The 70,732-nt window shown below is 42.7% G+C and overlaps 5 protein-coding genes and 1 long non-coding RNA gene across 7 annotated transcripts in view; 3 read left to right on the forward strand and 3 right to left on the reverse strand.

The window, feature by feature from the left end:
• Window positions 1-6,050: 6,050 nt before the first annotated feature.
• LOC113129761 (uncharacterized) lies at window positions 6,051-15,694 on the reverse strand. Its single transcript, XR_003295639.1, has 3 exons — window positions 15,544-15,694; window positions 8,030-8,145; window positions 6,051-7,318 (listed from the first exon to the last, which is right to left on the reverse strand). It is a non-coding gene; the product is annotated as an uncharacterized LOC113129761 (long non-coding RNA).
• Window positions 15,695-17,025: 1,331 nt separating this feature from the next.
• Window positions 17,026-21,294, forward strand: eif6 (eukaryotic translation initiation factor 6). The gene is made up of 7 exons (XM_026308070.1): window positions 17,026-17,099; window positions 17,299-17,435; window positions 18,182-18,267; window positions 18,367-18,542; window positions 18,805-18,981; window positions 19,487-19,671; window positions 20,389-21,294. Exons 2-7 carry the CDS (start codon window positions 17,329-17,331, stop codon window positions 20,396-20,398), a joined length of 741 nt encoding a protein of 246 aa, XP_026163855.1. The 5' UTR covers window positions 17,026-17,099; window positions 17,299-17,328; the 3' UTR covers window positions 20,399-21,294.
• Window positions 21,295-22,024: 730 nt separating this feature from the next.
• On the reverse strand, window positions 22,025-30,655 carry map1lc3a (microtubule-associated protein 1 light chain 3 alpha). The gene is made up of 4 exons (XM_026307680.1): window positions 30,459-30,655; window positions 27,824-27,879; window positions 26,147-26,253; window positions 22,025-24,356 (listed from the first exon to the last, which is right to left on the reverse strand). Exons 1-4 carry the CDS (start codon window positions 30,496-30,498, stop codon window positions 24,194-24,196), a joined length of 366 nt encoding a protein of 121 aa, XP_026163465.1. The 5' UTR covers window positions 30,499-30,655; the 3' UTR covers window positions 22,025-24,193.
• Window positions 30,656-34,600: 3,945 nt separating this feature from the next.
• On the reverse strand, window positions 34,601-36,773 carry dynlrb1 (dynein, light chain, roadblock-type 1). The gene is made up of 4 exons (XM_026307115.1): window positions 36,650-36,773; window positions 36,281-36,356; window positions 35,683-35,850; window positions 34,601-35,231 (listed from the first exon to the last, which is right to left on the reverse strand). Exons 1-4 carry the CDS (start codon window positions 36,650-36,652, stop codon window positions 35,188-35,190), a joined length of 291 nt encoding a protein of 96 aa, XP_026162900.1. The 5' UTR covers window positions 36,653-36,773; the 3' UTR covers window positions 34,601-35,187.
• A 2,580-nt stretch (window positions 36,774-39,353) lies between these two features.
• Window positions 39,354-48,685, forward strand: LOC113129775 (protein SSUH2 homolog). 2 transcript variants are annotated; one of them, XM_026305879.1, is made up of 12 exons: window positions 39,354-39,419; window positions 44,038-44,130; window positions 44,229-44,313; window positions 44,422-44,551; window positions 44,942-45,002; window positions 45,356-45,480; window positions 45,622-45,684; window positions 46,286-46,365; window positions 46,973-47,065; window positions 47,140-47,245; window positions 47,353-47,460; window positions 47,686-48,685. In XM_026305879.1, exons 1-12 carry the CDS (start codon window positions 39,395-39,397, stop codon window positions 47,818-47,820), a joined length of 1,104 nt encoding a protein of 367 aa, XP_026161664.1. In that variant the 5' UTR covers window positions 39,354-39,394; the 3' UTR covers window positions 47,821-48,685. The 2 variants fall into 2 exon arrangements, with proteins under 2 accessions (XP_026161664.1, XP_026161665.1); XM_026305880.1 differs by lacking the exon at window positions 46,286-46,365 and having other exon boundaries at window positions 46,973-47,245.
• A 1,379-nt stretch (window positions 48,686-50,064) lies between these two features.
• Window positions 50,065-70,732, forward strand: part of LOC113130300 (semaphorin-3D) — a 71,191-nt gene continuing 50,523 nt past the window's right edge. Inside the window, exon 1 of the mRNA XM_026306793.2 lies at window positions 50,065-50,247. The gene's annotated coding sequence lies outside the window, so the exon portion shown is untranslated. The remainder of the gene's footprint in view (window positions 50,248-70,732) is intronic.

Below are 70,732 nucleotides of genomic sequence, written 5' to 3' on the forward strand. Positions count from 1 at the left end.
TCTTTCTCCTTCCCTCGCCCCTGCTCTCTCGCTCAGCTCTGAACCTTATTCTCTGAGCTCTCTGTCCTGCAGTAATTGAATGTGTTCACGCCGCATATCCGCGCAATTACTCGCTGCTGTCGAGAGCAATTCAGCACACGCAGCATTCAGCACAAATCGATGGTGTTCAATATCCTGCAGCGCTATTTTGACTCGGTGGGGAGAGAAAAAACAAAACGCATGTTTGTTTCTTCAGGGTGTACAATAAACATGGAACAAGACACTCGGCTCCTTAAGCTTGTACACAGTGCACAGCCTCTGTCCGCTGGGGGGGGGCCTCTGTCCGCTGGGGGGGGCCTCTGTCTGCTCGGGGCCTCGTGTAAGTTTGTGGAAACATGAATGTCGATTCAAAGAAAATTGCCTTTTGGACCAAACTTGTCTTTCTCTTTGTGTTTTCCAGCTCGTGTGTAAGAGTTTAAATAGAACTGCCTGGTTCAAGTAAAAAAAATACAACAAACAAAAAATAAGTGTTGCAGTTGCAGGTTTCCAGCTTCAGAATTATATAAAGGATCAATAATCAGTGTTTATCTCAGAGAAGAGCGATTGATGAGGCCACTGTGACGTTTATGATGCTGCTTTTACTGACCAACCCGCTGAAACACGACAGGTTTTATTGTTTTATTGTTATTTTGTCATATCAGACAGAGAAGTAGCAGAAGATCTTCGTGTCTGAGAAGCTGGAACCAACAAACACTTTTGCATGAACATAGTATATATTAGTTAATAATAGTTGATATTGTCAGAGGAGGAATTATTTATTCCAGCTCTAGTGACTGGACAGGACGTGCGCATCACGTGAACGTTGGAAAAATCCTCAGTAGGTTCTATTGAGTTCTAATATTGATGCTGGTGAACGATGTTCTTGTCGTTTTGGGAGGGAACCATCGATGATCTGATCTATTAGAACAGACCTTTGTGTGGTGGCACTGGGAGCTGGACCCGTTACTTATCCGTGACTGATTTCTGAGCTGTCCTGGTCTTTGTACCGCTGAGTCCTGTTTTAACTGGTCTTCCTTAGTTTTCTGTGGACTTTGCAGGTCCAGCTCTGGGTCTCACGTGTTGGTTTATTTACTCAGATGAAACTTTTGAGGAACAACACGTCAGGTGTGGACCAGGGGAGCAGAGGCCAGGTGAGGGGTCCTTGTGCTTGTGAAGGCGTCTCCACCTGACCCTGTGTGGTGTGCTCTGCAGACAGTGCAGCTCCAGGCTGGTTTACAGGTTGTCACTGGTTGGCTGTTTTGTTACGCTGTGGTTTAACATGTGCGATGATGTGAGGTAGATTTGTAGCTTTCTCTCGGTGTGGTCTCCCCTGGGGGGGGGGGCGTGTTCCACCGAGCTAACGAGGGGTTTCCAGCCCACTTCTCCTAATCCGCTTCACTCCGCCTCATCGTCATTGTCGTTCTCGGTGCTCTTTCATAAAACCCGACAGAGGAGCAGCTGGAAGCAGCTGCAGGTTTAGTGCCAACTCCAGTGTCGCTATCAGGTACATTCTGCTGGTTTTAACAGGAACAGGCAGATTAAACTGTTCTCCTCATGTTGCAGCCGCCGACTCTCTGCACTGATGCACTCGGGGATTAAGTGCCTTGCTCCAGGGCACTTCAGCGGTGGATGCTGATGTTGAGAGAAGTTCATGCAGCTTCTCGGGGGCGTTGAAGCCGATTGGCTGCTCGCTTTTTTAAATCCTAAGCGTTAATGCTTTAACCCCCCCACCCTCCACCACCACCACCCCAGGCTGCTTTGACAGTGAAAGACTCCTGTTCCCATCATCCTCATCAGGTCGCAGTGTTTTACAGCAGCAGTGACTTGTCAGACTTTTACAAAGGGGTCGGGGGTTTGAACAGGTAAAACCTTCTCTTCCATCACGTTTTACCTGGAAAAATAAAACAAAAAAACAACAGCACTTACACATTTAAGTCATATGTTCTGTAGTCAAGAGGCACCTCCACCCCCTGGATCCCTCTGGGAGAAGAGTCTGTGTAAATATATTTACTGAGATTTAAAGAAGAGGAGCAGTTTCCAAAAATGCAGTGTATTTCAGCAGATGTCTGTGGAAGTAGAAGAGGGGTATTTGGAAGTAAAACATACTGTAGTGGTTGCATTGTTGTTTATTCATGTTGCTTATGGAACACATAAAGACAAAATATATGTACATGAGGTTTTTAAAGGACGTGGTGGACGCTGCTGTCTACTGCTTTTCTGTTTGAAACATATTTATTCTACTTGTCACAGAGGGCAAAGGGTCCTCTGAAAATATGCCTCTTTTTATGGATATTGTACGCAGACCTGGGATAAACTCTGTGTTTCTCAGCGTCAGATTCCTCCTCTTTGACCATTTCACACCATTTACTGTTTCACGTTTAAAGAGGAGGGACGTCTGTCACTGTCAGTGAGCTGTCTGTAACACAGAGAATCTCAGTGCTGCTGGAGTTTAGCTTCATTTTCCAGTAAAAAAAAAAAAAAAAAAAGATGATACAGTGGAGCAGCTGATCTCTGCTCAGAGCTCGTTTTGTCCCAGGTCTGGTGATGTTCTGGTGGGTCTGGACAACAGTGAGTTGCCTTTAAAGGGAGACTTAGTGATCTGATATCTCCACCCCCAATAAGGTGACACTTGCCAGAGTTGGTGCTTCAAAAAAGTGAAGCGAAACAACGAAGCAGCTGCAGATTTGTCTTTGACTCACTGGAACCCAACTATAAATGAATGTGGTGTACTCAGCGTAGCATATACAGAACATAAAGACCAGTGGACTCTCTGGTCCTTCAGAGTCTGTAAACGGTGACGGCCAACATTGTCGTCTACAGGTGAGCACACACCATTGGAGGTCTACGGCTCAGACCCATAAGCTGAACCAGGTTCTGGATTCACACACATTACGCTGAGGACACCACACTCATTGGTGCTGTCGGTCTCTGGATGGGATCTGGACTCAGTGGCACACAATCACTGCATTACCAAGACTTGTTACAAACCATCCACAGGTTTCACGTTTGCCAGTCTCTCTGGTTGTTTTGGTCCAGACCACTACTTCCAGAAATGTTCCACAACTAAAACCAGATCTCTCTCTCTCTCACGTGTCAGGACAAATACCAGTAAAACCAGTACCAGGCAGCACTAACCGACCTCTGGCAAGTGTTACCTCCAGTTTGGAGCGTGGCTTCACGTGGCTAAGTCTTCCTTTAACTTGCCTGTTGTTGCCTTTAGTTTCTAATGTTCTCTTTTCTTAAAACTAATATATGTAGGTGAATGAAAACATATCAGAAGTAGTCTGGACAGACTTATCGAAGATATACTGAAGTTCTTTGGATAATATCACCACAACTGCTTCTTCTAGGGAGATTTTATCAGCTATAGCTTTAAGAGAGACTCAATTCAGTTTGTTTTTCTTAAGAAGAGAAAAAAAAAAGACGTCTTCTGTAAATACAGTTTGATTTTAATTTGGTTTTGGGTTTTTTGACTAAATGGGTTGATTATAAAATCAAAATGAAAAAAATCAAGACCTTGGCTCACTTCTTTAGATGCAAAATGATGCACCGTTCGTTTTGTTTGTGGATTTTTATTTCATTGAGTCATCATGTAGTCCTTTCCAGTCAGATCAGACTTCAGCTCATGTAAATAAAAAGACAGAAGAGCTTTTGGAGATTTTTGTATTTTGGTTTCTCTTGAATTTAAGGAGGAAGTCATCATCCTCTGCACATAGACCATTTTTATGATGATGCTTATATCTGATAGGCATGTTTACATTCATGACTTGAGAAATATTATTCTATAATTCCAGTTTTATTATTATGAGAGAAAGTTTTATGATTTAAAATGTTAACATGACTGGAACAGATATATTTTTTTTTTTCTACGTTTGCTTTTGGTTTTACTGTCTCACACCACTTCTATACGAATAACACCATGTTCTGTTAACAATGAAATGTCAATAAAAGTGGAAACTTCATTGCCTATAAGACGTCTTTAATTGTGTGGGTGATACAGCTGAGCTCATTTCTTCTCTAATACACAGCTTTACTTTCCAAACACGTCTTACACCACAGAACTAATGTTACTGTCGCCTGTTTTAAAACCCTGAATTTAGCAGTTTGCATCAAAGCTCAGACTCAAATCTGATTCTGCAGGTATGGAAGGCGTCAGTGTCCGTTGCAAAGAAACGTCCATGAATGAACCGTGTAGGTGCAGAACCTGCCTGAGATCCTGCACGTTTCTAAGTTTGCTCCTGTATCATTTAACCACTGATGGTTGTTTGTACTCCTGTGGCTAAACTGCAAACAGAAGCCGCTGATCACTAATTCTGCATAGTTTTAATTGTTAAATTACTAAAACCTAAACCGATAGAAGCGATAAAACCAGGACAGCCCACAGCAAACGGACTCACAAACAGTGTTCTTGTTTACACCCCCCACAGGCTCAAGTTAGAGAATCTGCAGTTCCCAAAGTTGCGAAGTGATTACAACCTTACAACCCAAACTGAAGAACAACAAATAACTGGAGGGACAAAATCCATTAATATGAACATTTACAGTTACAGCCACAGTTACACTCAGGATTTCTTTTTTTTTACATTAAGGTTCCCATTAATGTGTTTTTCTGAACAAATACTGTATCGTAAATTAAAATCTCATATAGCAGCTCTTTTCTTTTTGCAAGTTAAACACTCACACACATTATTGATTTGACTGGATCTAAATGATACTATATCTAATATCGGCCCCGACTTGTCTCTACATTTGTGTTTTGCTGTTTTCTGATGAGAGCCGGGTCCTTTGCATTAAGTCTTCAGTTCTGTCACCCACCCAGCTACCGGTGTTTTCCCTCGTGGTGCTGAAAAATAACATGCACATCATAGCTGCTGTGTCTTTCACTGGTCCTGATCCTAAACCAAACTCTGCAGGTTTTGAGGCCTCTGAGAGATTACATGCTGCATAAAACCACCAGATGTGCATAATAAATCTGCCTTGTGGTATTTTGCTTAAATAGCCCTTCAGGGATATATATATGTGAATCTCCTCTGGTGAGATACAATATGTTCAACCACCTGCCCAGTAATGGGACTGGACAGCACGGCTCCGATACCGATGCCTTCCAACACCATTTCAGTTTCATGGCAATTTAATGTGGTTTTGGAGCTTTCATGGGATTTTATTTCCTTTATTTTGGTCAAATAGATCATTTGGATTCTCTTTCATGCGTTTTCGTCCTCAGACCGTATGTCTGGAAATATAATTGTTCTAAATGGGCCAATGCATCACCATTTACTGGAGCTGAAGGGGCCCTGTGGAGGTTTCCCACCACTAGTGTCTCTATACAGTTTAATAAGTCGCCGCAATAATGTTTGTTCTAACAGCACGAGGACACACGTGCACATCACGTGCACACGGATCTGCTGCACACAGGTTTCTCCCTGTTCACTACGCTGTTTAAATTAACCAGGTTATATAAATCACCACACACAAGCTTTGTTTAACGTGTGTAGTTTAATTTGTGACATGCTCCTCACACTGTTTAACCTCGTTTTTATACTTTGATTCACTAAAGCTGGTGACGCACGATCATTTTACACCTGAGTCTGGCCCCAGTTTGGCCCCTGCTGTGACAGAGGACAAGCTTGTTGAGTTATGGCGACAACATGATTTGTCTTCTTAACATCAGGACAAACCACAATAGGGCCGAGGAGAAAAAGGCGCGTGCAGAAGCTGCAGCAGCGTTGGATATGTCAGCGTCTTGTTGATTTTATCCGTTTCATGAATATGTTTGTTAATAAATATGACGTTTATTTTGCACAGGCTGGTTTTCGGTGCCCACTACACGGTGGCAGCACGGGATCTGCCAACAGTACAGGTGGTGGTAAACAAGAAAAAAGGTTGTTTTGCAAACGTCAGCAAAACTTTTTGCAAATTTCCCATGAGGTTAGAAACAGTCAGCAGGTTTTTTTTAGGTCCCATCCAGTGTGTAGGATGTTTGAGACATTTACAGGGAGAGAAAATGGAAAAATTCAGTAGGCGTTTCTGTGTATCTGTTTTTTTTTCCTCCTGGTGTGCACTTTAATTTCAGCGAGACACAAAAATCAAACATCATTAATCTCTGGGAATCAAACAACTGATGTGGCTCAAACTCAAGCCTCATTAATTCAGTGAACAGTCGATGCAGAGATTTTAATCAGACCAAATATTATTCAAAGCAAGAAGAGAAACACAAACACACAGCTGTAATCAGCAGACCTACTTTCTGTAGTGACACTTTGTTTAGAGCAGACGAAGAAACACACAGTTAAATGTGTCGTTTCTTCTCACACTCAGCTTTAAACTGCTGCCGTCTCATCCTCCCGACCTCTTGGTCATTAAATCCATCAGTCAAATCATGAAATGCCAAATTTAGCAATTTTTTAATCATTTTTCTCTGTGAGTTTGGTGCGTTTGTTTTGCACAGGTTTACCAAGTCACAAAGACCAAGCGACACCTTCCAGCTTTCCTGGCTGGGTGGATACAACCAATTTCAGCTGCAACATTATATTTTCACAATATTCATCTTTTTGTCTAATTTGATTGTTATTTTGCTGATGACTGCAGAAGCTTCGTGCTTCCAGCCCTGGTCCTCTGAGGACACTTTGCTTTAAAATGGGAGTGTTTGGTGCAGTCGCAGCAGCCGCCAATTTTATGGCAAATTACACACTGGAAGTATTTCTCAAGCTAACCCTCCTGAAGTGGATGTTTTCACTGCCAGACTCCCCCATCTTTGCACGGTTAGTTTTAATCTGTCTGGAAGTTGACAACAGGTGAAGCAGTCTGGGTCTGGCTCCCCTGAAGTTTTGTTTAGGATTTAAGGGCATTTTTGAACCAGAGTCCAAACACTGAGGCTTTTTTGCAGAAGTTCTTCCAAAGCAACACAAGTTCTGTGATGATTAACACTGAATGTGGCTTTTAGGTTTATTGCTGCATGTTTTCCTGTCAGAACAGAAACAGCAGGACATTCACTGAGCTGTAAAATCCAGTTCACACCAACTTGCTCATCTTCTAACTTTTCATTATCGCTGCAGTGGAACGGTGAAGCAGGAACGTGGGGATTGATGTTGGACTTCCGCTGGGTCCATGAACGCGTCGTCTGGTGTCACAGGACAACAATTCAACCTCACCCGTGGTTTCACACCTTCTCGTGCACGTTAACATCTTATGTCCCATTATTAAGCTGCTGTTTAGTACCAGTTGGTGCATGCGATCATGAAACACATGTTGTCCACTTTCCTGTTTCCCATCCTGCACTGGGGCAGCTCCCCTGGGGTGTCTGTGGAACAAAGGTACTTTACTGAAATGCAGCAATTTGCCTCATTTTCACAGCGAGTGCAGTAACGTTCTGTTTTTTCTGACATTTATTTTTAGTGGTTTAAGACGAGTCTACCCTCAGAGGAAATCATCCTCAAAAAGACAAGTTCATTTTACCTCATTTTCAAAGTGTTTATTGGTAAATAGTTTTTATTTCTTACAACAGATTCTGGATGAATGTTCTTCCCTTTTCAGATGAAGATGTATTTGGATACTTAAGTAAAAGTACTGCAAAGGTACTTTTTATAAATACTTTTATTATAGTACTTAAAAGTGCAGACATCTTTTCAGCCTGACGTAATCAAAGTTTTAAAAGTATTGTTCAGCAGAAAACTGTCAAAACTGATGTATCAGTACTAGTGCAGTGGTTCCCAACCTAAGGTGTGGGCCCTTTCAAAGGGTCACAGAATTAAAGTGAGGAAAGTGGGACATGGAAGAAGAGGAATCAGCTTTTATCTTCATTTTTGGATTTTTTCTTTATTTTCTTTACTTTTGTGAGAAATATGGACTAATTTAACTTCTCTGGGACTTTAAAAATCTAAAAGTGTTTAGGGACAAAATATTTCCCTGACGTTGACAACTCAAACATCAGAGATGTGACAACAGGCCACAGATATGTACAGCTCTAGTTTATGAAGAGCCACCAGCCGACACGATGCATATGAGCACTGACCTTCAGACCTGGAGCTGTCACTCTCCACACGCTCGTCAGGTTTTTGCGTCTCCTCTTCTCTCTCCTCGCTTTTCCTCTCGTGGCTCTGTTCTCCTCCCATCGTCCACAGGTCACACCTGCTCACAGGTACAGGGACAAACGTTCAGTCTTAAACAGGAAACACTTCAGTTTGTTGTCTTCAATCTGAGGCAGTGTGTCTGAAGGTTGTGTATCAGCCAACGTCTGCTGAGCTTAAGCCTCTTTTACAAAGGTATTTTTAAAGATTTTGAGAACTGTTTACTGAACTGTTCTGCAGAAGAACCGAAACTCATTTGATTCTCTGGCAGCAGTAATTTACCGACTGAAAAGCTGCTGGAAATGTGCATGACTTTTATCTGCCACTTTAAGCCTGTGTACCTTCGGCTGTTGGGTTGTGTGTTTGCTGCAGGTTTTGTGAAAATGTCTAGAGAGTAAACTACAGTAGAAATTCTGGAGCTCAGAAATTGAGATGCTGCTGGAACCGTTTTAAAGAAGAGGTTCATACATTTTCATCTGTGTACAAGAGGTACTGGTCTCTGACTGTTCCTGCTCGTACTGGCTCTCTAATACAGTTCTAACGGAAGTGACGGGAGACAAGATCCAAAAGTTTCAGTGCATCTGTTTTTGTTGAGACGGTGACGAGACGTAAGCAGAAAATGGAAAAGAGAAAATAGCTGCTTTACATGACAAACTGCTGATGTTTCACTTCAGCTTTGGCAAAACTTCAGGCTGTGGAGTTCGTCCTACAGTACGGTTCTGAGATCTGTTCTCAGGATAAGCAGAACAGTTACAGAACAGACTTGGCGTCTGATAAGGACTCAGGGTTCAGACAGCAGCTCACAGCTCACGCTGGTGTGATGTTTTCCTTTTGCGCCCAATGAATCCCCATCAGATAAGATTTCACTTTGCTTTTTCTAACAAGGCGTTGACCCTTAACTCTGCTTTTCTGACGAGTCCTTTAATGTGAGCAGGAGCTGGCACAGAAAAGTCTCTGCAGCACGTGTGAGCTAAGACTCTTGATTAAAGGATGAGGCTGAAGTTGTTTTTCTTATTGTCAACAAATCCCACGAAAAGACTCTTACCGCTGTGAGTATCAGAGCCTGATGAAGCTTCTTTCTCCAGAAACTATGAAAATGTTCATCCACTGCTGAAAATAGTCCCCAACAAATGCACTTTCCTCCTGTTCGTCTGATGAAAAACTGAGTTACTGAGCATTTTGAAGAAATAGCACTTTTTATTTCCAGACTATTTTTAAGGATTTTGTCTTAACAGGCTCAGAGAGGACTCCCAGACCAGAGAGGACTCCCAGACCAGAGAGGACTCCCAGACCAATTCATGGCAATTTGTTCAAAAAACTAAACAAATAGAGGATAATGCCACCATTACCCTTTAATGTGTTAAAAAAACAACATGTGTTTGTCAAAACAAATGTGAAGGAAAGTCTGAAACTACAGAACCTGAAGAAAAACCCAGGGCCTCAGACAGAACAGGAGTCTGTCTCTTTGAATTCTGTCTGGAAAAAGAAAAAGAAGCGAATTGGTCCGGATGTGTGCAGCGGGGGTGAAACGAGAAGGAGAGGCCTGACGGAGAGGAAGACTGATGCAGACGGACGAGATCACACCCTCTGCCGGTTATCGGCCCGGACATCTCTAATCCCGACCACAATGATCCATCCAGGACGCCAATCCAATCAAACACAACACAATCAGTTTAGCGACACGGCCGATGGGATCATCTTACTCTGCTCAACACTCTGCAGGATCAGAGTGCGAGCCCTGAAAGCTTTCCCGCTGCTCTGTAATGCATGCTGGGAAATCACACATGACGAGGAGGCTTTTAGTTGTTTTCACTCTGAGGCAAAACCGGAAAGTAGAAGAAAACAGGGCTCAACTAACGACTGATGCTCGTTAATGATTCATCTGTTTCACAAAACGCCAGAAGACGAAGACAAATGTGTCTCAGCTCAAACCCCGAGAGGTTCAGTGACTTTAAGAAAGGAGCGAACCTTCACGGGGGGAAGCCGGAGGGTACGGGACTGACACTTTTAGTTGAATTAGTTAAAGCAATTGATTATCACTATTGATTCATTTGTGTCAATCAACTAGTCTGGAGGTGAGTTTGATTGGTTAGTCAGGAAAATGAAAAGGTGCTGCTGTAACTTCCCAAAGCCCAAACGACAACACGATCATTTTATCACAACAAATAAAGATCATAATCATGGTTTCTGATTATCGTGGTGCAGATCTGTGACTCGCTGACTAATTACTCTGCTGTTTCTGAGACGATCCACAAAAAATAAGGAGAATTTTGTGTAAGAGATGATGTTTCAGTCTTCAGATTTGCCTCGGGGTCAGGGGACGCACCGACCGAACTGATTAGCTAATCAATGAATCACTTCAGCGTTGCTGTGTGTGTCCATTTCATTATTCGTTATCCGTCTGCCGGGACCTTTCTGGAGTAAACAGGAACAAAATGCTGCTGAATAATTTCACGCTTCCCAAACTGATTTCATTCGCAGCTCAGTGACAAATGGAGACTGTAGCCCGAGTGTCAATAAACTAGTAGAAGTAATGGGTGGCAGTAAAGTAGGGAGCATGCCTTTTAAAATGAGAAATTAACTGCCTCACAAATGGGTAATGGCTGCTGGTTTCTGGCCAAACTGCGAAGCAATAACTTGTGATCATTTCCACATAAAAATGGATTATGGGCCTGTCCTGCACTCCAGACCTAAACACACCATCAGAGGGAAACCGTCTGCTGGACTGACATGGAACCGTAACCACAGCGGGGCTCAGGCCAGGGGAAAATACGGATGCAGTGACCCGAACGATGACATGAACATCAAGTCTAGCGTGATCCGAAAAGGTTTCTCAGGGAAGGGGCGAGGATCTGGTCTTAAAAAGTGTTACTGACAAATATGTATTCCAAGCACTGGAGCCAAGGGGCCTAATGAGGACTCTCTATCAGGGAATTGATCTTTTTTTTTCATGGCTTCTAACTTTTTAACAGACTGTGATGCAAGTGAGCCCCATTTCAATATTAGCGAAGTCCATTATAGAACTAGATGGTTTGGGGCCTTCAGCTCCAGCTTGGGTGGATTTTGAGAAAATTAGGACCTGGACAGGGACAACTAAAAAGGCCCTGACTGATCTAGGGTCTCTAATGTTGGTTTCTTTTAAAGACGATTTTGGGTGTCCTTGTGGTTATTCTGGATCTTGTTGTTCTATGTCTCTGTGGTCATTTTAGATCTTGTTCTATGTCTCTGTGGTCATTTTAGATCTTGTTCTATGTCTCTGTGGTCATTTTAGATCTTGTTCTATGTCTCTGTGGTCATTTTAGATCTTGTTCTATGTCTCTATGGTCATTTTAGATCTTGTTCTATGTCTCTGTGGTCATTTTAGATCTTGTTGTTCTATGTCTCTGTGGTCATTTTAGATCTTGTGGTTGTTGTTCTATGTGTCTGTGGTCATTTTAGATCTTGTTGTTCTATGTCTCTATGGTCATTTTAGATCTTGTTCTATGTCTCTGTGGTCATTTTAGATCTTGTTGTTCTATGTCTCTGTGGTCATTTTAGATCTTGTGGTTGTTGTTCTATGTCTCTGTGGTCATTTTAGATCTTGTTGTTCTATGTCTCTGTGGTCATTTTAGATCTTGTTGTTCTATGTCTCTATGGTCATTTTAGATCTTGTTCTATGTCTCTGTGGTCATTTTAGATCTTGTTGTTCTATGTCTCTGTGGTCATTTTAGATCTTGTGGTTGTTGTTCTATGTGTCTGTGGTCATTTTAGATCTTGTTGTTCTATGTCTCTGTGGTCATTTTGGATCTTGTTGTTCTATGTCTCTGTGGTCATTTTGGATCTTGTTGTTCTATGTCTCTGTGGTCATTTTGGATCTTGTTGTTCTATGTCTCTGTGGTCATTTTGGATCTTGTTGTTCTATGTCTCTGTGGTCATTTTGGATCTTGTTGTTCTATGTCTCTGTGGTCATTTTAGATCTTGTTGTTCTATGTCTCTGTGGTCATTTTGGATCTTGTTCTATGTCTCTGTGGTCATTTTGGATCTTGTTGTTCTATGTCTCTGTGGTCATTTTGGATCTTGTTCTATGTCTCTGTGGTCATTTTGGATCTTGTTGTTCTATGTCTCTGTGGTCATTTTGGATCTTGTTCTATGTCTCTGTGGTCATTTTGGATCTTGTTGTTCTATGTCTCTGTGGTCATTTTAGATCTTGTTGTTCTATGTCTCTGTGGTCATTTTGGATCTTGTTGTTCTGTCTCTGTGGTCATTTTAGATCTTGTTGTTCTATGTCTCTGTGGTCATTTTGGATCTTGTTGTTCTATGTCTCTGTGGTCATTTTGGATCTTGTTGTTCTATGTCTCTGTGGTCATTTTAGATCTTGTTGTTCTATGTCTCTGTGGTCATTTTAGATCTTGTTGTTCTATGTCTCTGTGGTCATTTTGGATCTTGTTGTTCTATGTCTCTGGTCATTTTGGATCTTGTTCTATGTCTCTGTGGTCATTTTAGATCTTGTTGTTCTATGTCTCTGTGGTCATTTTGGATCTTGTTGTTCTATGTCTCTGTGGTCATTTTAGATCTTGTTGTTCTATGTGTCTGTGGTCATTTTAGATCTTGTTGTTCTATGTGTCTGTGGTCATTTTGGATCTTGTTCTATGTCTCTGTGGTCATTTTAGATCTTGTTGTTCTATGTGTCTGTGGTCATTTTAGATCTTGTTGTTGTATGTCTGTGGTCATTTTAGATCTTGTTGTTGTATGTCTCTGGTCATTTTAGATCTTGTTGTTCTATGTCTCTGTGGTCATTTTAGATCTTGTTGTTCTATGTCTCTGTGGTCATTTTGGATCTTGTTGTTCTATGTCTCTGTGGTCATTTTGGATCTTGTTCTATGTCTCTGTGGTCATTTTAGATCTTGTTGTTCTATGTGTCTGTGGTCATTTTAGATCTTGTTGTTCTATGTGTCTGTGGTCATTTTAGATCTTGTTGTTGTATGTCTCTGGTCATTTTAGATCTTGTTGTTCTATGTCTCTGTGGTCATTTTAGATCTTGTTGTTCTATGTCTCTGTGGTCATTTTGGATCTTGTTGTTCTATGTCTCTGTGGTCATTTTGGATCTTGTTCTATGTCTCTGTGGTCATTTTAGATCTTGTTGTTCTATGTCTCTGTGGTCATTTTAGATCTTGTTGTTCTATGTCTCTGTGGTCATTTTAGATCTTGTTGTTCTATGTGTCTGTGGTCATTTTAGATCTTGTTGTTCTATGTCTCTGTGGTCATTTTGGATCTTGTTGTTCTATGTCTCTGTGGTCATTTTGGATCTTGTTCTATGTCTCTGTGGTCATTTTGGATCTTGTTGTTCTATGTCTCTGTGGTCATTTTAGATCTTGTTGTTCTATGTCTCTGTGGTCATTTTAGATCTTGTTGTTGTATGTCTCTGGTCATTTTAGATCTTGTTGTTCTATGTCTCTGTGGTCATTTTAGATCTTGTTGTTCTATGTGTCTGTGGTCATTTTAGATCTTGTTGTTGTTGTTCTATGTCTCTGTGGTCATTTTAGATCTTGTTGTTGTTGTTCTATGTCTCTGTGGTCATTTTAGATCTTGTTGTTCTATGTGTCTGTGGTCATTTTAGATCTTGTTGTTGTTGTTCTATGTGTCTGTGGTCATTTTAGATCTTGTTGTTGTTGTTCTATGTCTCTGTGGTCCCCAGCAGTTCAAACCCAACAGATACGTGGTCGTACGGCTTCATCTGAGCTACACCTGCTTCCTTCACGCTTCATCCCAATCAGCATTCAGTTGCGTCGCCTCATTTCCTCCCCTGCCGTCTGTGCGGTTACAGCCGGAGAGCGAGTCGGTCTAAATATAGCTCCACTTTCTTTCTCTCAGATATTGTTTGGTTTTGACTCGAGCGCCTCTTATCTGCGCCGCTGCCCTCTTCAGCTCCACACAGACCTACATGTGACCCACACTGCTCCGCCTCCTCACGTCTTCCTCTTTCTTTACTCTTCTTCAGATGTTGGGAAAACTTTACCGACAACAAACACCCTGTGTGTCTATTTTATCTTTCTTTCCCTCAGTAAATGAGTGGAGTCCGCCCGCTAGGAAATAATTAAGATAAATAATCTCTCTCCGGCAGATTAATTACACCCTATCTGCAGTATTGATTTGATTAGACCCGGAGTGAGTTTGCCTCAGCGTTTACTCTTCCTCCACTTTCAGGAATGAGTATCACTAAATCAGGGCCGCATGTTATCAGCTGCTGGACGCCAAACTGGACGTCACCAAGTGGAGCTGCAACAATTAACTGATTAGCTGATCTACAGAAAGTTAAAGGCTCACTACTTTGTTAATTGAATAGTTGATTTAAGCAGAAACGCAGAAAACTTGCTGCCCTCAGCTTCTTAAACGTGAAGTTTGTGCTTTTTTTTTTGGCCAATCGCTATTTTATTTGTGATATTAAATCTGAAGAAGCAGAAAATCTGCAGTAATCGCAGCTAATTTAAAGCAAATTGTAAAAGAAGCAAAAGTGCCATGAATGATTCAGCTTTTTGAGACTAACGTACGAGCACTTAGGAGAATAAGATCATCAGACTCTGCAGACGTGGTCTTGTTGTAAGATGTTGGCCCGGTCTTGACCACACACCGTTTAATCCTGTGACTGAGAATAGATTATTTAGGAACGTGCAGAATCAATGCATGCTGGTTAGTCTCCACTGGGGCATGATGGGAAAGACCTGGCTCTCACCTGATCGAAGATCTGATTGGTTTGATCAACAACATGACATTTAATTGGAGAGGTTTTGACTTTATTAGTCTTTGGCACCATGAAGGTTCATGGATTAACCATAAACACTGATCCGATCGGCCTCATTAAAGGAAGCAGCCACTGATTTTCTGTTGGTGTTATTGAAAGACCAACAGCACCAATGGATGTGTGTGAGTCCAGAACCTGGTTCAGCTAATGGGTCTGTGCCGTAGACCTCCACTGTTGTCCACAAACTATTAGAAACCCAGCAGGGAGCCACACCGCTGACCTGGCTCACATGGTTCTTCCTCACCAACAATGGGAGGCCCGTCTGTTTCCAAAAACCAGCTCCAGACTCTGAGAACGGCCGTCACTGTTTACAGGCTCTGAAGGAACAGAGGCCAATAAGCTGAACCAGGTTCTGGATCCACATCCACTGGTGCTGTCAGTCTCTGGATGAGATCTGGACTCAGGAACACACACACACACACACACACACACACACACACACACACACACAGAAACTGCTGTTTGTTGACATTGTGCTCTAACGGGACCTGAGTGTGTCACAGGCTGTTGAAACGTTTCGAGCTGCTGCAGCGTTTTAGTCTGATCCGGTCTAGTTCTTGTCAGTCGAGCTCAGTACCGTTACCGGACTTGTTTACAGCACCGACAGCTCCGCCTACAAAGAGGAAGCGACGGAGACAGGCTTGTGTGTGTGTGTGTGAACAGTAATCAATGTTATCCCACCTAATCGACCCCCCGGTTGCCTATGAGTCCCGTCCGCCTCTGTCGGTCGCAGGTCCCGGTCAGTCCCGGTGTTTCCAGGCAGAGTTTCTCCGGAGCGACGTGTCTGCGACTCGACGCCCGCAAAGATCGTTTATGTATGAGGAGGGAACACTCCGTTAGTTATATCCCAGCCGCCACCGTATGGCCGTGGAGGGCTGGTTCAGCAGAGGTGGAAGAAGTACTGCGATCCTTTACTGCAGTAAAAGTAGTAATACAACAAAAAGGGAATGAATATCTTATAAGGGTCCTGGATTCAAAATGTTACTGCAGTCAAATACATCAGTATCCAAATGTACTTGAAGTAAAGTAAAAGGAGTTTTTAAAAAGTACTAATCTAATGTTATAACTATTAATATCTTAGTAGCTTATCCTGCTTGTGAGGCAGCAAAAACACGAAGGAGGGATACCTCCTAATCGTTCACACACTCTTGGTCCACTCTGGTTCGTCACCCCCTCCCTCCCACCTGCTGCAGTGACGTCACACAGGTGGAGGACTAATGGACGTGTCAACAAATAAGACGTCACGCGGAGCGGCCGACGTGATTGGCTCACAACGTCGCTCCCGGTGCTGCGGGGGGACAGAGGAGGAGGCGGCGGCTGCAGTTGCTATGCAGGTCCCTGAAGAAGGAAGGAGGTCTGGGCTGTTTTAAGATGTTTTCCACGGCTCGTGCACGCGCACCGATACACGCACGCGCTGAGCATCTGGGTTAAAAACATCAGCAGATGTGAGGAGGCAGCAGGAAAGAACCTGGAGACAAACAGCCTGTAATAGCAGTCAGGGCAACAGTGGAACAGACAGTCAACAGATTCCAATGGAAACAGTGTTCTGGTCTTCATTACTTCTCAGAAACCAAGCAGCTACTCTAGACGATCAATCACTTAGTGGGTCAACAAACACTTTGTATTAATTGGAAATGTTGGTAATCAGTAATAACTTCTCAAGTGGAGTGTTTTTCTGTAGTCTATCTATAAACCTGATGTTTTTAGTTAGTGTCAAGATCAAGATCCCTGAGCTTTGGACCATGTGCTTTTTAACGTCACACCCCAGACTACTAATGAAATAACAACCAAAATAATAAATAGGTAAAGAAAAGAATCTTTCTGGTGCAGCTGCAGATCACTCCTGCCCTGCAGTTTTACTACTTTACTGTAGTTTTCTGTTCTAAACCACAATGGACAACAGATTTATTTTGTCTGTAGAAAAATCTGTTTTTGTTTGTTTGTTTTTTCCTTCTCCCTCATTTTGTTATTTGACTGAAAACAATAACATTAAAAAGATGCAATAAAAGTAAAAAATAAAAGGTAAAAAACTGATTCAACGACTGTTTTAATGTGTTCTGATACAACCTATATAATCTATGTAGGATATTGATTCATATTTATACTCAGTAAAAGTTTTTGAGGGATAAACAAATAATACGCATGTACGTCATTGCGTCATCACGCTGACCCTGAAGCGGAAGTGAAGGACGTGAAGGAAGCAGCACGCGTGTTCGGAGGCCACGAACGTCTCTCAGGTAATTTTCTGTTTTCGCTAAATGTGAGCGGTTAAAAAGGAGACGTCTGTGTTTTGGTGATAACACGTGTGTTAATCTGACACGTTGGACTGTCAGGCTGCTCAACAACTAACTTTTAGTCAGCAGCTAGCTAGTTAGCTAGTTAGCCAGCTAGCTGCCGCTAACGATTCGGTAAATAAAGCTTGTTCCTCTGTTCCAGGATCAGAAGTGAACCCTCCTCTTCGTCATCATGGCTGTGAGAGCATCGTTTGAGAAAAACAACGAGATCGGCTGCTTCGCCAAACTGACCAACACGTACTGCCTGGTGGCCATCGGGGGCTCCGAGAACTTCTACAGGTGCGTTCTGGCTCCTCACACACCTGTCCCGTGGCTTTAGCTTGGTTTAGTCGGCTCGGGTAGCATGGAGGCTAAAAACGAGGCTCCGCTGGGCTGATCCCAGTTGAAGCTCCGGTGGCTGATGCCATCCCGGTGTAACATGTGTCACATGGAAGAAAGAGGCAAGAACAAACATCCTGGGGGCCAAGTGGGATTAGGGAGTACAGGCCGACTACAGAGCCAGGAGGGTTCAAGTTTGGTGTCAAGAACAAATGTTAATCCATTAGAGCAGCACAGCTTTGTGGCCGGATGGGTAACTATCAGGATGGGTTAACCAGCTGTGCCTGGTCCAGTTTCTAAACTATGACCCCACATCCACAGCAGGTGGATTTATTCAGCAGGAACCTTCTGAAAGGAGCGATGGGACCACATCGGTTATTTAAGGTGTTTCTCCTTCACCTGGACTGAACATGTTTATTCAGACTGGTCTGTTGCTTTGAATAGAAACATCTTTGTCATTGTAACATGTACATTGAAATTGGATTCATCCTTAGACAGCGCCAATAAATATAAAACAATAAATAAACAGTTATAAAACAGTATCAGAAGGAGTGAGAGAAATATTGTCCGTTCAGAGCTTCCGTAGAACGTTAATCCATAACCACCAGTGAAGACTGAAGTAAAGTGAAGATGCTCTTTGTCACTGCAACAAAATGTGTTGATTTATTATTTACCAGTTGTCTCTTTGTGTTGTTGTGTAACTGCAGTGTGTTTGAAGGAGAGTTGTCAGAAACCATCCCAGTGGTTCATGCATCTATAGCAGGCTGTCGCATCATAGGGAGGATGTGTGTGGGTGAGTACCACCTGGAACACACACACACGCACACACACACATACACACACATACATGAATGTCTCTTCTGGGTTCATTTTCTCTTCATCCTGTGATCAGGGAACCGTCACGGCCTCTTGGTGCCCGTCAACACGACAGACCAGGAGCTGCAGCACATCAGAAACTGCCTGCCGGACACGGTGAGGCTCCAGAGGGTGGAGGAGAGGCTGTCTGCGCTGGGTAACGTCATCGCCTGTAACGACTACGTCGCCCTGGTCCACCCCGACCTCGACAGGGTGAGACACCTCTGTGCACCTCAGCTGACCCGCACGTCATTTTGCTAAACCACTGAAATATCAAACATTTCAATGTTTCAGCCTCACTGGTGTCTGTTTTAATTAGTTGCCGTGCCTTCATCGAACCGACGACAGGCACAATCACACATTGGATGGGAATCTGATCTAGGTCCACATATGCAAGTGGCCCAGATCTGATCTGAGAACAGCTGGTTTGTGCCACTTCAGTGGGAAATGTGACTTTTCCTCTTGGTCCCTTCAGGAGACGGAGGAGATCCTTGCAGACACTCTGAAGGTGGAGGTTTTCCGTCAGACAATAGCAGAGCAGGTCCTGGTTGGTTCTTACTGCGCTTTCAGCAACCAGGGAGGCCTCGTCCACCCGAAGACGTCCATAGAAGACCAGGACGAGTTGTCGTCTCTGCTGCAGGTTCCTCTGGTGGTGAGTGACAGGTTTGACAGCGTTCCTGCTGAGAACCAGTTGGTGCACTTTGTTTTTTCTTCCTGTTGGACACGTTTCTGTTTCAGTGTCCCATGAGCCAGATGTGTCTGTGGGTCAGACATTTACTCAGTCGAAAACGGTTAAGTCTGAGGATTCACACTAAGAAAGTGAGTCTCAGGAATGTTTTCAGTTTCTTCTCTAGTTTTGGTGAAATTATGACCAGGGTGTCATAAGGAGGCGGTCTGTTTTATTTTCTAAACAAAAACAAAGACCAGCCTGTGGGGCGTCCTGCACACAGTCCACAGTGCTGGACCAGTGGGAGACTGGACATGAGTAAACCCAGTTATTCAGCGTCTGGTTGCATCAGTCAGCAACACAACAAAATGAGTTGTTTATTCTATGAGGAGTCTGCAGCTGCTCTGGCAGCACCACTGTAACATGCTAACACCAGCTGGTAACCATGAGGCGAACTTGTTCCGTACCAGTAAGGCTGACTTCTGTTCAGGCCGGCACAGTGAACCGGGGCAGTGAGGTCATCGCGGCGGGGATGGTGGTCAACGACTGGTGCGCGTTCTGTGGCCTGGACACCACCAGCACCGAGCTGTCGGTCATCGAGAGCGTCTTCAGGCTCAGCGACACGGCACAGCCCTCGGCCATCGCCACCAGCATGAGGGACTCGCTCATCGACAGGTGATCAAAATCTGGATAACCCCAGTTCTAAAGCTCTGAGAACATTAATTGTTCCCAGATTATCTTTTTTTCCTTTCGCCTGATGAACCAGTTGTGTGTGTTTGGTTCATTCACAATATAAGTCGATTAAATGAACAGAATTTGTAACAACACATCTTTTGTTCTTGTACTCACACACACACACACTCACACTCATCCTTAGCAACATTTGTGACTCATTAGGGCGTTTTCATAACACACCGCCAACACACACACACACTTTTCTCACAGCCTGAGAAATGTGTCTCTGCAGTTTGAGGCCCATCATCTTTTGGGTTCACCACCGCTGTCACTCGTTTTACTACCTTTACACACACACACACACACACACCTGATTATCTGCCCTTTTGCTGCTCTTTACTTGTGGTACTTGTGTATTGTCTATGTTTACACAACCTGTGTCGAAGGAACGATGTAGGAATTTAAAACAGACGCAGGCTGATCGTCTGTGTCGCTGTGGGCTTCAGTCGGGGATGAGTTACTGAGACTCACTCAGCTGCATGTTCCACTGCTCTGTTTGTTCATTGCTGCCTCTGCTTTCTGTTTCCCCGGAACTAAAATCAGTTCATTTAGGAGAACAGTCAGTGTGTCCTCTGTCTCCTCTGGAAGTAACAGGAACATTAAACCGTGAAAACCTCGGTGATCTGAACGTCTCCTCTCTGCTCTGTTTCTCCTCAGCATGTCGTAAGCTTCCTGCCGCCAAGGAGCTCTGCTGTGGTTCGCCTGCTCTCACACATGAAGCCAACAAGCTGCTGGACATCATCTCTCAACTTGAAACAAATTCATCTGCACAAACACCTTTCTCCCACTTCAGGTCACAGCGCCCTCCTGCAGCCTCTTCATTCTCTACCTTTTGTTTTGTGTTGTTTTTTTTTTTGGTTTAATCTCTAGAACGTTTCCTCTGGTCACCTCATTCATGTTTCCTGCAAGAAGAACAAAGCTGTGCATCCACCACCTCATGTCTGGTTTAAGCTGGCACTGGTGGAGAACATCACTTGTCCAGAAACTTAGAAGTTGCTCATGTGCTGCTAACTTTGAAGTCTTGCTAGAAGGTGAAACAGTTACAGAAATGAGATGGTGTGTGTGTGTGTGTGTGTGTGTGTGAGAGAATGAATCCAGTCACTTTTATTTCTGTGCCTGTGTCATTAAAGAAAGTTATTCATGTCTAAACTCTGGTCTGGGTCTAATCGTTAACCCTGCTGGGTGAAGGGGGTCAGCTGGATCCCCTCTTGCAGGAGGAACAGGACCTGCTGCTGCTTTTCTGTCAAAGTGTATGAGCTGAAGCTTCGGTTTGTTTAAAACTTAGTGAAAGTCTAAGAGCGACACTTTGTCTGAAGAGGCACCTGATGAACTTTGAGCAGTTTGAGCTCTGAGGTTTGAGTTGATGCTGTGATGTCCAACACGCTGACAGTCACAGCACAGTGTGATCAATACACAGGGGGGTGGTGTTTACATGGGCCTGTCTGAAGGAAAAGCAGCAGATCTGATGTGATTCTGGTCTTTCAGACTGGGAGACGTCGGTTTTTCTCCGTGAATGTTTCTGTACGATCTCACTGTAAAATAAAATAAATCACCCTCTTTTCACTGGTTTGATTTTCTTTTGAGGTGTCTACAGATGTCCAGTCCGATCAGAAACGATCGCGGTGGAATGAAGACGTGACGATTAATTGATTGATCTTTTCAGTCTAAATCAATGATTTCTCAGGCTCCAGCCTGTCTCTGCCCTTAGCCTTCTGTGTTTTGTGATCAGCATATTTCCATATTTCATGTTCTGACCTTTATAGACCAGTGGGCTCATGAAGAAAATACCTGCAGATTAAACTGATATACAGTAATGTGAGAATGTAAACAGTATTAGAAAGTAACGTCCATTTAAAGTACCATTCTTAATGTACTTTAGTACTTATGTTTTATGCTACTTTTCACTGAAGTATTACATTTACTCATGACATTTGTTTACCAACTGTAGTGTTTTCAGATTCATTTTATTTGTATTTGTATATGACAGTTTAGTTTTCTCAATCATCTGAGGGCCCCTAGGATTTATCTTGACACCCTTTAGTGGGACCCAACCCCCAGTCACAGGGGACATTAAGAAGCAAAGTACTTTCAAGTATTTAAATTTACAATTTACAATTTGCTGATACTTCTGTACCTGTGTGTATTGAGTTAATAAATTACTGGAGTTTCACTTTTTCAATTGGACTACTGAAATAAATGAACTTCACATTATTCTAATTTATTGAGATGCACTTTCCTTCTCATACAAGCTTCACGTCATTTCACACGTCAGAGAACAGGCAAGAAAAACACATTAAAGGCAACGTTTCTGAATTTATTGGCAAATAACTTTGAGTAAGGTTGTAGCAGTGCGTCTATGCACACCCCCCAAACAAAGACGACGTGAGGAAGCCTAAAGAAAACACACTTTGTGATACAGCTCGATTATACGATCGTTTATACGCACACACATTTTTTTGTTTCAAACATACACATACACTTGTTTCAGTTTTGGTTTGGGAGACATTTAAAATGATTTTTTTTTCCCTAAATAAAACAGTACAATTATATTTATAGCATAAAATCAATATATATTTTAAAAAAAATGTCAAAACATGCAAAGTTTGTAGTGCATCGCAACTTTTTTGTCTTATTAAACAAAGGCAGACAAACGGAGAAGAGGAGCAGATACAAAAAGAGAGAAGTTATACAGATACAGTAATTCCTAAAAAAAACGTCTATGCCAACTTTTTTAATATTGGTATTAATTTATGTGCAAAAGAAGCTCATTCGTTTCCTACATGAAACACATTTTCTCATGTCTAACGCTGGACTCTACCATGACAGCTGTGATCTTAGTGTGTGGGACACGAGGCAGGAGGGGAGCTCGGCCTCTCGCTGGAGGAATGACATTCCAGCAGAGCTCACCTCAGCTCTGCTCAATACACAGAATCATTTATTGGCTTTTCCCTGTGCTGTCCAGGCCCGCAGAAAGAAAAAGATCACGTATCAAACAGAAGCGTCCTGTGATCCTCCCCGTGTAAATGACTGGTTTGCCTCTGCAGAGAAGAAACCCCCCCCCCCCCCCCCCCTGTGCTGCCACTCATAACCAGCGGCTTTAAGCCAGATACCTGCTCACGTTCTCATGTGCCGCATTGATTTTGTTCTTAGAAACACACTTCTTCTGGAAGTATGAAAAGCAGGCATCTGTCCCTACGCCTGCTGGAGAGGGCATCCCTCGTGTCTTCACTCAAATCTGCCTAAAATCTACTGGACTGGCCCTTAAATCTGCGTCACCTGATTGTGGTTAAACGTGTGGGGAGCCTTGTGCAGGAAGACAGGTGAGTAGTGATGCTACAGGTGTACTGTGCTTATGAGGTGTTGTTGACGTGCTGCTGACCTGCCCGACACTGTGCAGTTTAGTTTATCACAGCAGCTTCACGGTGGGAGGGGGCGCAGCAGTGAGCCGACAAATGATAAATGATGAACAGCGTTAGCCACCAGTGCTGCTGCTCAAACCTGCAGAGGCATGAAGGGATGAATATTGCACATGTAAAATTAGTGTAAATGTGAATAACTTTCCAATATTAGTCATTTTTAGCCTGGTTGCCAGCTACTCAGTAGCGAGTTGGCGAGTTGAGCATCAGGCTGATGGTAAATGTGTGATTGAAACAAACTCAGGACCAGCTATGAAACACACACACTAAACTACTGCTAATGTCTCAAACAAAAAAAACAAAACAAATGTGAGTTAAAAAACATTAGAAGGTAAAAAACAATAATCACTGCGACTCTTCTACACTGTACTACTGCTGTCGTCATAATGACAGTACAGACTGACACTGAATTACTGAGTTCTGACGAAACTGTGCTGTGCTTTCACCTGTGTCCACTGACTCACTGAGCCTCAAATTACATCCTGACCTGTGGCTGACAAGCGCCTGCCTGGTTTCAAGTTTAGCTCGTTGTGTATATGTGTAGTTTTAAAGATGAAAATGAGTCAATCAATCAATAGCGCTGTTGTGGAACTTTACACACAGCATCCAAACTCCAAGGTCATTGGTTGGTTTGTCCCACCCTTTCAAAATAAAGAGACCTCAGTCTGCACGGGGCCAGAAGAAGAGAGAAAATAAAAGTCCGAACTATTGCAGCTGTGATTCTGGTTTCTAGGCGGGGGAGACACACAGGATGTCCTCTGGCGTTTGTAGCTAGTGTTGTACTTACTGACCAATGTGAAGAGGGTACCTATGACAGAGAGAGCGAGGGACAGGGGGGTCTGTTACATGTACACTGACTGACAGGGTGCTGCTACTTGGGCCTGCAATGCGACTAAGTGGAGTGGATCATGGGGTCTGATGGTTTCTGGTTGGCTCTCACACCACATATCCTTTCTTTTTCCCCTCAAGCTTCCCTCTCTATCCTCTCCCTCCCACCCAGACCTCCCAGCACCCGAAGATGTCCCGCTCGCCCTCCCACTCCCTCCCTAGCAGCCGAAGGTCTCCTGCGAGGCATAGACCATGTAGAGGAAGCCGTCCTCGTCACGCTCCTGCTCGTAGATCTCAGAGATGGGGGTGGACACCGACACCATGCTGTGCTGGTTGACCAGCAGGAAGAAGGCCTGCGTGGGGTTCAGCTGCAGCCGACGCCTGGAGGGAACAAGTCAGATCAAACGTTAGGTGTTGTGTCCTCAGAAATGACCCCCTCAGGTCTTTCTTTATTCCACAGCCACTTCAGTCTGACTCTTTATTCCAGTCTTTTCAGATTTGGTTTTAACTCTGATTTCATGTTTCTCCACTATTTGTGTTGAAGATGCAAATGTTACGACCAAATTCTCACAAAGCTCTAGTGTTTGTGAGCCAAAACAGAAAGCAGCACCACAGAACCTTCCACCTGCCTGCTCCCTGCACTTTGGTGTAAAGAATGACAGACTGTTTGGATTGCCTTGAGCCTGGGGTCTCTCCCCTCTGCTGATTATTCCTCCTCTGCAACAGAACGGCAACTGTCACATGAGCAGTCAGGCTGCTGTGGAAACAGGAATTCATCTGCATCTAATAATACAAATGTTTTTTCTGTCATCAGCCAAAACACTTCTTCCACTTTTCAGATTTTCTGTTCCCACTGCATCGCGACTCATTGAGGGAAAATATTACAGGTCACACAGACACGGCTGTCACTGCTAGTCCTATAGTATCAGCTGAGGCCTGAAAGGGATGTCAGGGTTCTGATAGTATTTGCAGGAGCGGGAACAACACGTTCCCACCAAGCAGCAGTTCAGCTAACGTGCATCGTTAGCCAAATATGAAGCACCTGGGTGTTTGTTCAGAAAACCATAGCGGGAATTCAAACCGATGGCCAATGAGTGAGCTGGGACAGAAAGGTGCTGGCCAATGGAAGAGCGACAAGTGGGCGCTTTGACGTGCAAACCAACACACACCTGTGTGAGCTCATGTGTGAGCAGAGGGGAAACCTGTATATTTAACTTTCTTTGTCCTGATGAATTAGTGTTTGGAACATAACATAGAAGCTGGGGAAGTGGATTATTCTGCAGGATCAGTTTTTGAAGTCTCTGTGGATGTTTTATACTTTTTCCTCGCTGAGAAACCTGCTTGTTGCTGGAACACACCGGAACCAGCAGCATGACGCCCTGCCACACCTCCAGTCGACAGCAGGTGAGTGTTTCAGAACCACCGTATTGTGATTTAATATCCATGTACTTACCACAATGATGGGTCGATGTTGTACTGGTGAATATTCTGAATATAATATATGATAATAGGGCGCTGGTCAATCCTCCCTACAGGCTGCTTTTAAATTTGATTCCTTCCATTGTAGCTATCACACAACTGAAATGTTAATAAAGAGGACTTCCACTTCAGATTGTGAGATAACAGGGCTTTGGTAGTATTCAGCTTTTCATATTTACACCTCAACTCCAGAGTCAAGATTTTTTGTTTTGGTTTTTTTTTCCCCACTTGCAAGAAATAATGAGCAGCCTGAACACATGCAGAGTACAACCTGCTCTGCAAACTACAGTTTTCATTCAGCATCAGGGAAACACTAATCTGCCATTAATTTTCTCATCAACGATTTATCTAGAAACTAGAACATGTTCATTACATTTTTCCATTTTTGTCTGAACCGTAAAATGTTCCATTTACAATAAATGTCACATTTGAGGACCTGGAAAAGCTTTTTTTGCTTCTTTAGGTATTCATAAATACATTTTCATGAACTTTCCTACTGGTGAAAGTTTAATAAAATTTAATCTTCTAATGAAACTACATCAGTTTTCTCTTAAACAATCCATGTAACTTTACAAGAAGTAAGAGGATACTACTTGTATTTAGAGCGTTAAGATGCATGAATGCTAACACACAGCTCCAAATATATACCCACAAACCAAACACACATGCTGGGACAGCGCATGTTTGTTTACCTGATGATCTTGACCAGCTCACTCATGTTGACGTGGTCTGGAACCAGGAACTTGGTCTTGTCCAACACAGGAAGCTGTTTCTCTCCCTTATACCGCTCAATGATCACCTGCAGCACATCAGTGAAAACAGTCGGTTAGTTTCCACAGTGTTTGCGTTGAGTCTCATGGAGGAGTTTCTGCAGCTCAAAGTGGGAACCAGTGGCTGCCAGAGCCAACAGGTTAGTTCCTTGGTTAACATGGCTTTGGCTTTTTCTTCCTTCTGGATGTGTTAGCATCTAAAGCTAACCTGTTGGTTTGGTAGCATTAGCCACCTAGCATGGTCATTATTGGACCTTTGGATTGAATGAATCTGATGTGGATTTGGGAGGAAGTGGAGCTTTGGGTAACGTTAGTGCTTTGAGTCACATTAGCAGGAACCAGAGCGTCTACTGGACTCATACATTTACTCCTTAGTCAGCTAACGCTAGCTTTGGACTGGACACTTTGTCCCAACCAGTCCATTTACTTAAATCACTCTGCAGGTTCAGATCAATCATTTATGACCGTAAAGTATAAGCAGCACAATATTTTTGGTCATTGGGAGTAATATAAAATAAGACAGTATTGGTCCTAAGAGCACAATTCACAAGAAATTAAAGCAGCTAAATTTAGCTCCACCTGCTGCAACATTAAAGTGAGGAACATATTAATCCAATAATAAATATTATTATGGAACAGGCCTTTCTCCTTAATGAGCACTTATGATTTGGCTATATGATGCACATTAGGTGCATTTTGTTAATAATACTTCTGTGTTATTTAAGTGGGATTCTGAATGGACTTTTACTTCTATTTCTACTGTTAAAATGAGACGACAGCTGCAGGTATATGTTATAATACGTGTAGATGTACTTACTATTTGTATTGTAAGTGGCAGAAATAGCTGAGAAGTGCATATTTAGAAATGCAGTTCTTTTTCTTGCAGAGAGTTAGATGTGAATTGTGTCTTTATGTTAAATGTGAAGCTACAGCAGCTGGGTAGCTTAGATAACGGCCTAAGAGGGTTAGGTTAGCGGCTGGTGCCAGAGTAGGACTTAACAGGGCACAGTGAGTCTTGTTGGGACTCCATTATAAAAAAAGAGCGATAAAATGTGTTAATTGGCTTTAGAAACACTGGTAAGTGGGTTTTGTTTCCCCACCTCTTTAAGCTAAGCCAAGTTAACCACCATATACAGAAAGTGGTATCAGTCTTACCTAGATCTTCATATGAAGATGAATAAGCATCTTCTTTTAAGAGATGGCCCATATTAAATTTGGCTTATTTGATTAATTCAATTAATTAATTTCAGTGTTATCACCTCGTATAGACATGATGCACCAGGCCTCATAGATACGCAAAATGAAATTCACACCGACTCAGAGCTATTTCACTGGTAAATATTGTCACTTCATGATATGTCTGTCTTGCTCTGCTGCTTCCTGCACTTCAGTACCCACAGGTCCATCACAAGGCTAGAAACATGAACATACTGTATGTAAATGCACCCATGCACACAGCAGTGTTTGACAGGCTACATGGATCACTGGTGCAGTATTATGGGGCAGTGAGGTGTGTGTGTGTGTGTGTGTGTGTGTGTGTGTGTGTGTGTGTGTGTGTGTGTGTGTGTGTGGTGAACTCAGACTGGAACGGCAGCTTACAGGGATCTTGTTGGGGTGCTGCTCACGGATCTGCTGGACCTCTTTGCAGCGGTCAGCTGTGGGTAACAAAAGACACAATCCATCAACAAGAAGCTTAAATAGGAAAAACACTGTCAGCTTGACTTCACCAGATAAAAAGCTGTGATTCCTCTGCTGCTGCTAACAGTCTGATCCTGGCTTTTTTAGTTCAACATGTAACTATACCCTGAGAAAACACCATCACAGAGACTGTAGTTCTTTCAGGACGGAGGACAAACAAGCCCTGATGCAGTAAAAATTAAATTCAATTTATTCAAATTAAGCAGTCTGAAGCATCCATTAAGAAGAAACCATAATACAAAAAAAACAATTTAGCTGAGAGTTGGTAATCATTTTCCTCCCTTTTCAATACCATAATTTTGCTGGAAATATAGATGTAAAAGCCTAATGTCCCCTCCCTGCTGCTGGTCTGTCTGCCTGAACTACTGTAGGTTTGGTTCCTGGTAGAAAGTCCACAGGGGCCGACATACATTCTGATGTAAATAAAATAGCCGATGAACCAGAGTCCAGACACAGCTCGGCTCTTTAATGAGTCTGCTGGAAGAGAAACCTCTTTTGTGTCCATGTTATCCACACCCCAGCACTCGCAGAGAATAAATTTTGATCCAAGAAACGAACTGTTCGCTTTTATCACTGCCGCTGATCTGTGGAGGTCACTGTGCACTGTAACCGTCCGCCTCCTGGCCGTCTGCATCTGTTTAATTTATGATGTAGTGCCTGTGCGCAGTGATACTTGTAAATAAAAATGTATTATGTAAACAGAAAAATACATGAAAATCCCCCTGTGGAGTACTCGCAGGTCAGTTTATCTGGCATGACTAACAAATTTTAGCAGAAAGATCCAAGCAGGATGTAGGCCGTTCAAAATAAACTCATTTACCATTAAAACATGAGCTGATTTTTCCTGATGATAAAGATATTTTTAAAGGCAGAGGACCCCACTGGTTTTCAGTGCATGAGAAGCACACCTGTTTGTCCTTGCATTATTATATTACTATAATTAGCAGAACATTCATGTCTTTGTCTTTACCGCTGTGGTCTAAGCAGAGCAACATGGACTCAGTTTACATTTCATCTTCACACATCAATTGTGTGCAAAAGTTGTTTTCTATTCCTAATGTTCCTCTCTCTTCACTTCACCTGCTTGACTTTGAACTTTGCAATATTTTTGCCACCTTATTGTCTCGTTTTACAACATGCCCTGTTCTCTCTAAAGAGCCTCCTGTCCTCTTAAAGAAAAAAAAAGAAGAAGCTCAGACGGCATTAAAGCACACCAGTCACATGAATGCTTCCTTTGTCTCGGTGTGGGGAGGTTTTCCTCCTGTGACTCTAGGAATATTTTATGCTAATTACTACGTTATAAACACATTTAAAAGATACAATCGGCCTTAAATTTAAAAGCCACCACACATAAAACAATCCAGTATTAAAATCCTGTTTTAGATAGATCTGTTTCCTGTTTTTCCAGCACGTTAAAGTATCTGCTGCTTTAAAAATGTCGTATTTGATGAACTGGCTCCATCATTCCTGCGACTCAAAGCAGTAAAATTAGACTTTGGGCCAAGGCCCACACAGTAACCTGAGTCCTCTTATGCTGTATCCCAACTTTATAAGATATATCTGACTTCATATGTACAATAGCACTGTTAATGCTGTAACTATTGCTTGAGAGAACATAACTCTACACTGACTAATGCAAGGTATATAGTTATTTAGAGAATTGATCCCAGGAGGGAAGTTTGTAGTTTTAATAACGACTTTATATTATATTCATTATAAATGATGTAATAATAGAAAATAAATAAATAAACATGACACAGTAGCTCAGACGGCTCACATTATAGTGCATGACCATCCTTCAATATGGAAACTAAATGTACATTGAACATGCACATGACATATTGATTATCAGAGGAGAGCTGTGTTGATCTCAGTGATGAGTCCTAATTATTAATTAATCATCATTAATTATCATTTCACTGAACTTCATCACTACAACACAGCAAATGAAGCGTTTTCTGTCCTTTAGCCCATATTTCTCTGTGTGCTCAGGTTATGCAATGGATCCTGGGCCCCTCCCTGCGCAGCTCAGGGGCCTCCGTTTGGCCTCAGGTTACAACATCAGCACCTGAACACGTGTGCTGGGATAATGTGTCAGCACATGTTGTTTTTCCTGTAATAAGCAAACACTGAACTGGCTGCACCAGCTAATCCAGGGCTGGGGAAGCTGCTAATGGCAGGCCGGGCTAGCTAGGGACTGACCCAGATGGCCTCGGAACATCAGCGGCTAAGCAGAACCTGCTGGCTGTTAGAGTACGGCTTAGTTTAGAGTTTAGTTAATATTTTTAACCATTATTTACCTCGACATGTACAGTATGAAATAAATACTCCTCCTATTTTACGCCCAGACGCTTCTGTCCCAAACTGGTACCGACCTGAGCCTTAAAATCCCGTCCGTTTCAAACCCAGTAAACCCAGTCACAGTAACAACATTAACTGGTCAGCAGACTGGTTAGCTGGGTGGCTAACAGGCTGCTAACTAGCTAACTAGGTAGCACCCAGCTACCGTTACCGTTAGTTAAACCGGGCTTCTTACCGAACGTCCTCCTTTGTTTGAAGGGTCTGTCGGACGGCATCTCTGTCCGTGACTACACACCCTCGGCCCGATAACGTTACAACAGAACCCGGTCACAAAGCAGAGCGGGCAGGTCCGAACCGAGCGTCTCCTCCGGTGTCTCCGGATAGTCTGAGGCCGAAACTGCTCCGGACAAACAAAGCCTGTAAACCGAGCCGATGACGTCACCCTCTGGGCTTAAAGGGGCCGTTCACCATTTATTACCCGCTATTGACCCGTTATTACCACCATGTTGGTTTTATAGTACATGTTACTACACCGAGCAGAGGTAAAAGTAGAAATACTACAATCCTGTGTTCCAAGGAAAAGTCCTGCATTACAAATGTTACTTTTATGTACTTTTACTACAGTATCATCATCCAAATGTACTTAAAGTATCCAAAGTAAAAGTACTCATTGTGCAGAATGGCCCATTTCACATGAATGGACCAGATATTATTGGATTCTAATTATTGATGATTATTGTGTGTGTTGAGCTGATGTTAACTACCTTATATACTTCTAATTTGAAGTTCTTTATATACTGCTGGGTAGCTGATGTTAACTACCTTATATACTTCTGATTTGAAGTACTTTCCATACCGCTGGGTAGCTGACGTTAACTACCTTATATACTTCTAATTTGAAGTACTTTATATACCGCTGGGTAGCTGACGTTAACTACCTTATATACTTCTAATTTGAAGTACTTTATGTACCGCTGGGTAGCTGACGTTAACTACCTTATATACTTCTAATTTGAAGTACTTTATATACTGCTGGGTAGCTGATGTTAACTACCTTATATACTTCTGATTTGAAGTACTTTCCATACCGCTGGGTAGCTGACGTTAACTACCTTATATACTTCTAATTTGAAGTACTTTATGTACCGCTGGGTAGCTGACGTTAACTACCTTATATACTTCTAATTTGAAGTACTTTATATACTGCTGGGTAGCTGACGTTAACTACCTTATATACTTCTAATTTGAAGTACTTTTCTTACTGCTGGGTAGCTGATGTTAACTACCTTATATACTTCTAATTTGAAGTACTTTATATACCGCTGGGTAGCTGACGTTAACTACCTTATATACTTCTAATTTGAAGTACTTTATATACCGCTGGGTAGCTGACGTTAACTACCTTATATACTTCTAATTTGAAGTACTTTATATACCGCTGGGTAGCTGACGTTAACTACCTTATATACTTCTAATTTGAAGTACTTTATGTACCGCTGGGTAGCTGACGTTAACTACCTTATACACTTCTAATTTGAAGTACTTTATATACTGCTGGGTAGCTGACGTTAACTACCTTATATACTTCTAATTTGAAGTACTTTTCTTACTGCTGGGTAGCTGACGTTAACTACCTTATATACTTCTAATTTGAAGTACTTTATATACTGCTGGGTAGCTGACGTTAACTACCTTATACACTTCTAATTTGAAGTACTTTATATACCGCTGGGTAGCTGCCGTTAACTACCTTATATACTTCTAATTTGAAGTACTTTTCTTACTGCTGGGTAGCTGACGTTAACTACCTTATACACTTCTAATTTGAAGTACTTTATATACCGCTGGGTAGCTGACGTTAACTACCTTATATACTTCTAATTTGAAGTACTTTATATACCGCTGGGTAGCTGACGTTAACTACCTTATATACTTCTAATTTGAAGTACTTTATATACCGCTGGGTAGCTGACGTTAACTACCTTATATACTTCTAATTTGAAGTATTTTCCATACTGCTGGGTAGCTGACGTTATCTACCTTATATACTTCTAATTTGAAGTACTTTTCTTACTGCTGGGTAGCTGACGTTAACTACCTTATACACTTCTAATTTGAAGTACTTTATATACCGCTGGGTAGCTGACGTTAACTACCTTATATACTTCTAATTTGAAGTACTTTATATACCGCTGGGTAGCTGACGTTAACTACCTTATATACTTCTAATTTGAAGTACTTTATATACCGCTGGGTAGCTGACGTTAACTACCTTATATACTTCTAATTTGAAGTACTTTCCATACTGCTGGGTAGCTGACGTTAACTACCTTATACACTTCTAATTTGAAGTACTTTATATACCGCTGGGTAGCTGACGTTAACTACCTTATATACTTCTAATTTGAAGTACTTTATGTATCGCTGAGTAGCTGAGGTTAACTACCTTATATACTTCTGATTTGAAGTACTTTATATACCGCTGGGTAGCTGACGTTAACTACCTTATACACTTCTAATTTGAAGTACTTTATATACCGCTGGGTAGCTGACGTTAACTACCTTATATACTTCTAATTTGAAGTACTTTTCTTACTGCTGGGTAGCTGACGTTAACTACCTTATATACTTCTAATTTGAAGTACTTTATATACTGCTGGGTAGCTGACGTTAACTACCTTATATACTTCTAATTTGAAGTACTTTATATACCGCTGGGTAGCTGACGTTAACTACCTTATATACTTCTAATTTGAAGTACTTTTCTTACTGCTGGGTAGCTGACGTTAACTACCTTATATACTTCTAATTTGAAGTACTTTATATACTGCTGGGTAGCTGACGTTAACTACCTTATATACTTCTAATTTGAAGTACTTTATATACCGCTGGGTAGCTGACGTTAACTACCTTATATACTTCTAATTTGAAGTACTTTATGTATCGCTGAGTAGCTGAGGTTAACTACCTTATATACTTCTGATTTGAAGTACTTTATATACCGCTGGGTAGCTGACGTTAACTACCTTATACACTTCTAATTTGAAGTACTTTATATACCGCTGGGTAGCTGACGTTAACTACCTTATATACTTCTAATTTGAAGTACTTTTCTTACTGCTGGGTAGCTGACGTTAACTACCTTATATACTTCTAATTTGAAGTACTTTCCATACTGCTGGGTAGCTGACGTTAACTACCTTATACACTTCTAATTTGAAGTACTTTATATACCGCTGGGTAGCTGACGTTAACTACCTTATATACTTCTAATTTGAAGTACTTTATGTATCGCTGAGTAGCTGAGGTTAACTACCTTATATACTTCTGATTTGAAGTACTTTATATACCGCTGGGTAGCTGACGTTAACTACCTTATACACTTCTAATTTGAAGTACTTTATATACCGCTGGGTAGCTGACGTTAACTACCTTATATACTTCTAATTTGAAGTACTTTTCTTACTGCTGGGTAGCTGACGTTAACTACCTTATATACTTCTAATTTGAAGTACTTTATATACTGCTGGGTAGCTGACGTTAACTACCTTATATACTTCTAATTTGAAGTACTTTATATACCGCTGGGTAGCTGACGTTAACTACCTTATATACTTCTAATTTGAAGTACTTTATATACCGCTGGGTAGCTGACGTTAACTACCTTATATACTTCTAATTTGAAGTATTTTCCATACTGCTGGGTATCTTGGGAATTTCCCCCCAGGGATCAATAAAGTTTGATGATCAGACTGTATTTTGTTGGATCCATCTGATTCTGAAAGGGAACTAAAGTTATCAGATGAATGTAGAGCAGGAAAAAGTCCAAGGTTTGACTGTGAAGTATGAGGTAGTGCAATATTGAAGATGTCTTAAATAAGACCCAAGCTGTAATCAATGGTTAGTTTTTGTTTGCTCTGTAATTTGTATTGACTACTGTTTTACACCAGCTTGGTTTAACTGTGCTTACTAAACATTTTTAAAGGATTTCTTGACCAACTATATTAAGTTTTATCCTGCTCTGCAGAAGGCACTTTATTCCATAATTGCATACTTGAAACATTTCCTTCCTCAAATGTAAATCATTTTGCTTGGAATTGATCTGTACAGGACTCCAGATTGTCCTACTGACGATAGTAATTTAAAACTGAGCAGTGGTTGAAGCTCTTAACTTGCTGCAGTGATGTACATTCACACCTTAGTGTGTCTTCAGTTCACCCTGACAACAGAGTAAAACAGTTCTATTCTTTCAGCTCGGTGTTATGTTACGCTGTCTCTTATTTCACATTTTAGTCTGATGGTAAAGTAGTAAAGGTTGAGGAAAAACTCTCCCCAAAACTGTAAATACTTAATTTATACAGTAACAAAAACACACAAAACCATTCTGACTTTTAATTTCTCAATTTGTTACAAATAACAAACAGAAACTTGAAAGGACAAGAGCAGTGTGTGTAGTGTTCGCTTCTTGCCACTGAAATACTGTACTTCAATTTGCATTGTCTGCAGAAACAATAAATAACAATCCCAAGATTTCCATTAAGATAGAATTAAAAAGAACATCCACAAACACGGACGAGCTGTGGCCTCTCTCTTGTTTACTGGGTGCTTTGCAGATACACATGCACTGGTCCAGCTTGAAACTTCATTATTCTGCCATAGGTGTTAAAGCAGCTCATCACACCTGCTAAAACACCTGTGGCATGAAATAAACAGTCACAAACAGTATGTCTGGAATGCTACAACATGGGGGGAAAAAAATTAATTTGCCTGCTGGGCCTTTGACTGTCATAAGGATCTACCATCTTTGTTTTGTCAACCTTCAGATCCTGGTTTACTTTGTACAGCAAATGCATTAAGAGCTTCTGGTAAAACAAGTTCTTTTGATTTAGCAAGACAAAAAAAGTGTTTGGCTGTTTTAAATATGAAAGACAGAAGTAATGAGTCAGACAGCACTTTCTTCTGTTTCAGTCTGAGGGGTTCTGAATGACGATCAAGAAATAGTCCTTATCTGCAAGGAAAAAAGTAAAATATTAAAATGAGGATGAAAAAATGTTCACAGTAAACAAATTTAGCAAATGACAACACATACTAAACAACTACTGAGGTTCATAATCACAAATAGGGCTATTTTCTATCAAATTCAAAACAAAATATTTCAAAGTAATGGAACTTAGTTTGACAAATACAAAGACAAATTTCACAGATGCTGTCTGAAAAATGTGGCCCTGTATATGCTGCATGTTTCAGCATTCTCCACATTTCTCCTAATGTGTAATGTATACAGTTTTTTTTTTTTTTTTGGTTTTTGTTTGTTTTTCTCTCCCCCAATTATGACCTGATGCACTACAGAAAAAAATCAGCCATTTTATAGAAGAAGTAACGTCTGGGACTCAGATGCTTTTACAGACTCAGATTCCTGTTACTCCTGAAATCCTAATAGTTATTTCCTTTCCTCTCACCTGGAGCGATCATGATCTCATTCTTCTTGGATCGGACCCGGAGGAAGGTGAGGTCATTCTGGGGGTCGATGTCTCGTACGGTGCTTCTGGCCTTCATCACCAGTTGGTGGATCAGAGCTGCGTACTGCACAGTGGTGGAGTTGTCCAGAGTCGTCTTGACGGGGATTCCTAAAGGAAAAGAGGTGAAAGGGTTCATTTACATATATGCAAATTAACTCCGCCTGAAATGGTCTGTTCTTAGTGGACTGTATTTTATAAGCTTAAATCACTTAAAGTGTCATTTTCAGTATCATTTGAGTAAAAATTATATTTCCCTCTAAGCTGTAGTGTCAATCATACTAGTTTTCTTACAGAAGGTGCATTTATCATCTGTCAGAATTTAAATCTGTTGGATATCAAAGTGAATTTCACTCATTTTGTTTAAGATACTAAACTGGAAAAGACTTTGCACCAATTCATTTTATTCAGCTGAAGAAAACTGTAGCTGAAACAACTTCATGGCTTTAGACTTCCCATATTTTATATCTGTTATTTATATCCCACCAATGTTAAAACTGGATTCTTCATGATAATATTCGGTTTTAATACTAAATAATACCTTCAGAATTGACGATGATGATTCCCTGCACCCCCTTCTGGCTCTGGATCCTCTTCAGAGTTTCTTCTACTTCAGCCTGAAACATGAGTTAGCATCGTTTTAATTTAAGTCTGTAGTGAAGTGACTGTAGACTCACAGGGACTGACAGACGACACGAGGACAGACTATATGAGGACAGACGACATGAGGACAAACATAAGCTGTTTTTCCAACACCCTGCTAACTTGACAACGCCCGGCTAGCATAAACAAGCTAACCCCGGCTAGCAGTTGATTAAAATCCCTCTTAGAAAACTGCACACTGACAACAGTCACGGCAGAAACATGAACACGTGTATTAAATGTGCAGAAAGCAGCCATTGCATCGTACCATTCTCAGTGTGTGAGGAGAAATCTGTCACAAATCGGTCTCCGAGCTCACAAGCGAACAGAGAAGGCAACCAAGGTAAACTTCCGGGGAAACAGCTTCTTCTTCTTCTTCTTCGGTGCTTTACCGCAGCTCACATCCTGTTTGTTGGACTGCTGCCCCCTAAAGGCGTAGTCCTCATCGATATTTTTTTATTCTAGATTTGTGTTATTAGTCACCACATTGAGGAGAATTATTTTCCTGTTCTTCTGAAACTTTCCTGCAACACTAGAACATGAACAGAACAGAACTCTATATTGTTTTATATGTTCAGTATAGCTCTGCTCTGGGAGTACACGTTACAATCAACTAGCAAAGTTTCTTTTTCTTTGTTTGATCTAAGACACCTGGTAGGAAATCAGCATCAGTAACAGTTGGAGTAAGAGCTGATGTTAACCTGTATCGTCCTTACATACATGTGCTGTTTTTGACGGACTTAAACCTGTAATTATTTTTATTGGCTTACTATAAACACCCCGACTATCAACATTGAAGTATTATTGTGAGTACATGTTGCAAAATGGCAGCCAATTGGTATTTTTGAGGTAGAGTAGATCCAACGCTCCCACATAGATGAATCCAAATAATAAGTAAACCATCCATTTATACTTTGAATTGTTTTATGGGTGAACAAAAGAGGAATCACTGTGAGAAACAAGTGGCTGAGAGTATTCCATTTCAGAGGAATTATAAGTGAAAACAGTGAACCTGGGGGCACTCAGGCGTAATAAATCTTTATTAATATTTAAAAACAAACAAACTGAAAGGGAAAGAAAAAGCAGAGTAGGCAGTTGAAGCCTTCTATCAGCAAACTATTGATTTGAGTGATGATTTGTATTTAGGAGTGAATTTATACAGCATCATTACACATGAATGATAAAACATCATCAGCATAAAATGTAATTTTATGAACTCTCCTGTCAGTAATTACAGATTTTGCTGGATCACCCTGAGCTGCCACCATCCCACCCTGTCAGAGTTTGTTATCACTTCATTATAAAGGACCTTTACCCATTTAAGAAAATTACTGGCTATGTCACATTGCTCCGGGGTAAAGAGAGAATGAGGACATTCCACGTTGTCAAAGGACACGACATAATCGATTACAGACGAGTCTGAATTCCAGTTCATAACCTCCTGGTTTGGTTTTTAAGATTCTAGTCTTTCTAAACAAGCTGCCATATTTTCTTATAAAACTTTGAGATCTGTATTTAGCAGTGAGGAAGATTTATTTGAGCTGCATTTTCTGGGTCTTTTTGCTTTTTGAGAAGTAACCAGTGTTGGCCTCTTCGCAGTGAAGGTCGGTGGTCAGTAGCAAATGAATGATTTGGCATGTCTAAAACGTGGCCAGGTGGATGTGGTAGGAAGATTAAATTTAGAAAAAACATTTTCCTTTATTCTTTGTGGGTCTTTGCTTAGCTCAGATTGGTACGGGCTGATGTACAAATAACTGAAAGTGACTGATCCCTTCAGGGTTAGAGGCAGAGATTCCTGTTTCATCCATAACTGATGCAATGGTGTGAAAAACCACTGGTTTGCCTGGGTTCTCTCTCTGATTGCAAAGTTATTTAGCTTGAAAGAAACTGTGAGCACTAAGGCCCCAGACATTGTCCACACAACTAAGTCAACTTAGATGCTTCAAGATTCGCTTGAATCGGTTTCACACATCTTCATGTTGTGGAGTGTGTCCAATGGAAAATCTCAATGTGACAGCGTGAGCTGCAGGCTATGAGCCACTGAGATGCTTTTATTGTGAAGGCGTTGTGTGAAATCATCTGGCAGTTGGGGAAAACCTACATGTTGGGAGATGATATGTGTTTTTCTTAAATAAACTGCAGAAAATGATTGTTAGTGGGTCAAACAAAATCTGGTTGATGCGATTGGAGAGTTTGAAGCAGCATATGAGTCATTTTAAATCATCTCACCACTGTTAAACCATCACTGTTGACTGAACTGTCCTGTTCTCAGAAGGAGCCACTGGAAGTGAGAGTCCCAGTGCCAGTCCCAGCTGACACGGGCCGACAGACGAGGTCCACCCTGGACAGATCAGTGTCAACTATGGTGTTTCATTTATTCTTCATGCTCTTTAATTGTTGGGGTCTGAGTTTACATGTTTATTTGTGCATTCATTGCAAATTGTGCATTTTATCAAAATGTGCCGTGAATCAGTACTGACATGGGCCCATCTGTAGACTTCAACAGGAAAGAAAGAAAAGTAATTTGAAAATGCAATCCAAGATAAACCCGTTATCTTCTGTAGGATGCTCACAGAAAACTCCTCTCTATGATGATCAGTTAGAGAGAGCTGGTCTTTAACGAAATAAACCGAGTTCACTATTATTTGTAAACAGAGTGGGCGAGGAGTGGACGCTGCATCAAGTCAGACACCAACACACGACACAGACAGGAAGCTCAGGGGTGTTTCCTTCAAAGTAAAACCAGTGGACTAACAATTATAAGACCTGCGTGAACAGACGAGGAGGATTTTGAATATTAAGAACATTAAATCATCACCAAATCAATTAATAAGATAGAAATGAACCTGTATATCTGTTTTTTTTCTACTGTTTAAAAAACCCATTTGAACGTTGCTTGAGGCTTTTATTTTGAAACAGGAAATCAAACCTGATTGTTGTAGACAAAACGGGGAACTTGACACTTTTACGTTACCGAGATTCATGAGCTGTTCGGGGCCACAACCGAGGAGACATGGACGAAAAGGACACGGATCTCGGTGAGTAGAAACCGCTATTTAGAAACTCTCAGCACCCTTGGGTGCGACAGGGCTGATGGGTCAGACTCGGTTCTAACTCTGCACTAATTGAAACTGGAGCCTGTTGATAAAAATGTGATGCTGGGCTGTGGAAATTAGAGATAAAAACAACCTCGGTACTAAAGTAACTACTGCACTTTAGTACAGTACTGCGGTATCAAACTAGAAGTACCTAATATCAACTACCCAGCGGTATATAAAGTACTTCAAATTAGAAGTATATAAGGTAACGTTAGTTAACGTCAGCTACCCAGCGGTATATAAAGTACTTCAAATCAGAACTATATAAGGTAGTTAACGTCAGCTACCCAGCGGTATATAAAGTACTTCAAATTAGAAGTATATAAGGTAGTTAACGTCAGCTACCCAGCGGTATATAAAGTACTTCAAATTAGAAGTATATAAGGTAGTTAACGTCAGCTACCCAGCGGTATATAAAGTACTTCAAATTAGAAGTATATAAGGTAGTTAACGTCAGCTACCCAGCGGTATATAAAGTACTTCAAATTAGAAGTATATAAGGTAGTTAACGTCAGCTACCCAGCGGTATATAAAGTACTTCAAGTTAGAAGTATATAAGGTAGTTAACGTCAGCTACCCAGCGGTATATAAAGTACTTCAAATTAGAAGTATATAAGGTAGTTAACGTCAGCTACCCAGCGGTATATAAAGTACTTCAAATCAGAAGTATATAAGGTAGTTAACGTCAGCTACCCAGCGGTATATAAAGTACCTCAAATCAGAAGTATATAAGGTAGTTAACGTCAGCTACCCAGCGGTATATAAAGTACTTCAAATCAGAAGTATATAAGGTAGTTAACGTCAGCTACCCAGCGGTATATAAAGTACTTCAAATTAGAAGTATATAAGGTAGTTAACGTCAGCTACCCAGCGGTATATAAAGTACTTCAAATCAGAAGTATATAAGGTAGTTAACGTCAGCTACCCAGCGGTATATAAAGTACTTCAAATCAGAAGTATATAAGGTAGTTAACGTCAGCTACCCAGCGGTATATAAAGTACTTCAAATCAGAACTATATAAGGTAATTAATATCAGATACCCAGCGGTATATAAAGTACTTCAAATCAGAAGTATATAAGGTAGTTAACGTCAGCTACCCAGCGGTATATAAAGTACTTCAAATTAGAAGTATATGAGGTAGTTAACGTCAGCTACCCAGCGGTATATAAAGTACTTCAAATTAGAAGTATATAAGGTAGTTAACGTCAGCTACCCAGCGGTATATAAAGTACTTCAAATCAGAAGTATATAAGGTAGTTAACGTCAGCTACCCGGCGGTACGTAAAGTACTTCAAATTAGAAGTACATAAGGTAGTTAACGTCAGCTACCCAGCAGTATATAAAGTACTTTAGCGACCACAGGAGAGAGCACAAACACAAAGGACTGTGGGCAAGGAAAAGCAGGTTATCTGTGTTGTTCTCTTTGGTTCTACTGTTCATGTTTGTGTACTAATTGTTCAGTGTGTGTGTGGGTTATTGTGGGGTTATGAAGTGTAGGGGTTGTGTGTTTGGAGAGGGGCGTCACTGTGAAAGGTTGTGGCGGGAGGGACCCCCTCTACGGTGGCCGACGATGGCAAACGCGCTGCAACGGTCAAAACACCTGCAAAAAAAAAACAAAAAACAAAAAACGCGGCAACAACGAAAACATCTGTAGAGGAAAAAAAACAACGGAAGTGCGCCAGGCGGATTGGGGGACCCCGAACTGAGAGATGCTATGAACAAAGTTTGGCTAAGTTTTACAGACGCGACATAAAAAAGGATTTCCATTTATTTCTTTCTAAACACTTGGCCGTCACGTTTCACAGTATTATAAAAGTGCAGTATTGTAAAAGATGACGGCCAAGTGTTTAAAAAATAATAAATGGAAAATGGACACTTTTGATCAAGTAAATAAATGTAACAGAACATTGTTAGCACATGTTAGCATATGAGAACAATCATCAGAGGACGCTCGTTCTGTTGCAATTCAACACGATAAACTGCGTCTCACTGCGCAGCCTCCGACATGAGACGTGACTTATATCACTACATGTGTCTCTCTCGCCTCTGGAAAAGTTCTTTCTTCATAGCACCCCTCAGTTCAGGGTCCCCCTATCGGCCTGGCGCACTTCCGTTGTGTTTTCTCTTGCAGGTGTTTTGGCCGTTGCAGCGCGTTTACCCTTGTCGGCCACCGTACCCCCCAGGTTAGTGTATTCACTGTGAATGGAGTTAGAGCTATTTACTTGGCCAGCTGCTAGTTCACTACATTACTTCAAATCAGAAGTATATAAGGTAGATAACGTCAGCTACCCAGCAGTATATAAAGTACTTCAAATCAGAAGTATATAAGGTAGTTAACGTCAGCTACCCAGCGGTACATAAAGTACTTCAAATCAGAAGTATATAAGGTAGTTAACGTCAGCTACCCAGCGGTACATAAAGTACTTCAAATTAGAGTGTGTGCAGTGGGTGTGTGCGGTGTGTGTGTGCAGTGTGTGTGCGGTGTGTGTGTGTGCAGTGTGTGTAGTTTCCTGATCAATCAGTTATTGGTTTGCTCTGTAAATAAACAGGAAATATAGAAATGGTTTTGTCCAGTGACCTGAACCGTTAATATAGTGGATGATAATGTTTCTGTTTACTTGTGCTCATTAAAAACTTGTGTTCGTTAGTGAAGTTACACCTGCTGACAGGTGCTGTTCGTTACTCTATTCTAATTAATTATTTGTAATGACCAGCAGCCTGGAGCAGATTCTGGATGCACAGTCCAGTCAAAGCCTCAGAAATCAGCTGGGTTTGTCCTCACATTGCTCCTCCTCCTCCTCTTCCTCCTCCTCTTCCTCCCTCTCTGTTTTATTCTGCTCTCCCTTCATAACTCTGCCTCCCTCCCTCTTTCCTGACCTCTGTAGTTCTCACACTCCGTCCATCTCAGCCCAGATCTCTGTGGGGAAACACCTTCTCGCTGATATTTTTATCCCTCAGCCAGAGGTATTGTGTGCAGTGTGACATAATTACACTGTCTCAGTTGTATTTTTATCAGCCGGGCTAATGAAAAACACTAAACACTAAGAGAGTGTTTGTGTCGGGCAGAATCATGACGCACGTGGTAAATAGCTGCACGGTGCCTCGGAAGTCTCCCAATCAGGGCACTATTGTGTATATTTGTGTAATAGGACATTGTTGGAGGATAAAAACACTGTTCTTGGGGGTTTTGTGAGGTTGTTTTTGCTGGTGCTGGGGCCCAGATGAAGCTTGACCAGGTTTGTTGTTGCAGTTCCACACCAGTCGGACATGAGGATGCAGGTTTGCATGCCCTGATGCACGATGCAGTCAGAACTGAGGACTGGCCTGTACAGTAAGAGACTGAAGGACAAATCCAGTCATTCTCATTCATCTGCAGATTATTTTCTCATCGATTAGTTTGGCTAATGGAAGTTTTCCCACAGATTTGTTTAAATCAACTGTTTTCCTTCGAATCAATCATTTATTCAACTGACTAGTCTTAGTCGAGTCTGTCTCGCTTGTATAGTTTTTTCCAGCGCTCTTAGCTACATCACATGGTCTTCATCAGCTGACGTGTCGTCTTACAGTCACATGAGTACAACTCTCAGGTCAAAAACTACCAGTGAAAGTTTTCACTGCTCTCCAACAATCATTAACGTTCAGGTTTCTTTGTGACTGTGGTGCAGCAGCTTCATCAAACGAGGACAAATATTGAATCACTCCATCAAGGATCAACTGCTCTCAGGGCTGGGCCCACGCTCTTGGTGCAACAAGATTAGTTTCATGCAGTTTGCTAAAGCCTGCATGGATTAGTGGAGGGTGAGGTCTTCTGTCACCGAGAGACTGTGAGCGTTAGTGGAGTTGTCTGTGGTTCAACTACCAGACAAACAAGAAACTCTAGCAGAGGCGAGGGCTCTGTTTCATCAGTGTCGCATCAGGAACTGATATTTTCTGGGGTCACTGAGGTTGTTTCCTCGACTGGATCGACATCTTCCTGAGTGGTTAGAATTTGTGCATCAGACTGTCTGTGGATTGTGTTTCTGGAGACTCTGACTATACATCAACACAGTCTCTTGTACTGTTTTATCACAAGGCCAGTTTCACTCTGGATTCTAGTCTGAGCTCAGCACTACAGTCAAGAACTAAAATGGCTTGTAGCCTGTAAATGAGCGTACAGATATCTGCTGATATTAATAAACCGTCAGTGTTGTTGCTGTGATTTATTGTGCGTCTTGTCAGTTACAAACAGATTCCTCCCTTCCTGCTGCACTGACATACTGGACTGACCACCCATCCTCAGGATGCTGCAGAGAATGCTGCCCATTCCTATTGTTAGCACATGACATTTGATGACATTCGAATATACTCAAGGAAATAAAACAAAGCTTGAAGTAAAGATTTTAAAATGATAATTTTAAAATAAATTTTTAGCATTTCCACCGCCCAAAGTTTGCACATACACACACGAGTCAAAGAAAGAACTCAAATAATGTTTGTCAGCAAGAAACAAACGTCAGCTCTGTCTGACATCTTGAGGTGTGTTTAATTCAGCAGCCTCTTTTTGTCTTTTTCCTCAGGTGCATTTGATCCAAACATACCAGAGGAGGGACCTTCAGCGCCCCCTCCTGGCTGGCTGGATGACATCCATGGATACCAGGGCCACAAAGGAGGTGAGTCATGTTTCTTCTTCTCTCCTTTCTTTTTTCTTTACTTTCCTCAGACTTCACCTTCTTTGTTTGTGTCTTTGTGTTGTTGTGTTCATGTCCAGATGATGATAACCCGTTGTACCCTCCTCCCCCTGCCTACACCCCCCAGCCAGAACTCAACAGGAACACTCTTGTGCCCAATGTCAGGTGACACACATCATTTATTTTAATTGTAAAGTTGTTTGCAGATGATCCTGTGCTTTATCTCAATCTTTCAGTGATGGGGACGTATGTGTTGGTTGTTTGCTCCGCCAGAGTCCCCCAAGTGTCGGAGGATGTGGCCAGAGACGCCCTGCTCAAGTTTGTGGAGTCTAAATGGCGGTACAGCTCCAAACCTGCCAGAAACCTCACCTTCAAAGAGCTCAAACCCATCACTGTGTACAGGGTACGAGCCAGACTGTTGCACAAATGAGTGGATCAGTTTGTTAATCACAACTAACCTGGAGCAGCTTGATGGAAGTGACTGGCTCTTCCAAAGATGTTAACGTGTCGTTTTGGAGAGTCTCTGTTAGAAAGAGGCTTTAAACAGTTTTCACTCAAAGTGAAACTGAAATTTGACAGTAGTGATTCTGATTCTCACCCATTTCTGACATTGTCACCACATTCAGTTCTCTGTTGTCAGAAACATTTATTGCTCAGTAGGTCCCTACGCCACCTGCTAATAGGCTCAGTAAGTTGTTATCGGGCCACAGACCATCACTGTCATGCTTACAATAATAAACATGTGCTCACATCCACCCACTGTTTCCTGACCGTCTGCTTCTTCCTTCTGCAGTATCGGCTGGAGACCTACACTGAGACCAGAACCAGCGCCTGGCAGTTTGAACCCTACAGTGGTGAGACTGCAGCATGTAACGTGTGCTGTTTACATAAAGTTTGTGTTGTTCAGTCCAGACGGGCTCTGACCATGACGTTTATGTACCAGGATAGTGGACTGGCTAACATGGCGAAAACCTTACAGGCAGCAGCAGCAGATTCTGTGTGTGTGTTACTGAGTCCAGATCCCATCCAGAGACTGGCATCAACAATGAATGAGGTGTCGTCAGCGTAATGTGTGTGAATCCAGAACCTGGTTTAGCTTATCGGTCTGTGCCGTAGATCCATTGTTGTCCAGAAACTCTCTGAAGGACTTAACCAGTTAAAAATAAAACCCTTCATTAACTGTATTGTCCTGGTTCCCTTCACACAGGACAGGTGGTCGACGGTCCTCAGTGTGGGATGAGTCCTCCACCGTGGGACGTCCCAGTGTCGCAGCCTCCGATTTACACCGAGATGGTAGAGAAGGTCCGTGTGCCACACTCATCTATTGTAAAGGTACAGACTGTTTTTTATTACTGGACAGTCCAGCTTTCTTCATTTCCCCAGTTTGCTGCTGTTGTTGCCCTTGCCTTGTGTTTCTGATATAACCTGTGTAACACCTGTGTGTGTGTGTGTGTGTGTGTGTGTGTGTTGTAGGTGTGTCACAAGTGCCACGGCTGTGGACGAACTCGGTGTGTTGCCTGCCATGGAAGAGGGCAGGTGAGATGGTTTGTTTTCAGGCTGTTTCAGTGGATTTAACGTACATTTGGCAGCAGGAGGAGCAGAAAGAGAAACTAATTACATTTATTCAATTTGAAGTATTTTACTGAAGTACTTTAACTTTATGTTACTTTATACTCACTGATCTACTGCATCGCAGAACCAAGTATTGTCATTTTTCTTCCACTTTGTTTATTTGATAACATGGGGGGAAGTTACTTTGCAGGTTTGGCACAAAATATGATCAAACAATGACTCATGGTGTAAAATTAAAGGCTAAGACTTTGATTGTTACCCAGCTGTGTATAGTCTTACAGCAAATGACCTGCATCCATAATTAGAATCAAATGATATTACATCATTCTAAGGGAACGTTCTTCATAATGTATGTTTTAATATATTTCTGTGTGGAACTTCATGCTAATACTTTATATGGCTAAGTAAAATGTCTTTGTCGCTGCTTGTTCTTTGCTGCCACTTGTTGTGTCTCTGCAATAACAGCATCATGACAATAACAACATGGTGTTATAATAATGTGGAAATCTCTGTCAGGCTGTTTTCCTGCTGGGCATGTTAACTCAGAGCCTCATTAACTTTGCAGAAGCGTTGTACGTTCTGCCACGGTCACGGTCGCTCCAGGAACAAGCAATGCACCTCATGTCACGGCCGAGGTCGCAAGAGGTGAGAGTCCAAGTCTGCCTGCTTCCTTTTCTGTCTGTCTCTCTGAATCTGCCATGGCAAATTACAAGGAGACCCCCCCAGGAAGGTCGCCTTCTTATCACGAGTGTTTACAACAGGTGGAGGAGCAGAACCCAAGACGACGCCATCGCTGTACCTGTGGTCTTTCACAAACTAAAGCTGCATATTTTATTCAGGCTAGAACGTTTTATTCTGCTGTGTCAGCAATAAACTACATGTGAGCTGTTGTGTAGTCAGTGATGGCCTGGTAATTATATACCCACATTCATCATGTACATGGAGATTCTTCTTTTCTTGCTGTTATACATTTTTCCAAAAGTCAGAGCAATGTACAGCTCATCACTCCAAGATCTCCTGTAGTGGATCAGGCCCATCAGACCATGCCAGGATCTGTTCCTGCACTGAAGGGAAGCTCCTTCAGTCCTTATGGTTCTACACTGTATTCTCACCTTACCTTCTCCTGACTCCTTCTTCCTGGGCGGCTTTGCTCTCGTCTCTTCACCCGTTTTGTCCGTCCATGTTCTGTTTTTACACGTGAGGACTGAGCCTGTAGAACATATGAGCTTCTACTGCTGCCTCCCTCCTCCAGGTGCCTCTCCTGTCAAGCCTGCGGCTACAAGATCTGCTCCGTTTGCCATGGCAACCAGAACCTGCTGCATTTTATCCAGCTCACGGTCACCTGGTATGTCACCACTACACACACTCAACATCTCTTCTTCTGCACTTGTCTTTGTCATCTGCTGGTGTTTTTTGTAGGAAGAACAACATCGCTGATTTCATTCCTGACCGCCAGCCTGACTTCCCTGACAAGAAGTTTGAGAAGGTGAGAGGAGATCCTTTCTTCAGCGACGAGAACCTTCTGGTAAACAAACCTTTCTTACTTTAAAAAAAAACTTTACTCTGAAAATCCCAAGTTCAGTGTGAAGGCCCATCGTCCACTACCTGAAGCTACTACCTTGTTTCCCTCAGGTGTACCCCATCCAGGGTTTTCCTGATCAGGAGATCTGTGATGTTTCTTCAAAGATGATTAACGAACACCTAAATCGCTTCAGTTCCACCAGCCGCATCCTGCAGCAGGTACAATCAGCTGTTGTGTGAAGTGACTGGTGAGGTGTAGTTTCATACTGTGGACACTGGATGTCAGTGTTCCTTTATGAATCATAGTATATATGTTCTAGTGTTTTTCACCTTTTGGTAACAGTGAACATGTTTCATATGTGACGTCCAGACAGACAGATGTGTCCTCGTATTCACTAAATAAACCACCAGGCTTTTCATAACTGTGTTTCATCCTCTCTGCAGCGTCAGACCATTGAGCTGGTTCCCCTGACTCACGTCTTCTACTCCTACGGTGGAAAAGACTACAGCTTCTTTGTCTACGGCCTGGAGAACAAAGTTTTCACCACCAAATATCCGTCTGCATGTGTTATTTTATAATCAACAGGTTGTCGACGTGTTTAATCTCATGGGCTCTCACAGAGAACCTACAGAACGTCAGTGGGGGTTCTTGTATTCTTAAACACTTTTATTATTTTAAAACATAATCTAATTTACTTATTTAGAGGAAGCATTTAACGTAAATTGTCATGATGTTCCTATAATCTCTGCTTTGTGCTTTTACATTTCTGAATAATTACTGCTGAAGACAGGACCTCTGTTTATTATCTCTAGAAAAATAATGTTTTCTAAATTGAGTCTTACATTAATGTTCTATTAACTATAACCACTCACAACTAAAAAGGTCTATTTTAAATCAGCCACAGGACCATTTCTTTGGTTTACGTTTTTTATATATATGTGTGTGTGTGTGTGTGTGTGTGTGTTAAGACCGTTCACAGGGAACATTGTCCACAATAATAGATCAGTTTCCATTGATCAGTGTATTTTGTCATGTTTCAGTGTGTTTGTGTGAATCACGAGGATTAAAGGGATATTTCACTGATCGTCATGTTTTGTATAACTGGCAGAATGTTGGTTGAACTGCATGTGTGTCAGTGTTTTCTGGTTCAGCTTCACCCAGACCTCAGTGCTGCTATTAAACCACGTCCTTGTTTCTTTTCAGCCTCATGTCACGTCTGATAAAAGCATCACATTTCTCAGTGTTAAACTTTTACTGTTTAAATAATCAAAATGAAAACTGTGTGAATGAAGCGTATTAGCGTATGAAATAAAGACAAGTGTTTGGTTACTGGTTATTATGTTGTATTGAAATGTTCTATTTGTTTTTGTTTTGTGTTTGGACAAACCTGGTCTTAATCTTGGCGACATGAAAATAACACATGAACCTATGAAGAATAAAATGTGTCTGAAACACAACATGATATGTTTGTCTTGAGAACAGCTTCGCTCACTATTTGAACCATCCAGAACCAATGAACAGGTGAGTCTAGTCCGACGCCATCAGCTGTGTTGTCCTGAGGTGGCGTTGGTGTCCAGCAGGTGACCAAGAGAGACCGGCTGCAAGGAAACCACGACTGAGAGGCCAAGAAGAAGAACACACGTTTGGCCCAGGGACCTGAACGTAGAAAACAGGAAGAAGAAGCATCAAGTTAAATATACATGTTTCCAATATATCCTGCAGTAAGTCCCCATGGAGCGGAACATTATGGGACTTGGAGAGATGCTGCAGGGCTGGAGAAACCCGGTAATCAAGCTTCCAGATAATAACTTCCTGATATTCATGTTTTTATCTTTTTCCCAACATTTGTTTTTAAATTTCTTTCCACAGTCGAAGGAACAGCACAGGATGTTCAGCAGCCGAGCACAAACAGTCTGTACCGAGTATCTGCTGAAGGCTTCTGAGATGAAACCTGCAAATCTGAGTGTGAACTTCTTTTCCAAGTATTTAGGTCAAAAGAAAAGTACTTTAGCATTTCCACTGTTTTCTTCTTCTTCTTCTCACTTTAAAAGCTGTAAGTGGGTTAGTTGATCTGTGGAGGCCTGCAGCCTCTGACACCACGTTATTAGGGGGATAATAAAGACCTGGAGACCCCTGCTTCATTTCTGTGCTAACGCACTAAACCCACAAGAGGGAGCTCTGGTTTATCAAATCCCGGTTCACTGGAGGGCTCAAGGTGCGTTTACTGGCACCATGTGCTGTGGGAAATGTAGTTATTCCACCTTAAATGGCAGAATTGATGTTTTCTAGTCTGTTTATTTTCAGCAGGGACAGAAGTAAAGACTTTTGTATCTCCATTAAAAGCGACAGAAGGTTATTCAGCAGCTCATATGATGAAGCTTATTCTCACAAACTGAGGAAACCTGAGCTTGATGACTTGGTAAAAATAGTTCTGCGAAAATGTAAGAAATCAAAGAATTGATGCAAATCGTGGGAAAAACAAGTTAGTCAAACTACTTCACTACCACATTATGAGTGCTCCTGTACCATGTGTTCTACTTATTTAAAACAAATGAATCCATCATATTATATGGTTATCATACGATCCTACAAATAAATCATAATGCTAGTCATATAAGGTGGAAGCATAATGAGAATTTTTCCTTGAAGCAGATTTGATTTTGTTTTGTTTTTAATTTGGTGCAAATACTTTTAGCTGACCTGTAAATGTCGTGTATATGTATCACAGCCATAGTGGGACAAGCTGAACGTCTTGCAGAAATGGGAAGTCTGAGCTTCCAGTAGCACCTGAAGGCAGCACCGCGCAGCAGAGGGACGGTGGTGCGTTCAGGGTGGAGGAGTGGTTCTGCCGCCTGCCCGCATGTGTTTAGTTTGTTTATAAGGACTGAGCCTCCAGGTGACCCGGCACAGAACCGCCCGGCATCGTGTCCAGGATCCGTTTCTGCTTTCAGCCGGAGTGGATGAGGTCCAGAGGTCCACGTCCCCGCACGAAGTCCGCCTGCCCGGTGAGTTTTTAGACTTTTATCCTGATATGTGCGCGTTTGGCGCTGCGGGACGCGCCGGTGTCGCACCCAAAGGACACACGGCTGAGGGTGAATATGTTGAATATGATCATGGAGCTGGTGCTGAGATTAGTGAGTTTATTATATTGATGAGCCTGATGCTCAGACAGGACAAAGTCAAGTTTTATTTCATGTCATGTGCCTTTAGTTTACACAGAACTCGGTTCCAGCCTGTGTGAGGCCACTGTTCGAAACCCTGATCAGCCACTATCATCATTATTATTATTATTAGTCACCATTTTATCAGAATGAGGATATTTTCTTTTTTCCTTTAACAACCTCCTGATGTGTGTCCTCACACAGGTGTAGGTGGTCGCTGAGCTGGTTCAGGGATAGAGTTTGAACAGTCCCTGCATGTGTTTTGATGGTTAAGGACTTTCTGGGGTCCTTGAAGGGGTTCAGGCGGTCACTAAGTCCAGGGCACCTTGCAGGACTTGTTCATTGGTCCTGAGGTGGCTCCAGGCTCCTTCTTGCCAAAGGGCTGATAATGTCCTTTTTGAAGCTGATCGTCTTTGAGGTGCATGAGTTTTTGTGTTGACTGACATGTTTATTGTTGAGCTGCAGGCTGATCAATACGATTGATAGATGTTTGCACTGCTCAGCCAACAATGTTTGTCAAGTTGCTGTGGACAAACTTTGACTATGTGCTTCATGTGTTTCTGCTGTGAAACCTTTGGATCGATGGCAGAGGTTTGACTCAGGACTGTGTGTGTGTGTGTGTGTGTGTGTGTGTGTGTGTGTTTGGGGGGTCTGGGATCCCACCATGACTCAGATACCTGCTGCAGATTTGATCAAAGACAGAGCGATCAGACAGGCCAGTCTGTCCCTGTCCCTGCTGTGAGTAAACCTCCCCCAATTGTCCCCAGCTTTCCTGTTATGAGTCCAACTCCCCCTCTGCTGCACAATCAGTGTGTGGGACTGCTGTTTCCTGTGTGTGTGTGAGTGTGTGTGTGTGTGTGTGTGTGTGTGTGTGTGTGTGTGAGTGAGAGAGAGTGTGTGTGATGTTTTCCTGACTGCATTGCGTTGTTGTGTGTCCTGTCAAACAGTAGTGCTGCTGCAGTAGTAATGGAGTGATGCTGGTACACAGCCACCTGTGTGTGTGTGTGTGTGTGTGTGTGTGTGTGTGTGTGTGTACATTTCCTGTGTACTGTAAAACACTTTAAGGTACTTGTACTGTGAGTACTCATGCTACTGTGATGAAAAACAAGAGAACAAACCTGTTTTCAGTCCCTTTCACTTTGTGGGCCCTTGTGGGCTCTCAGTCGGGCCCTTGTGGACTCTCAGTCGGGCCCTTGTGGACTCTCATTCGGGCCCTTGTGGGCTCTCAGTCGGGCCCTTGTGGACTCTCATTCGGGCCCTTGTGGACTCTCAGTCGGGCCCTTGTGGGCTCTCAGTCGGACCCTCCTGCTGAGTGAAGTGTGTAGAGACGAGGGACAGTTGAAGATCAGCCTGAGCCCTGAGGATGAAGCAGTCATGTAAGCGGTCGCTCAGCGTGTGGCAGGTTGTTTGTGCTCACGTTTAAAAGCTGGACCGAGTCGACCGGAGTCGCCGCAGATGATGAAAGTCTTTGCTGATGGCTGCCGGCCAGAGAGAGGTTCAAAGCCGACTGGGCTGCAGCACTTAAGATCCATATCACTTTCACTTCTGATTAGCTTTGTGTTTTGGTGACCTGTCAGCCTGGGACATTTAATGCAGCAGAGGAATCTAATTATACATTTGGAGACAGAGTCTCATCAGTGGATGTTTTATGAAATGGCAGGTTTTCACTTTATGTTTCACTGATTTGATGTTGTGTCTGCAGACACACACACACACACACAGCTCTACATGTTTCTCTTCCAAAGGACCCATGCGCCCTGATGGTTTTTCCTAATTACAAATACTAAGTTCTTCCAAATGCCAGTCACCACTGAGCTGATGGTGAGTTGGAAACTGACTGATGAACAGAGACTGTTTCCCCTTTGGTGGATTATTGTTGGCATTTTTCACTCGGTGATCCACATCTGTTTCCGTCATATTGAGGAAATCAGGCCTGTGGGTTATCTGACAGGTTCATCAACGGTCGCTCAGCGTGCCCAGTACAAGTTGTGAGCGCAGCAGGTGGACGAGAGGGGAAACTGACAGCCAGACCGCCGGCTCCATGGCTGCAAATTCCAAGACTGTAGTTACTGATAAAGAAAATGCAGAGTGGTCTCAGCCTTGTTGTGCTTTGGGACGATGTTAGTTTGACCCCGTTTCCTTTAAACCTCAGACCAGTCAACATTTCCATGTAGAGATGTGCCGCTTTTTCCTGAGAATCTCTGTGTCTCATTCTCAGCAGTAGGACTGGGTGGGTCAGAAAACTTTCCTACAGGAGAGGGGGGTTTGGTTCCAGTCTGAAATGTTGAGCTCTTGAATTGAGCCCTGATCTTTTCCTTAAACTCACAGGAAGTTTTAATGCACCATGTTAAAAATTAAAATTTCAAATTATGAAATATTAGAAATCTTGGCTGGGGACGGTTTTGTTTTGTACGTGTGTAAATAAAGGATTTTTTATAGATCCATATTTATGTTTGGACTGTGGGCATCATCACAGTGGTGTGGTGGTTAGCACCGTGGCCTCACGGTAAGAGGGGTCTGGGTTTGAACCCCAGTCCAAAGTATCGTCTTAGCACCAGTGTCACCCAGCCCTTGTTAATTGACATTATTGACCTTCAGACATGTCAAAGGTGGACTTTGTTGTTCAAAGGGACCAGTTCCCAGCTGACACATGCTGGTGATGGACATGTTGACTGCAGTGGGACTGAAGCTGAAGGTTTCTCTGAAGCTGCGTCGTGTTCCTGTAATTGGATCTGAGGACGTCTTCAAATGTGCTTCTCATTCTCCACGGTTTTAGGGCGGTTCTTCTGTGTTATCCCCCGGTTCCACACGGGCTGGTTTCCATTCGGTTAATTCGGGGTTTGGCATCCGGTCTCGCTTCAGAAACTGTTTGTGTGATGAACGTTTGGCCGTGCACACTCTCGTGAAGCTGGTGCACATTCAGGGTCACGCACATGCAAACATGCGATCCTACGTAGATACACACTGAGGCTCTTCGCTGCTTCACGTTCTGTTTGGCTGACCTTAGACTGTGTGTCTCTGTCTATTACAATTAACTCCTTCAAATATTGCATTATGAATTATTCAAATAGAAAATTCCCATCACAACTGTGCAGATCCAAGGAGATGTTTTTACATTTACATTATAATGACATAAATCTTTACACTTAAACTTTCCACTTCCCTGAACTTATAAAACTCATTCATAGTTGATGGACCTTAAAGTTATTATTTTCACTGTTTAATGACCATTTGCCATCTTTTCTTTGGTCAAGTTCTAATCTTCATTTATGTGAAGATCTGAGCAGCTGGTCCAGCTCATTTTTGGCTTTTCTGCTTAGAAAAACATGTTGAAATAATAAATCAGTTATTAAAGTTGCAGTGAGTGTAAGACGAGGACGGATCTAAAAGGCACTGGTCCTAATTATGTTGTCATCAGTGTGCAGTCACCTGACAACAGGAATATTCTTTAGTTCAGGGAGCAGGTCTCCCTTCACAGACGCCCAGAACAGACAAACCAGGCGGCTATGGCTAAGGAGGTGAAACGTGTCGTCCACTAATCGGCGTCGGTTCGATCCCCAGCTGCTCTAGTCAATACTACTTCCATACTGACCAGGTTAACTGCAGTCCGTTTATAAATATGCATCAATGTGAAGGAACCTGATCGGCTGACATGTTGCTATTAGATGTGGTGGCTGCTGTGTCACACCTGGAGAGGGAGGGCTGGGGGGGGCAGAGGAGTCGTCAGATAGTTGCAATCTGCATTTTCTCCACTAGATGCCACTACATTTCACGCACTGCACCTTTAATCAATTATCTGTCAGTCGACAAGATGATTAATCGCTTCAGTGCAGTGTTTGTTCGTCTGAGTGTGTTTGGGTGAGTGATAAAAGAACAAGGTGTGTGTGTGTGTGTGTGTGTTTGCGTGTGTGACTTTCGAATTTGTAACCGCACTTCTGTGAAAACAAAATACAAATCTCTCTGAAGCTTTTGTTTGACCTCTGACCCTCGGTTCATAAACAGCTCGTCAGGTCTGCGCGTCCCCCCTGCCTGTTGAAGTCTAACGGGGGCGGCAGCAGAGACTTAGGACTTGTGGAGTCTGGCTCTTTGTGGCTGAAGTGGGACAGAGCCTGAATGAGACTTTCCATCACTTTTAATGGAGGAGCTGACAGTGTGCAGTGGGTCAGTATCAGTCACTTGTAAACTTTTTATATCCTCGGTGGGCAGGTTTCCATTTGAGTGCATGTAAACCATCGTGGAGTGGTGATAAATGTCAGTGGGAATTCCCTCACAGGTGATTTTTTAAATTTAAAGATGAAATAATGAGGTTTTTATTACCGTGTAGAATAAATGGCCTGTAGCGTAGTGTGTGTGTGTGTGTGTGTGTGTGTGTGTGTGTGTGTGTGTGTGTGTGTGTGTGTACCGCTTTCACTGGCTCATTGATCCATTCACATGGCTCAGGGAACAAGTAATTACTGTAATCAGTCACTGGTGGTTTATGTGTAAAACATAATTCCCTGCATAGAAGGTCTAGTGTACGTGTAATCTATGGGATATACGTCAATTGTGAACATGACTGATGATAAAATAATATCAGTCCCAGTGTTACACCCCAGTCCAGCTGCACACACACACATATCTAATATCAGGATTTCTCTTTTCCTTTGAAGGAACTTCCACGTTTATTAAACTATGAGACCATGAAGTCACGTCTTCCTTTGTGGGGACACTTTATCAGTTTCTGGTACCGAGTTAGACCCTGTTCTGATTATTCCCACAGAAAGAATCGCAGTTATTCCATCAGGTGCCTTGTTTGGGTTTTAATTGTGACTGATCGCCAGCAGCTGCTTCTGTGTTAAAGGATTTATGTTCTGGAAAGCTACGAGTCTCTGTTGTGACGGCTTGGATCATCTGTGGGTTCAGGGCATTTATCTGAGAAATCGAACAGAATGTGGTTCCAGTTTTCAGTTTCTCACAGTTTGAATCAAGAAGCAAACACTGAAACACACATTATTTGTTCCTTTTGTTCATATACATTTCCCACCTCTTGCTCAGGTTCAGGTGCCCACATGTCATCTGCCTGGCCCCTGTCTCCGGCCCCTCATGCTGGATCCTGGACATTCCCAGCCCAAATGGGGCAGTTCATCTCTGCAGCATGTTATGGGTCTACCCCAGGGGCTTCTTCCAGTTGCTTGAAATATTTTCTCCTCAGGGGTCCAGGAGACGCCCTGATATGAGGCGGCTTGTATGTGCAGAGTTGTTCTTTTGGGCACTGAATGTGGATTTATGAGCACAGCTGAGTGGCAGCCAGTAAAACGAGATCCTCACCATCAGGCTCAGCTCCTCATTAAGCCTGACAGCCTGGTGCAGCAGCAGCTGGCACATGGCTGGTGGGACACGTTAAACCTGAATGTGGTTTTTCCACCACACGATCACAGTGTGGAAAGACGAAATGCTTTGCACCATCACAGTTTTTATATTCGAAAAGTGTTTTGGCGTCTGATAAGCCTTTAATCTTGTCCACCTCTTATTCTGACTGAACATCCTGGAGCTGAAGTTACATGGACAATATTTCTTGAGCAAAGTGGCTCCACCTGCTGTGAAGACCAGTTTGGTTTTGGTGCCTCCATGTTTCTGTCCCTTCCAGAAACTGGTCCCATCACCTAATGTTCCCCCCACGTGGGTCAGACATGAGCAGAATCTACTTGACATTCATCACAGCATCACTTCAGCCTGAAGCTCCACCGAGGACCCGTTCTTCTTGTGCCCCCCTCCCTGATTTTCCCCTGTTCTCTGTCGAGTTGTTCTCAGATGAAATCCACCTCCCACCCAGCAGTCGTCTGAATGTGCAGGGACGGGCCCGCCCAGCACCCTGTGGTGGTTGAATGAATTATTGTAGGTTCCAGTTGGTCACAGCTCCGTCATCCCTTTGTTGCCTACTTAGGCTGATGTCCAGGTTATTATCTTAAAACAAAACATCCAAACCAAATGTGAAAGGCCCTGAAACCACAGCTGAACACCCAGACCGTGCAGACACACCACAGTGATGGAGAGCCCAGAAAAACATCCTCTTCATCCTGCATGAACAGACACGTATTATTAAATAAATCCCTTCCTCCAGCCCACGGCTTCCCAGCTTTTCCAGCACACACACACCTTTGTGAGGTCGAGAAATTCCCCACCTTTCAATGCAACAGTGTCTTTCTCACGCAGGACGCAAAACACCAGGACGCGATAAAGAAGAGCGAGGAGGAGACGGTCCATTCAGGAGCCCACCCCAACACTTGCTGTGGGTGCCGTCCCACAGGCCCGGGCTGGGCTGTGTGTGTTTACACTGTGGGTTTCTATTGTGGTTGAAATACTTACCGAGTGCTGGGAAACTGCTCCACTCCTCAGCCTTGTAATGCTTAAGGGTGTGCGTTTCTGTCTGAATGTGTGGTGTAAGGGCCTATTATGGTCGAAATGGCTCCAACCTTGGGACAACCGTGTGTGTGTGCGTGTGTGTGTGTGTGTGTGTCCGTCCTGAAGGCGATGTGCATTCATGGCTGTAGAATAGTCCTATTGTGGTTAATGGCCGTTAGGATGCTCTGTGTGTGTTTAGTTGTTTTTCCTTCCTCCTCTGTGTTTCCTGTGTGTGTGTGTGTGTGTGTGTGTGTGTGTGTCAGAGAGAGGGAGGGAGATGAGAGGAGAAAAGACCAGGAGCAATATTTCTACCCAACTTCCATTTATGTCCATTGACTACAGAGTCTCAGTTTTTCTGACAGTCAAACTGGGAGTTTTATGAACTAAAGACAGAAACAGAAACATCATGTCATTCACTGATTCTTACACCCAACCAATGCAGTGTATCTTCCTGTTTAAGTAATGTCTAATACACACTGCAGATGTTTGAGGAAAATACTGACCTTGTTTAAAAATGAAACCTTATATGTGTGTGAGGTGTTTGTCTGACATGTTCAAGTCATTTTTAGAAGTTTTGAAGTGATGAGAAACCACATCGCCCGTAACTTCTTCCACTCACGCTGCTGTTGGTGTCATTATTGTAGCTCCCTCGCTATCACATGTCGAAACGCTGTTGCTGGGAGTGGAAAACAGAGAAAGAATGAGGGAGACTTTTATTAGCAGATTTTCATTCCAGGGAAACTGTGTTCATGACATAAGAGCAAAGAATATGCAAAGCGTATACACATCCTGAGTGACAGACAAAGAGTGGACCACCCAGACAGACTGGAGTCGGTGTCTCTGCTCCTGAAGAGCCGAGCAGCAGCGTTTATATATCAGCTGCCTCACATGCAGAGGATGTACGACCTTAACCCGAAGGTCAGGGCCCAGTGAGGGTCACTGGCCTGGTTCTAGAGGGAGCTCTGGTGTGGCCAGACTGGAGGAGATTAGTTTATGTTCATCATGAGAAAACAAACATTGTTGAATCAGATGTAGGAGCCTGCAGCCTCACTGGCAGCTCCGTGAACGCTAACATGATTACAGTGATAACGCTGATGTTTCACATGTACAGTGTAATAGTTTAGCCTGTTAGCATGCTAATTATCACTGAACACAAACCCCACCTGCGTCTGATGGGAATGTCATTAGTTTTGCACGTGTTTGATCAGAAAGCAGCTCAGACTTTGGTTTTTGACCTGAGGGAAAGTCTGAGGCTGCAGCTCATCCAGGTGTTTTAAGATACATCATGATATATAAAGATATATAAAACCTCATGGTGCTGCCAAAGGAGAAAACAGGGAGTCACTGAAGTCATGAGGATTCATCCTCTGGGGAACATCTGCACTAAACCCGTGCACATCTGTCCCAGGGCGGCTGAGATGTTTCAGTGTGAACGTGCTGGACCGAGCCGTGACTCAAAATCTGAAGAAGCTTTGCAGCTACAGAAAATAATAAGAGAACACAGACTGAACATCATCAGATTCATGGAGGAGGATTCACTGCAGCCTCCGACATTCTCGCTATTAAAAAACAATTAGATGAGTAACTTAAATAAATATCTCTGAGCCGGAAGAATCTGTCAAACGCTGAGCTGTGCACCTTCATTTACGATCACCTGATTTGTCCTAAATCACACCTGCTGCAGCTCTTGACATCTATCAAACCGGAGTTTCACTGATCCAACATGTTCGTGTCTGTACAGTTCATTTGTCTTGATAGTTCACTGACAGTCACACGGTTTCACAGCCAGACTCGAGTCAATCACGGTTCACAGACTTAAATCAAAATGTTCGTTTTAATGCGATTAAAGCTCCTGGAGGCTTCCAGCAGGTGGAGGATGTGAAAGTCAGTTTGATTGAGCTGCTATTGACGACAGTTCTCACGCGTCCTGATAACGTAACGCACCTCGAGCTGCAGTGTTTTATCAAACGACACTGAGGGGAGAGATAACCCTGCAGGGCGAGTGGATCTGAGGCCTCTGTGATCTTCTTATAGAGCAGTTCGTACGCAGCCTATCAGTGTTTAGAAAAGAGGCTTGGTGCTGCCAAATTAAACACACTGATAACCACCTGGCACTATTAGTCATCCTCTCACGTATTAATTCACTGAGTATTTATTTTCACTTGTGCTTTTTCTGCAGAGTTTCATCACTTTCGTTATGATTCATGTAGTTGTTTTATTTATTTTTCTCCTTCTTTCGTTGCTTTATGGCTCAGGAGTCAGACTGAGATCAGCCTTCGAAGGGTAAGATGTTCAGCTTTAAGCTTATGGACGTTCACAAGGCTCGAACTTAACACAACAATAATAGTAACACTCTGTGGTACAGACCATCCAAGTTAATCTTAGAAATGGGTCTGACGACATGGTCCATCATTTACTTTGGCCCCATTCACAGTTTATTTCATTCAAAGTGTCCAGATGAAATTGAACCCACATTTGTTTACACATTCGATCAGTGCCCATTTAATTAAAGTCAGACTTTCTCCAGATGTTGCTGTTGAATGTGGCTGATTTCATCCCATCACATCAAACTGTGGCAACAACTCTGGAAGCACCACTTATTTAGCTTTATGTCATTCTGAAAGTTTAACGATTTCCTCACTAAGGACTTTATTCTAGTCTTGTGTTATTTTCTGTTATTGTGTTGGGAGAAAGGAAGAGAAGACACACACATATATAGCCACGCCCCTCAAAACATCTGTTAGTGTGTCTGGAACAGCTGGCACGCGAAGCCCCCCCCCCCCGACAACAGGCAGCACTATCAGACTATTGTATTATTGTGTTTGCCTCCCTACTAATTAATAAGCTCTTATCAGGATTTGAGGCAACAATATAGTATTTCTGCCAAGTCAAACGCTTCCTTCCCCTCCACGGCCATCTGAGCAAACCTGGGAGCTGGCGCCAACTGATACACACCACACGCACACACACACACACACGCACACACACACACGTGCTCAAAGATAGAATGAGGCTATTTGATCTATTTATAGGGTTTAAACGCTGATGTGGACCCTTTTTAAATTCATATAATGTAAAACTCAGGCTGAAAAAATAAAAGTAAAACTTTATTTGCTCTGTCCACACACACATTTTTATGTAGGTGTCTTGAAGGTTTTGTGCATGTGAAGGGAGGCAGGCAGTAGCACAAGGCTACTGGTGTCTCCAGGTGTACAATAATTATTGTGTTTGTATTGGATGATTGATCGATTGCTGTGTTTTTAATAGTTTTTGGACAGCGGTGGAGGTCTACGGCACAGACGGTCCAGGTTCTGGTTTAGCTGGCTTTGAGTTTTAATTGCAGCTCCTTCCATATTGCCTTTAAGTGCAGTCAGGACCCATCTTTGAAATAATAAATAACAAAGTGGTTATTTAAAAAAATCTCTTTAGGCTGACGACTGTGCCTTTTTTTCCTTCCCCATTTTTAACCAAATCTCACACTGCAGAGATTTTTTTACTTAAAAGTACCACCGTCATTTGCTCGATTCCAGCTGCAGGACAGATGTGTTTGACTGCCATGAAAAGACAAAACTAATTATTCAGTAAATGGGGCGGAAAATGCCTTGTGATATTAATTTCTTACCTTGCTCTCCAACATAAGAGACGCACTGAAGACAGGAGGCCGGACAGTTGGCACGGCCTCATAAACACTGGCGTGTACAGCACACGTAGAACCACATGCATATTTCAGCTGGGACATTTATCTGAACATGTCGTGCTTATTTTACAGCTTCTAAACTTTAGAGCCGCGTCCTCGGCTCCTCTGAACACGTCGTCCATCACTGTCTGCTCCCTGCTGGGCTCTGTTTTGTCTATGCCAGTATGAAAATAACAGACTGGACACACACACACACACACACACACACACACAATCAAGAATCACAGCATATACACGGAGTATAAACACACTGTAGATCTTAATACACACGCATGAAAATGAAAGACTGTTTTCATTCACGTCCTCGGGGGGAACGTTTGTTTGATTTACTGCAGGACAATGTAGTTGACATAAAGGACTTTATTTTAGAGGCCATTGTTTCTGCTGCTGCTGGAGCTGAACAGGACGCTGGAGGGTGTTTATGTGTGTGTGAGAGTGTGTGTGTGTGTGTGTGTGAGTGTGTGTGTGTGTGTGTGTGCGTGTGTGCGTGTGTGTGTGTGTGTGTGTGAGTGTGTGTGTGTGTGTCTGAATGTGGGCGGTCTTTCAGCAGGTCCATAGTTACAGTAAACAGTCGTGTCTAAACGCTGGTGGCGACGGGCTCAGCCCGGTGTAGTGGACACTTCAGCTTCACAGTCAACTTCATTCCCAGGAATGTGAGGTGGTTTTCAGATCATCAGGGTTTGTTGTTGTGTCGATGACATGGGGGGAACAACCATCACATCAGCTGGTTTTCTTCATTTGCTGGAGATTGACATCTGTGACTTCTAAACTTTCTGTTACACTGTTGTGTTCATGTTACTTTATTCACAGAAAGAGGTAAAGTACAGGGGTAGGCCCACTGAGGATCGCAGGCCGCTTCATTAAAGCAGAGCACTAAACATCATTTCCCAGACACAGAGACTCCTGTGACCTCACCCTGTGTAACCAGAGGTCGTACCTGTAAATCACCTGGCCGTACCCTGCTCCTGTTATCACCAGTCCTGTCTTCATCTTGTTTACAATAATAACAGCGTCTGGGTCTGTGAACGCACCATAGCTGGTCTCATGGACCCTGTAGTTCTGGGTGTGTGTTGTGTTGAGCAGCTTGCTCCGTCTGAAACATAATTATAGGTGTGATAACAGGTAAACAATAACCCAACATTAGGCTTTCTCAGACTCACAGTGAACAGCACCAGGACCAGTGTCTGTGTGACCAGTTTCCTACTGCTGCTCCTTCACATTAAAAAAATAGTCAAAAAAGGGGTTAGGGGGCTTTTATTGTGGAGATCATTCTTAAAAATCCCATCTTCTTCATTTTTTTTGGCAGTGGATCAGACACAATTACATAAAAAGAACAAATACTCGTGTGAAGTGTTGTAATCAGTTTGGCTGCTCTATGCACAGACACACTTTCACATTGTTCCCAGTGTTTAATTGCAGTTTTCCCACAGGCGTCACCAAATCGACTGAAACTGTAAAACGCAGGAGAAAATCACATAAAAAGTGAATCTGCTGTTTTCGGAACAGGCACCGGAGTTTCCTCGTTTATTGAGTGTTTATAGCTTCTAGGGGTGAAGGCTGATGTGCATCGTGACTGGCAGCGCCTTTGTGTTTTTCCCTCCATTTTCTTCACCACAAGAAAAGCGGTGAAGAATAGTTCCTGCAAATCAGCCTGAACTCATTAACTCCTTAAAAATCTGGGTGTTTTCCTTAAATCTCTCTAATCCTGAACATGTTATTTATGAGAAACAGACACACAGAGAGAGGCCTACATTTGGGTTGGTCACACACACCGAAACACACACACACACACACACACACACACACACACAGTAACATATGATACACACACATAGGTCATTATTTGGGCAAAGAGAGGAAACAATGGGACTGGAATTAGTTTTAGATCTAAACTAGGTTGATGTTTGAGGGAGAGAAGCAGCTGATGGAAACTTTCTCCTAAAAACTGTAATAAATATAAAAAGCCACTTGTTTCTTCCAACTTCAAGTGGGACAAAGTGTCACCAACTGTGCGGCTTTTGTGTCGTTCAAGTGCCTGACATTAAACTTCACCAGTCAGGGCTGATTGTGTCCTTTGATTTGAGGAGCAGGACGCAAATAAAGTTTCTCTGGGAAACAGAAACTATTTTGTAGTTTTTTTTTTCCCAAAGTTCAAGTGGTAAAAGGGAGGAAGTGACACACACACACACACACACACACACACACACACACACTGATGTAGATTAAACACACAACAGAGTCTCAAAGTGTAGGTGTCAGACAAGATAAGGTCTTTAGGAAGTCGGTCAGGATTTGAGCTCATGTTTATACAGGATCATATTCATCTAAACCTTAATAAAACTTTACAACAAAGGAAACAAAAGGAAAAAACCAGGATAAGATACAACAGGTTATAGATCTTAACATTCAGTTCATTAATAACAGATTATTTTGTTAAGTACTAAGAAAACAAACTTCAGCTGTGTGAAATAAATGTTGACCAACTGAACTTGAAGTTAAATGTCAAAAAAGTCAGTTACTATTTTATTCAAGTTGCAGTTTGTTTGTTTGGTTGGACAATTAGCCACAAATCACTGTCACTATTGACATTCATTAGTTTTCATATTGATCCTGACAGAAAAATCCAACTGGCTCTGGTCTGTAGTTGACTGTTTGACTGTTTGACTGTTTGACTCTGAGGTTCTGGTCTTTGTGCCTCGGCAGATGCTCCTGTGGTTTTATCTGAACCAGTGTCGTCTGAAACAAGCAGATCAATGAGCTGAACGTCCCTGCAGAGCTGCAGAGTGATGATTTGGTTAAAGGCAAATATAAAATATTGCTGATTCATCTTTAAATATGTCCATGAAAGAGATTCAATCTGAGAAGATCAGTGCAAAGTGGTGTGTGAACAGTCCGCGTGCGTCGTGCTGCCTACCTTTCCATTCCAGTGTTTGTGCAGCTGAGTGTGTGGAGGAGTGCAGGGTGGAACTGGTAATGGGCTGGATCAGCATCAGAGCCATGGGAGCTGTGGAGGCAGTGGGAGTAGATCATGTCTCCTCCTCTGACACGGTATCAGCCTCACTGAGATTCAGAGCTCAGATACAAAACAGTGACTGGTAACGACTCTGCTCTGTTACCAGCCTGGACCTGGACCTGAACCTGAACCTGGACCTGGACCTGGACCTGGACCTGACCCATCTGTGACTGTGTGTTCACACATTGCTGACCCTGTTTTAGTCCTGATGTTTTCTCTACCACTGGATATTTTTAGTTTCACATGATTGTATGTGTTTTATGCCACAGGCAGAACTAAACATTTGAGAAAAGAGATGTGCAGATTATAATTTACCAAATTTGAAACTCTTGACAAGTTAGATCTGTAAAATTTCTTCATATTGTCCTTCAAAAATGAAATTAAACCACATATCATTGTGGATTGTGAAGATAAAATAAGAGAATAGAGATTTATTTAGTTTATTTGTGGAAACAAACAAACGCTGCAGATTTTACAGTCTAATTGTCTTTTCTGCTGGAGACGATTTGGCTGCAGCTGCAGATGGCAGAGCTCCCGTCTGCCTGTAGGTTTCACCGTAACACTGACACGTTTCTTTAAAACAATGAGCTGTGTCATGGTGTGACACACACATCCACTCAGCCCTCACTCAGCTTCCCCCAGTAGAAACCACTGTTTGAAGGAGCAGCCTCCCGTCCACACACCGGCACGTAGGAGAAATCAGTGTTGTTGAGATGTCGTCATCAGAGCAGTTTCCCTCAGTGAACACGAAACCTGTGAGCGACTGAAATCACATCACATGACCTGAAGAATGAAAAGACGACAAAACTTTGGCTGCAGTTTGCAACAGTCGGCGCCTCAGATTCAGTTTCTGCAAAGAAGGTTTGTTTAAAAAGAGCCAGAAGTCAAAGAGACTCCTCTGTGACGCCGGTCAGCTCCATGGTGGGGGTTTCTGCTGCTCGTGGTCAAACTGACAGCTGTCTGCAGGAATTTTGGCGGCTTTTCTTTAACACTCGTCTCTTTGTAGACGTGAATGGGGGGGAGACAGACGAGGGGGATGAAGATGAGGATGAGGAACAGGTGGACAACTGAGCAAAGCATGGAGGGCGGGGCAGAAATTTCAGATTCACATGCTTTCAGGTCTTTGTGTGTGAGGAGGAGGTGGGAGGGTGAGCTTGTGTGTGTGGCTGCCCCCCGGCTGGTTGGTTGTTGTTTTGCTCGGTTGGTCCCAGTGTTCCCAGCACGTCCAGTGAATAGACGCTCCTTTCACTGCTCGTGAGACGCCTAATGAGGGGACTGGTCTCTGTCTTACTCCCTGTGGAGGGGGGGTTTGATGGGTGTGTGTGTGTGTGTGTGTGTGTGTGGGGATGGGACCACTTTGGTCCAGACCTAAATATCTCAACTACTGATGGATGAGTAATAAATCTATTACTCTCTGACAGATCACCTCTGTGTCGACTCGTGATTTACAAAAAGTGAAAGCAGCTGCTGTGTTGGACGTTCCACCACTAACAAGGCAAAGAACCCAGAGTTTGAGTTTTACAAGCTGCCAAACAAAAATGGATTAAGACGTGAGGCATCAGCATAAACTGTGTTTCAAATGTTGGCACTGATCAATGTCTCAATATATAATAGAACTGATCTTAACTTAGATGCTGTAGTTTAAAATCACAGCTGGATATCTGACAAAATCCTCCCTGCACATGTAGGAACATTAAGTGTCAGGATCCCAGTTTCCAGTCCCCCCTTTGTCACTGTGACTTGTCCAGTTTTTGTAAAAACACAAAAGGCCCTATCACACAATACAAAGTGAAGTTATTGATATCTCAATTTCCAGACATCAGAGCAGCTTGTAAACCCAGATTTGATTTGTTCTTACCTTGACGGCGTCCTGGGCCTTTAGAGGTCCCTTCAGACTGATTGGAATTTGAGGTCGTTATGAGCAGCAGCTCAACATATGGACGTCTGTGTTATTGCAGTTTGTCAGTACTGACGTACTCCCACGACTCGGCTGATTACGGCTGTTAAAGGACCGTTCCACTGAAAGTCGAAGTTGTTCCCAATTTGCAGCTCGAAGGTGAGACAGAGTTCAGTCGTTCCACACTGATCAAACTCTCAGGCTCAGAACTGAAGCCTGACTACAGGTGAGAAGAGGTGGATCCAGCAGGTGAGTAATGCTGCTTGCTGCTTTCTGTCTGCACGATGTTTCCGCTCACATCACCAAGAACACAGAACGTATGCAGCTCAAACAGACATGACAAAAAGTGATAAATGATCTTTGAGCTAAAACTGATTCAGTCAAATCCCACAGTTCTACCAACATGGTGTTTCTGCACCACGTAAACAAAACGGTGGCACTTGAAGTTACTTTATTGCTGCTCACAGCAGAGGAAGTAGGTGGAATCATTGATGGATGATCGGACAAGTTTTCTCATCAAAGCTTTTTGCTGCTGGCCTATTGATCCAAAACTCATTTTCTGCCTGCACCGTTCGTGTTGAATTGCATCTCGTAGCATAAATTTCGAGGACACGCTCAACAATGGTCTCATGGAGCACAGGATATGTGAGTGAGCCATGATGCAACCACGCAGCTTTACACCATGTCCTGCCAAAACTCTGTTCAGTCCCACTGACTCATTCCACACAATAATAAACCTGAGATGCTTTTTAAATGAGCCTCATTGTTCAAAACATCTCACAGACTCATGTTTGGGTGAGGCTGATGTTTTTCAGTAGGTAGCACCAGGTTCCCTGGAGGTTTTTGAGTTTGTTGAGGTAAAAACAAACCTCGTGTTCTTGGTTCTTTAAACCCGACCCTTCTCCAAAGCCCAAAAGCAGACACTGGGACATAAAAGCAGCCATCCGTCTAACCAGACGGTGCACGCACGTGCACACGTACAGAGGAAGCACATGCACAGACGGATGAAACACATAGAAGTGAATTAAATCCATCCATAATAAATGTAGGATTGGTGTAGAAATGTTAAACACACACACACACACACACACACACACACACACACACACACACTCGTGTCCCAGTTGTTCCCGCTCTCTAACAGTGAGTTGGAACAACATAACAGTTTCCTTCTGGGCTTCTTCCAGGAACAGCTCCGTTCCTGTGTGGATGAAAAGGAAGAATAAGGAGAAACGGCAGGAACACGTTGTGAAATAAACGACATTTTCACGCTGCACCTGTTAGTCTGAACCCATCAGGTCCAATCTGGGTCAGCGACTGGTTCTGTTTTAAAGATGCAGCTGGTGATTTTATTTGTTTTGCACGGAGACTAAACCCAACACTGACCTCGGGGTATTTTGGTTAGTTTTGTCAGTATGTGTGCAGTCATGTTTTCGCCCACAGCAGCGAGGGCTGGTTGAGATCAGGGAACGCACCTTTCACGTGGATGGTTCAGGTTTACGACCCTGTGACGGCCAGTTCTGCTGAAGCCTCAGGTTTGGGGGGGGGGGGGGGGGGGGAGAGGCTGGTGGTGGAGTCCGAGGGTGTCGATGCCCTTTAAAGGATGTGCGAGCTGTGTGAGAATCACGGGGCCCGTTTCCTATTTTATTCCGCAGGCGTCGATCTCAAAGTGGATGACATCAGCTCTTTTCCTCTCCCAGAAACAGCCAGAGACGCAGTATTTCCTAGAGGCCTTGGACAGATAGAGGAGGAGAAGCAGCGACCGGAGGGAGAGGGGTTCAGATAGTTTCCTCTGTCAGTACAGTGCAGCTCAGTTCCCACATTGCTGTTTGTTTGTCTTGACTCTCAGCTCTGGTCGTCTGGAAAAACAAGACATGCAATCATCCCGGGTGCGGCTCTCACGACCGTTTCAGCAGAAACGGAAACGTGCTGTTTCAGCTCATCACACCTCTGCCCATGTGACGTGGCTGGGTTTCAGGTGGAGCAGCAGAGCTGGTCGCGGTTCCGCTCAGGGGACTGAGGGTGACTCTGGGTCGATTCAGGTCAATGACACAGAGCCGACGTCCAAACATCTCTGGACAAGCTGCTCTTCCACTGTCCTTATAAATAACTGCAGGTCACACTCTTTATGGGACTTATTTAACCTGTGGTCATCATCATCATCATCATCATCATCATCAATAAGTGAGGTTTAGGTTTCATAGTGTTGTTATAAGTTTGGATTTTACCTGCTGACGTTTCCGTCATGACACCAGACACGTGTCAGGGATGATTAGGTCAAATTGTGTGTTGGTGAGTGACAAACACAGATTCATAGAACTGAGGTTACATCCAGGTAACTTCGCTCTGTCTCTGTTCATTCAGTCACACAGGACACTGAAAACGGATTTAACTTCCTTAATACAGCCAAACCTAACTCCACCAGCATCGGAAACGTGAGAAGCTGGTGGAGCAGTGGAACCAGAACAGAGCCCAGTGGACTCCCTGTTCCCTCAGACCCTGTAAACAGTGATGGCCATTCTCAGCGTCTGGAGCTGGTTTTTGGAAAAAGACAGGCCTCCCATTGTTGGTGAGGAGGAACCATGTGAGCCAGGTCAGCGGTGTGGCTCCCTGCTGTGTTTTTAATAGTTTTTGGACAACAATGGAGGTCTATGGCACAGACCCATAAGCTGAACCAGGTTCTGGATTTAGACCTAACTCCTTACCACTCTGCCATTCATCATCCTGCCATGGTGACTAAATTAAATCACTTATTTTTTACAGATCGCTTCGTTCACAGTTTATAAACTGCAGATGGATTTAATCGATCTTCAGCTTTTGGGCTGATGCTAAAAATTAAACCTACAGTCACATGTGTCGTATATGACGAGGCCATGATGTGATATATGATTTATGGTCTCACCACAAATGAGTGCAACTGGAGCAGATGATAGTTTTCATGAATAACTGAAGCAAACAGCTTCTGTTCGCAGCTTCACTGGCTTCAGGCTGCCACAGTCTTCACCCGGGGCTTGTGGGAAATAGTGTTTGTTAAAAACCAGCGATAGCAGAAATATAATATTACAAATAAAGAAAAAAACAGTGAGTCCTGGTTTCACTTGGACTTCGTGTCATCAGGTTATTTGTCTTATACGAACCAGTTTCACCGTCGTCTGCTCCTGCTGGACTTACATTAAATTAGACTCAAACACAAGTTACAACTTATCAATGAAGAATTTAAAAATGAGCATTCATCTCTTATATACAAGGAACTGCAGTGCCCTTTACTTCCCTGTTGACCTGCATCTGCTTTGTACAGTAGAAAGAAAAACAGACTCACCTCAGACTCTTTAATGGCGACTGGAGACGTGTCTGGACCCCCAGAAATGAATTAAACGGGTCTTTATAAAGCTGCATAAATCCTGGACCTCTGTCAGACCTTTCTTCTCATAATTAATTTAAATTTTCTTTGCTTTTCATCTGGACTGAGTGCTGGTTACAGGCCATGTCTAGTATTTAAGATTTATTATTGTTGTTGGTGGGGTGGGGTCATTATCTGTGTTCTTTTTAAAATTTAAAGACCATCCAAATTCTCATATCCACCATTTTGTCCTGGATTCAAGAATTTAGAGAGTCCGACATCTGAGGTCATATCTCAGACACATGAGACAGGCCAGAGGATCAACTTCTGTAACCCGGAGGAGCAATGGGAATCAAACTGAGCCAGTTCTGACATGCCCGGTATCACAGATAAATCCAAACAAAACAATCATTAAGCCACAACTTGTAGTTGGCAAACGCCTTCAGTTCTGATGCAACTGTTGATCCGATCCTGCCACGTGTGAATAAATAGGTGACAGACGTTTTCCAGGCTCTGGAACAAAACATCAGTTTTAAAATATAAGAAAAGTACGTTGTACCGAGGAGACTCCCTCTTAGGCCAGACTTCATGGAAAAACAGAGCGATTTAGGCGTTGCAGTGAAATGTCAGAAGTAGAGCAAAGGCTTCATGATGAATTTAACAGTAAAAAATGTGTCATGTGCTTTGACTTTCATGCCATAACTTACAAAACCTACTACTGACTTCTTCTAGATAGTATTCCTACCAGCAGTAGGTCCCGTCCTGCTGAATATATTTCTATTACTGCTGCAGTAATTCTGTCCAAATGAGCTGTTTTTGAGTTTGACTCTGAATCAAAAATCCTGCAATAATAATTCACACTTTCTGCATGAGGGCCAAATATGTCCGTCTGCTTGGAAAATATGAAATGGACTTTACTGATCCCTGTGGAGATGAAATCAGCTCCTGCTCCAGGTACATTTTAGATGATTTGTACGTCTCAAAGGAACATGTTGGAAACCAGAGTTTAACTGCGTCTAAACTGTGTCTGACACACTTTGGAAGGTCGTCCGTCTTTAGAAGAAAAGAACAACGGGGTTTGTCCTGGGTTCTGTCATCCCAGGAAAAATGAGAACAATATTTCATCAAATGTCCAAAATCTTAACGTGATAAATCCTCCTGCTGCGTAAAACAAAGGTGGCACAGGAAACTGTTCTCGTCCTGCAATACCAACGTTTCCATAATATAGTCTCTATTGTGGAGTATTGTCTCGTTCCCTAACTCTGTAGGTTTTGTAATTAAACCTAAGCAAACTAGTGATCCACACAGAACCCAGAGAACTAATCAAACACATCTCATGGGAAAACTCTCAACTTGTGGATAAAACATGAACTGAAAGATAAAAGACTAGTCAGGGTTCAAGAAAAACGTTTAAAAGGATATTTTCAACATTTTTGGATCCACCAAAAAAAACCAAAACATCTGGGTTTCACTTTAGCACATCAGTGAAGGAAACGAGAAAGTAAATCAAAACAGTTGCATGAAAGCAAAAATGTTCCCCAGCCCCCACGACGTCAGAGAGAGACTAAGATTTATCTTCCTTTTATCGTTTCCATCCACCTGAGCACGAGCACATTGTCCACAGGTCAAGTGACAGGATCAAATATGTGGAACTTCTTGGAAGTAACTGGTTTTCTGCATTAATCTGCCATGAAATGTGATTTGATCTTCGTCTAAGTCACAACAGACGAGCACAATGTGCTTAAACTGATCACACACTGGTCTTTGTCGAACACACTCATTAGACCTCCACAGTGCTGGAGGAGAAACTAAGTGACACTTATAGAGTTAATAGCAGGTCAAACCTCCTTTGGCAGGACTGACTTCAGTAGCTCTGGGTCAGACCTGTTCCAGAACCGCACATTTGTAGTCTGGTCTGGTTTAAAAGGTTCTCTGAGGTCATTCCACAGCGTCTCTGTGTGGTTAAGGATGTTTAGGGTCATTGTCCTGCTGTGTCAACAC

This window comes from Mastacembelus armatus, chromosome 5 (genome assembly GCF_900324485.2).
Source record: "Mastacembelus armatus chromosome 5, fMasArm1.2, whole genome shotgun sequence".
NCBI lineage: Eukaryota > Metazoa > Chordata > Actinopteri > Synbranchiformes > Mastacembelidae > Mastacembelus > Mastacembelus armatus.

Coding starts and splice junctions, on each gene's coding strand:
- map1lc3a (XM_026307680.1), bottom strand. CDS start 30,498: ATGCCGTCCGACAGACCCTTCAAACAAAGGAGGACGTTCG. Junction 27,880..30,458: donor CAAACAAAGGAGGACGTTCG/GTAAGAAGCCCG, acceptor TGTTACCCACAG/CTGACCGCTGCAAAGAGGTC. Junction 24,357..26,146: donor GAGCTGGTCAAGATCATCAG/GTAAACAAACAT, acceptor TGTTCCCTCCAG/GCGTCGGCTGCAGCTGAACC.
- eif6 (XM_026308070.1), top strand. CDS start 17,329: ATGGCTGTGAGAGCATCGTTTGAGAAAAACAACGAGATCGGCTGCTTC. Junction 18,268..18,366: donor CATAGGGAGGATGTGTGTGG/GTGAGTACCACC, acceptor TCCTGTGATCAG/GGAACCGTCACGGCCTCTTG. Junction 18,543..18,804: donor TCCACCCCGACCTCGACAGG/GTGAGACACCTC, acceptor TGGTCCCTTCAG/GAGACGGAGGAGATCCTTGC.
- dynlrb1 (XM_026307115.1), bottom strand. Junction 35,851..36,280: donor CATCATCGTCAATTCTGAAG/GTATTATTTAGT, acceptor CTTTTCCTTTAG/GAATCCCCGTCAAGACGACT. Junction 35,232..35,682: donor TGAGATCATGATCGCTCCAG/GTGAGAGGAAAG, acceptor TTTTCCTTGCAG/ATAAGGACTATTTCTTGATC.
- LOC113129775 (XM_026305879.1), top strand. CDS start 39,395: ATGGACGAAAAGGACACGGATCTCG. Junction 44,314..44,421: donor ACTCTTGTGCCCAATGTCAG/GTGACACACATC, acceptor TTGCTCCGCCAG/AGTCCCCCAAGTGTCGGAGG. Junction 46,366..46,972: donor CACGGCCGAGGTCGCAAGAG/GTGAGAGTCCAA, acceptor TCCCTCCTCCAG/GTGCCTCTCCTGTCAAGCCT.